Source organism: Malania oleifera, chromosome 3, assembly GCF_029873635.1.
Source record: "Malania oleifera isolate guangnan ecotype guangnan chromosome 3, ASM2987363v1, whole genome shotgun sequence".
Classification (NCBI taxonomy): domain Eukaryota; kingdom Viridiplantae; phylum Streptophyta; class Magnoliopsida; order Santalales; family Ximeniaceae; genus Malania; species Malania oleifera.
In genome coordinates, this window is record NC_080419.1 from 101,398,303 (window position 1) to 101,470,391 (window position 72,089).

Here is a 72,089-nt window from a genome sequence, read left to right on the forward strand (position 1 = left end):
TAGGTTTTTCTTAGTGCATTTAGGGAATTGATTATGTGAGTGAACCTAATAAACATATTAGTTATGGATGCATTTGGGTTCATTTTAAATGCTTCATATTCACTTGTAAGAATATCGATCCTATTATCCCTAACATCTATAGTGCCTTCATATGTTACTTCTAGTTAGTCCCATATCTCCTTAACTGATTTGCAAGCCATTATTCTATTAAATTTATTGGCATCTAAAGCACAATATAGAGCATTCATGGCACTAAAATTTACTTGCAATATCTTATAGTCTAAGTCTGTCATATCAATTTTTTCCTTAGGGATTTGTTTTCCATCAAATAATTTAAAGGGAATTTGGACACCATCTATAACAACCTCCCAAGCTTTCCAATTCATAGTTTGAAGATATATTTGCATTCTCTTTTTCCAGAAGGTATAGTTTAAACCACAAAAGATTGGTGGCCTAGTTGAAGATTGTCCCTCTCCAAAGGGAGCTATGCCTAATTGAGCCATTTAGATATTTTTATAGCTACTAATTAAGATTTTCTATAACCCCGTTCTGATACCAATTAAAAAGTAAGGTGTAGTCCCAAGAGAGGGGAGGGGTAAATTGGATTTTAAAAACTTTCTTTTAATTCCTATGAGAACTTCTTCTTGATTAATTAATTTTAGACTTGTTTGTTTAATTTGCCAATCACACAAGAACTTAGTTCCTTTATTTAATCCACAAGCACACAACTATTCAATCATTCAAGTAATCAATCAACAACAATTTAAAAAGCAAACAACTAATTAATTCGCCAAGTATAGGTTAACTACAACACTATTAGATTGATGAAATTTGTACTTACTGATACAAAGCCATGTATTGATGGATTTGCTTCTTCAATATAATGTGCAATATAACATCCAATCAACACAATATCCACACTCTTCTCAATATTCAAAACTCAACTAAACTCTCAGTTAATTTATCCTTGGGCTGTTAACCAAGTAATGTACTCCTATATGGTTTCCACAAGGTATGATATAACCAATGTACTCCCTTTCGGTTTCCGCAACCTAAATCAAAATTAGACTTCAAGTTTACTTGATTTCTATATTACATAGTATATATGATTATCAATTAAACCATACACACAATTTAAATATACTGAAAATACAGAGTAAGGGAAAGAGAGAGTGAGACGGGGATTTTTACGAGGTTCAGCTTATACCCAGCCTACGTCCTCACCTTTGGAAAACCACCAAATGATTCACTAAATCTGTTCCTTTAACGGGCAGAACAAACCTTTACAACACTTTTTGGTTAAGGCTAGAGCCCGCCTTCTCCAAATGATGTCCCCTCGTTCGGTCACTCCTTAACTAGGCTAGAGCACGCCTTTCTAAGCAATATCCCCTTGCTTAGCCAATGATCCAAACAACCCTTGGAATCATCAATCTACAAGATACAAATCAAATATTTTTGTACAAAGAATTTTCTTGTACAAGAGTCGATTAGTACAACAATTCAGAACTATAATATACTTCAAAGTAAATAACAGTATGGAAATTAACTTGAAGCTCAATGAAGTATATCACAGATTAATTCTTTCAATGATGAATTCAACTAAGTTTTTGCTGTCTTCTTCCACCAAAATTGTGCTACAAATTCTAAATCTTTCAATCATTGAAAGATTTAGAATTTGTAGCACAATTTCGGTGGAAGAAGACAGCAAAAACTTAGTTGAATTCATGCAAGTTTAGAGCAAAAGAGAGCCTTGAGATTTTGAGAGCAATTGAGAAAGATTTTGAATTTTTGTTGAATTTGAATTCTTGGTGTATTGATTCAATGATCTTTGAGGCTTATTTTTAGACTTTAAAAGGTATGTAACTTGGTCCCCAAGTTACCTGGAGTATTCCCTAAGTTTTCACAAAGTTTGAGCCCAAGCAAACCATTTAAAAAATGTTTTGGTTGAGATTTTTTTAAAATTCTATTCGTTGAAGTCACCTGCCACAATCTGGTAGTTGCCTGCCATGTTATTTTTAAAGGGACAGAAGGGGCAGTAGGGAGGCAGTCACCTGCCAGGACACAGTTAGTCGCCTAGCTTGACCACCCAGGCTGCTGTCAGGTTGTTGTCAGGCTACTGTCAGTTTCGAGTACCCTTAAATGTTTCAGTATTAACTTTTTTTGTGTAACTCAAAATTTGATGATCTTGGTGTCAAATGAAAGCTAAGATAAAATTATACAACGTTAATGTTGAACACATTTTAAAATAAATAGTTTTTTATAGATAAAAATGCACCTCAATGCGGATGTAGAAAAATTAACACCATTTGGAAAATCCTCTTTTTGGTGCTTTTCATTCCAAAAATGATTCTAACATTTTTGAAATAATTTTTGACCTTATGAAAATATTTTCGAAGTATGTTAAAAGGTATCTAGGTCCAATAAATTAACCTAAGAGTTTCATGTATCCATATTGAAATTTTTTGAAGTACTTACATGAAATTTCCTATAGACTCTTTCAAATTTTCAATTCTTGAATTTCTTGAGGTCTTTATGCTTGTTTCATCTTTCTTTGAGCTTTCATTAAGTTCTCTTTAATCCTTATGCTCTCATGATCTTCAAGCTTTATCTTTAAATCCATTTTTGAGTCCATGCTTTAAGCTTCATATTGATCATCCTTCTTTGAAATATAAGCTTTCATGAATTCTTTAACCTTGCATTCATCATCGAGTCCTGAAAATACATCACTTAAACAAAGCATGTTAACTTTTACTTGTTTGTTAGCATCAAAACAAGATGTTAAGCCTTATAAGGCCAACAGTTTACATAAATAATGTATTGATAAATAACTGAAACTAAGATAGCCTGTAAAATTATACATAGTATAACTCACACCTATACTGCTTAAAATACAATTGTATTATCTGAGCTTTCTATTAATTCATATTGCTAATATTATAATATATCTGTTGTTGTCCTATATATATATATATGTGTGTGTGTGTGTGTGTGTGTGTGTGTGTGTGTGTGTGTGTGTGAAGACTACCCTAGAAAACTGTATATCATGATTTAACCCCTCATGGCAGGGTTGTGCGGCCCGTAGGAGGGACTTAACTTTTGTTGGCCCACCAGGATAATTCAACTAAAACTCTATTAATCCTCAGACCGACCATACTGCAATCCCTCCAATGTCTCGGTAACTGGCCTCTCCCTCGTCAAATCGGCCACCTCTACCTAGAATTATGGGGAGCTTGGAATCCCTCCAAGACACGATTTACGGAAATCCACACACTATCTAAGATATGCAGTTGTACTCTAACCTGAAATAGCTATGGTACCATGCTCTGCTGACTGAATCTGACTAAAATAATTCATTAGGGTCTAATACTATATAATACTAATATATAATTATCTTATTATTTCATCATGATTCCAAAATAATTATAACACTGTAAAACTGAAATGAAAATACTGTAATATCAGATTGAAATAACTGTAATATCTGAATGAATAAACTGAAATATCTGAGTGTTATGGTTTTGAAATTCTGGAAATCATGGTATTCTGTAATACTGTAAAATATCTGTCTATAAAATATATGTCTGTAAAATATTTGTCTGTATATCCACTGTAATTCATAATTTTGTAAAATCTGATAGAACATATTTCTGTGCAAAAATACTGTAAATTATGATATTTTGAAAAAACTGTATAAATTCTGAACTATTCTAATATTAACTTATGCCACACAAATAAATAAATAAAAATCCCGGTACTGAAATTTGTATTTTCTGATAATGAAGACAATTTATAGTTTCTAGAATTTACCCTAAAACACAACACACACACACGTGTGTGTGTGTGTGTGTATATATATATATTACTGATAAAATTCCTAACATGCCTAGCATAGCATATTTCCCTTACCTGACAAACTAAGTTCGTCTGCTAGCTTGCTAACTTACGCCCATGGAGTTCATAATTCCATAATCCTAAAATTACACATATATATTTCCCTATCAATCAATTGAATTTCCCAGAATAGTTTCATACTCATATTTCCTTAATTCATAAACTATTTATCACCTTACCTGGGTTCTTGAAAACATCCACTAAAAATTCTTAGCCTGCCTGCCGTGTATACACCAACCCTGAATTTTACAAAATCCTAATTTCTCAATTTAACCTTATAAATACATTCACATCTAGGCCTATACCTTAAATAAATTAATAATCAATCCAAAAATACCCAAATAACACCCTTACCTCAATTTTGGGATGGCCCCAAAATCCCAAATTAAAATTCTACTCCACCTACGTTGTACAGATTCTTCCCAGGAACCCTGTGGTGGTTCCTGATCATTGAAACAACGCTTATTGGAGCAGAAATTGTAAAGAGAAAGGAGAAGGCTCGTGGGTTTCTAAAGAGAGAGAGAGAGTAATTTGTTTTATTTAACAAAATGAAGCTCTTGGTTCTTTATAACTTTCAATACTAGCCACAAAACCGTCGCCGATTTTCTATGCTTCTTAGAAAACCGTCACCGATTTTCTATTAATTGGCTCCAAAATTACCGTTTCACCTTTACCCAACCGCAGTTAAAACTTAAAACCGTCGCCGATTTTCTAATTCCTTTATAAAACCATCACCAGTTGTCTCTTGCCTTAGCCAAAAATCTATTTTCCATTTTCTTTTATTATTATTATTTCCAGGTCACTACATTCCCCCCTCCTTATAAAATTTCGTCCTCGAAATTTACTGTCTGTGCTATACACCATCCCCTGAGGAAAAATTGGCTACTTGTTTTATTAATTGCCCTCACTTATGGTGAAGGAATACTGTGGTTACATATACGATTTTGGGAGATTACAAATATATACATAAAAGAAAATTCTCCCAAAACCCAAAATACTACCTATTTTATAGCCCAATATACAGCTTGTACATACATCATTCTGCTCTACATAAAAGAAAACCAAACTACATAAACTAAATTTACTGTACCTGAATCGCTATTGTTCTTTTTGTCTAATACTGGTCCCCACTGAGCAGATGTAGGTATCTCACTCATATCTCCTACTCTAACTTCCACGAGGCCTCCTCCACAGCGTGATTTCTCCACAAGACTTTTAATAGTGGAATTCTCCTAGTGTGCAAATCCTGTTCTTTTCTATCTAAGATTTGCACTAGCGTCTCTTCATATGTTTGGGTATCTCTAAGCTCTAACTCCTCGTAGCTGATCACATGGGAGGGATCTGGAACGTATTTCCTTAACATGGAAACATGGAATATTTCATGTATTCTAAATAACGTTGGTGGTAAAGCTAGCCTGTAAACAATTGGACCCACTCTTTCTAGTATCTCGAATGGGCCAATAAACGTAAGGCTCAGCTTACCCTTCCTCCCAAATCTTGTAGCCCCTCTCAGTGGTGCTACTTTAAAAAACACTTGATCTTCCACATCAAATTCCATTTTTCGGCTGTGGGTATTCGCGTAGCTTTTCTACTAACTCTGAGTTGCACTAATTCTATCTTTAATCAGTCAAGCTTTATCGTATGCCTGCTGCACTAATTCAGGTCCCAAAACTCACCTCTCATCCTAATATATTAGAGAATGGTACCTTTTACCATACAATGCCTCGTAAGGTGTCATCCCGATGCTGGCTTGATAGCTGTTATTATACGCAAACTCAACCAGCGACATATGCTAGGTCCAACTACCCCCTAAATCCAGCACACACGCTCAAAGCATATCCTCAAGTACCTAAATTGTCCTCTCTGTCTGCCTATCAGTTTGAGAATGAAAAACTGTACTAAATGATAATTGAGACCCCAAAACCTCCTATAAGCTCCTCCAAAACCATGATGTGAAACGTGAGTTTTGGTCTGAAACTATATATATTGTCACTCCATGAGGTCGAACTATCTCCTGAATATATACCTCTTCCAGTCTGTTCATAGGGTAGCAAACTTTCATAGGTAGGAAGTGGGTAGTCTTCGTCAACCGGTCTATAATTACCCAAATGACGTTCTGGCCATGCAATGTTGGCGGCAAAGCTGTGACAAAATCTATAGATATGTGGTCCCACTTCCATTCGGGGATGTGGAGTGGCTGCAATTGTCCTGCCAACCTATGGTGCTCAGCCTTTACCTGTTGGCACATCAAACAATGCTCCACGAATTCCACTATCTCTCTCTTCATGCCGCTCCACCAAAAAGATACCAGGAGATCTCGATACATTTTTAGTACTATCAGGATGAACTTTGTATAAGAATCTGTGTGCCTCCTCTAAGATAGCTTTCCCAATATTAGCATATGTAGGAACGCACAGTTTGGTACGAAATCGTAGGGCTCCATCATTTGGTACACTGAACTCCTTTCCCTGTCCGTCTTGCTCCTTTTCTATCAACTCTACTAATTTTGCATCATTTCTTTGAGCAACTTTAATTCTTTCTTGCAAGGTAGGTTATATCACCAGGTTGGCTAATAAATGCCTGGTGACCACCCTCTACTAACTCTACACCGAGCCTCTCCAGGTCCATCCGAATCGGATGTTGAATTTCCACTGCTGACAATGCTGCTTCTACTAACTTTCGGCTCAGAGCATCAGCCACCACGTTTGCTTTCCTTTGATGGTAGCTGATCATACAATCATAATATTTAATGATCTCTAGCCATCTTCTTTTTCTCATATTCAATTCTTTATGGGTGAAAAAATACTTCAAACTTTTATGGTTAGTGAAGATTTCACATCTCCCACCATAAAGGTAATGACTCCAAATTTTTAGATCATACACTACGGCAGCTAATTCCAAATCATGTACTGGGTAATCCTTTTCATACTCTTTAAGCTGCCGGTAAGCGTAGGCAATAACCTTTCCATGCTGCATCAACACGCACCCAAGTCCCTTCTAGGACGCATCATCGTATATCACAAACCCATCCTCTCCTGCTGGTATAGATAACACTGGTACCGTGACCAACCGCTGCTTTAACTCTTAGAAGCTTTGCTCATAATCATTTGTCCATTCAAACTTTACATTCTTCCTCGTGAGTCGTGTCAGTGGACCAGATAATCAAGAGAACCCATCCACCAAATGTCGGCAGTACCCTGCCAGACCCAGAAAGCTTTTGACCTCCTAAACATTCACTGGTCTCACCCAACTCATTACTACTTCTATTTTACTCGGGTCAACTGATATGTCATCCCCGGAGATCACATGCCTGAGGAAAGTGACCTGCCTAAACCAAAATTCACATTTCTTGAATTTTGCATATAATTTCTTTTTCCTTAACACCTATAAGACTAGTCTCATATGACCTTCATGCTTCTTAAAACTCTTCAAGTAAACCAGTATATCATCAATAAATACCACAACAAACTGATCTAAGTACTAATGGAACACTTGATTCATTAGATCCGTAAACACTGCCGGTGCATTATTCAATCTAAATGGAATTACTAAGAACTCGTAGTGCCCATACTTGGTTCAGAAAGCTATCTTTGAGACATTCTCTTCTCTAACTTTCACCTGGTGGTAACCCGACCGTAGGTCAATCTTAGAATAGAACTGGGTCCCCTGAAGCTGATAAAATAGATCATCAATTCTGGGAAGAGGATATTTATTCTTTACTGTTAGTTTATTTATTTCTCTATAATCTATACATATCCTCATAATCTCATCTTTCTTCTTGACAAACAGGATTGGTGCTCCCTAAGGCAACACACTAGGCCTGATAAATCCTTTATCCATCAACTCACGTAGCTGGTCTTTCAATTCTTACAATTCAGCTGGAGCCATTCTGTACGACGATTTAGATATCGGTTCTGACCCTGGTAGTAGATCCACAGTAAATTCAATCTCTCGATTTGGTAAGCCAGACAATTCCTTTATAAAGACATCTGGAAATTCTCTGACTACTGGAATATCAGACTATTTTAATTACTTCTTTGGCAACTCCTTTATGTAAGCAATATACCCCTGGCAACCACCCTAAATCAGTCTCCTCTCCTGAATAGCTGATACTAACTATGGCGAGGCGCATACACATGAACCCATAAATCTGAATTCTTGCTCACCTGGGGGTCTAAAAATCACTTCTTTTCTATAACAATCTATGTCGGCGTGATTAGCTGCTATCCAGTCCATACCTAATATCACATCAAACCTCTGTATATTTAGTACCACAAGATCGCCTAGTAGTACTTTCTCCTAAATGCCCACTGGAAAATTTTTAAGTATCTTCCTACATCTCATTACTGATCTAGTCAGCGTGGCTAATAACAATTCAATATCTAACTGCTGTGCCTCAATCCCAGATAACTTAGCATATCCCAATGACACAAAAGATTGAGTGACATCTATGTCAAACAAAACAACAACTTTATATGGTAAAGCAGTAATAACACCTATCATGATGTCTCCAGCAGCCTCAGCATCTCCCAGCGTCAATGCATAGACTCTCGCGATAGCTGTGTTCCTCTGCTGGCCAGCACAGGGCGCCTGGTAACCACCCCGAAATGGTCTGTGAATAGGTGCATGGGCCGGAGGTCCTTGACATGACCAAGCCCTATGTCCTAGTCTCCCACACAGATAGAAAACGTTCTCTCCCATTCTACACTCACTTGGATGCCTCCGGCCACATGTGGGGCAGATGGGATAAGTATGCTCACCTTGAAACTTTCGATGTCCTATCATCTGCCTCTAGCCTCCTCTGTATTGATCTCCTCTCCATGGGCCCCGACTAGAACCCGCCTGAAAACCTAGAGGCATGGGCCTCTTCCCCTAGCTCGGTACTCCCACGTCTATCTGCTCACTTTCCTCCGCTATTGTGGCTCTGTCTACTACAGAGAAGTCCTGTATCTTTAAAACTGCCACCTATTTATATATATATATATATATATATAGCTTGCCTCGTACCTTTTTCAAACTTCCTGTCCTTTTCAGCTTCATCTAGCACTATGTATGGAGCATATCGTGACAGCTCTGTAAACTTTGCCACGTACTGCTAGACATTCAACAACCTCTGAGTCAAACTCATAAACACCTACACTTTAGCCTCTATGATAGTGGAAAGAAAATATCTGTCAAAGAATATCTCTATGAACCAACTCCAAGTCATAGGCTCTTGTATGGTGGTTGTCCACCATCTCTCGACCTTGCCTGTCAACTTGTACGTAGCATAAAGGACCCTTTGCTCATTGGTGCAATGAAACACCGCCAGTACTTTCTCCATCTTCTACATCCAGTTCTTAACAACTACAAGACCAGCTGCTCCTAAAATTGCCGGAGGGTTCATTTTAGTTGTTGACCTAACTGGGTTTTTCAATCCTATTTTGATGATAACAAAATGAAGGATGCTTTAACATACGATGTTAAGTGACGTGTTTTAGGTAAAAGAACTCTCAAGGTTGATAGGTTGAAGCTCAATGTTAATATAGTGAAAGCTCCTCAGAATATTGAAGGCAATGAATGGCAAATAAAGAAGTTTAAGGGCAAGCAAACCCAAAGTCAAAAGTGAACCTCAAAAGGCTGAAGGATTTAAGAAGACCATAATTAGAAGAACTGTTGTAAGTACTTCAAAACCAAATGTCATTTAGATATGTGAAGCTCTTATAAAAACAAAAGAAACTAAGAAACACTTTGTTTTAAAGAGCTTAAAACATGTTTTTGAAATTAAAGTAACAAAGGTCTTAAAGGAAGGAAAGTGTTCAAAATAAAAAGAGAGTTTCTGATAAGCAGTGCACCTGACAGATGACTGTCTGTCTATGGACAGACGACTAGCAAGTTAAAGGGTTTAATAAAAGTTTTCTGGGTTTAAATTTTAACTATGACAGATGACTGCCATGTCATAGCAGACGATTGCCACGTGGAGCAAATTTTAGATCTCAAAGGGAAGCTTCTTTTAAAATTTTGAATTTCAAAATTTAATCAACAATTGAATGTTTTTTGAAAGTTTACCTAATTTGATATGGACAACATCTTTCAAAATTTAGTCAACAATTTTAATGTTTTTTCAAAGTTTACCTAATTTGATGTGGATGTTGATCTTTCAAAATTTTGAATTTCAAAATTTAAATCAACAATTTAATGTTTTTTTCAAAGTTTACCTAATTTGATATGCACAACAACTTTCAAAATTTTGAATTTTAAAATTTAATCAACAATTTAATGTTTTTTCAAAGTTTACCTAATTTGATGTGAATGTTGATCTTTCAAAATTTTGAAAATCAAAATTTAGTCAACAAATTAATGTTTTTTTTCAAAGTTTACCTAATTTGATGTGGAAGTTGATCTTTTAAATTGCCTATAAACACCTCTTTGGGTAATGAAAACACATGATAGAGAAAACACAAGAAAAGAGAGAAATCAGATAAAATTTGAAATTCATCTTGTGCTAAAATTCTTCTGAAGTTCTTCTTTGCTCACATCTTTTGCTGGAGAGGATTTCTACAATTTTAGTAGATTGAAAATATCAAAGCTCGGTTCCGGGTTGCAATTCCATTTCTCTTTTAAACGAGCCATTGGTGACTTCTAAAAACTTTAGAGCTTCATATATTCTATTTTACTTTGGTTTTTTGAAGTACAATTTACATCTCAATTTGTACAACCTGCTCTAAATTTTGAGAGTATTTTTTGTACGCAGAATTTATATTATATTCTTGTAGATTGTGACGATTCTAGGTTTGCTGGATCGTTGGCTAGGCGAGGGATTATCGCTTAGAGAGGTGCTGCTCTAGCCTTCTGAAGGAGTGTGTAAAGGTATTGTTCCACCCAGTAAAGGAACAGGTTTAGTGAATCCTTTGGTGGTTTTTCCAAAGGCGAGGACGTAGGCTGTGTTGAAGCCGAACCTCGTAAAATCCTGTGTCTCACTCTCTCTTTCCCTTACTCTTTATTTTCAGCATATTTATATTGCGTGGATGGTTTAAATTTGAAATCATATACACTACGTATATTTGGAAATCAAACAAACTTAAAGTTTAATTTTGATTTGGGTTGCGGAAACCGAAAGGGAGTACGTTGGTTAAACCATACTTTGCGAAAACCATATGGGAGTACGTTACTTGGTTAAAACACCCAAAGAAAATTAACTAAGAGTTTACTTGATTTCTGAATTTTGGGAAGAGTGTGGATGTGTGTTGTAAATCATATAAAAGAAGCAAATTTATTTTAACAAGCATTTCATTCAACTACAGGGCTTGATTCATATTTATAAGGCATACATAAACAAACAACCATCTTAATTTCTTACTACTGTATATCTTAATTTTGGTTTGGTTGTTTGCTTTCAAATTGTGTTTGATTAGTTTGGATAGTGTGGTTGATTGAAAGGTTGATTGGTGATTTAGTTGTTTAAGTGTTTGTGTTGTTGATTGTATAAAAGAAACCAAGTTATTGTGTGTTTGACAAATTAAACAAACAAGTAAAAGAATTGGTTGAACAATAAAAGAAGTTAAGTATTCTTAAAAGGAATTGAAAAGAAAGTTTTTAAATTCCCAATTCACCCCCCTCTTGGGAAGCTATCTTAATTTCATTAGTAAACTTATATATCGTACACCCCTTTGCTGCAGATGGACCACCTTACTCCTTAGAGCTCCGTGCAATCTCAGCCATGACCTGCTGAGTTACATTGCATAAAACAACATTTGAGTCTTCGCCGCCCATGCTAGAGGGCCCTTCTCCATCATCGCCGCTAGCGTGAGCTATAACAACCTCCTTATAAAGATAAATTCTCTACTATTTTAAATTAAAACAATTTCCTACACAGCAGAAAGCGAATAACATGAAATACAACCTCATATATATATATATATATATTCAATAGCAGAGTGTCTAAATATTCCACAAATATTTACATATTTCACTGTACTCTTAAGAACTACTCCTACTAATACTAGAGCTAACAAAATTGAACCCCAAAACACTCGCCCTAAAAAAGGGTAGACTAACAGCTCCTTTATTTGGGAGCCTGCTCCGCTCGCCCAGCTGACTCACCTGAAAAATAATTCAACACTGGGATGAGCCAAAGCTTAGTAAGACGAAACATGCTATCACTAGTGCGTGGCTATTGAGATATGGATCTGAAAAAAAAATTTGAGTTAAGAGTAGTACAAGTAACTAAATGTGAAAATGCTGATACTACATAACATGTTATAACCCTTTAACTACATAATTTAACATGTCAAACTGTATGAAATTACCATGCCACGAAGTTTGTGTTGCGGCTGGGACTAAGGCGTGGTAAAAGTTTAATCAGAATATACAGTTTTTCCAGGGTATTATCATAGTTATTTTTAAATATATAGATTTACTGTAAAACAGCAGATATATATATATATATATATATATATATATATATTCTTATCAGTATGGTTAAATAGAAAGCTCAGATAATGCAATTATATTTTAAGCCATGTAGGTGTATGTGTGTGTGATAAACAATATTTACATGGTATCTAAATTCAGTTGTTTATCAGTAAATTATTTATGTAGCTTAGTTGCCACACACTAGTAATAGCATATTTCCTCTTACTGAGCCTTGTCTCATCCCAGTGGCTTAATATTTTTCAGATGATCCAGTTAGGTGAGCGGATCAGGCTCGCAGATAGAGAGGGCGAGTACACTACCCTATATGTAGGGTAAGCTTTAATGGATGGATGTATTTTTGGGCAGTATCCAGGAGTTTTGGGATATATGATACTGAGATGATATGTAACAATGTAATTATGTTTTGGGGAAAAATCGGATTTTGGTATTGTAAATAGGGATGTATGTTTTTATGTTTTCCACTACTTAGGTGTGTAATATGAGCAGTGTTGACCTGATTGGTCACACACAGTTTTGATCATGACAAATACTTTTGGTACTGATAATTTTACTAAGTCTTGTATGTAGGTTCACCTTGTGCGCGCATTCGAACTAAAAGAAATACCTTGATAAGAATACGGTGTTCGTGCCAAAGAATGAAGAATTTTTTGTTGTATTTGTATTTATTATTTCATTTCTTCATTCTAGATGTAATATTGTTATGGACTGTACACTCTACGACTTGTAATAATTTGCATCATGCATGGTAGGTAGGTATGCTCATACAGACCTTAGTTGGACCTTAGGTACCTACTTTTAGTACAAAAAGTCCCTAACATCACTCTTTATATTAGGGGAATTAAATTTTACTAAAATGGACTTAATTGTAAATGTTGAGAGTGTTCTGGCGATCGAACCTATTGCGTTTAAAATGTTTCGGGCCGAACCTTGGACAAGTCAAAATTGTTGACTTTTGTTGGGGCACCCGAACCTTTTTGAACTTATCTTCCTCGGGCACCCAGACGTGTGTCAGAATGCTTTTCAACTACTCGGGCACCCGAATCTTCACGTTCATTAAGGGCTCGAGCGACCGAATTGGCTAGTTCGGTTAACCGAACTTGGAACCAGGCACCCAAACCTACGAGCAAAAGGCTACTAACTTTGGTTCAGCCAACCAGTCCTTAATTCGGGCACCCGAATCATTAAATAATGGCTTTGTGAGTGAGTCTGTTTGGGCACTCGAACCTCAAGCTGGGCACCCGAACCTCTCGGGTTAAAATATTTTTATTGATTATTTTAAACTAGGTAAACGAGGTTAATTTTTGTAAACATGTTTTAAACTTTTTTAATTATTCCCATTGGGTCTCCAACAATCAAAAGCATCCTCCTTGCCTATAAATACCCGTTCATTTTTCATAATTAGTAAGGATTAGCAAACTTGATTAGGGCAAAATTCTCTCAACATCCAATACCCTATATTAGTCCATACTACTTCCAAACACTCACATACTCCACTCTCTTAGATCCTTTTAAGTGTTGTGAGTATATCTAAAGCTATTGTGCTTAATCCTACTAGCTAGAACTCTTACTTGCATTATTGCTTGATTTATTTGTTTAGAGAGTTTAGCATTAAAGTTCTTCCACTGATTTCATTTGATAAATCTTGTTTGGGAAGACTTTGAGGGTTGTGGTTCTTGCATTGTCATTGCAAGATACCTAAGCCTATATTTTCGTGAGCAAAATTATTTTCAAAAGGTTGTTTAAACACTCCATTGTGCTTTGTATATTGAAATACCCTGTTGAGTTTATTTGAATCAATTTGCTTAGCATATTTGAAACCCTGATCTGATCTTGTGTTATTCATATATTGTGTTTCAAATCTTGCTCTGATATACACTCTAGATCTAGACTGATAATCTATACTTGATTAAGTGTGTAGCACACATTAGAGCACTGTGCTTATTTACATATCATACGTGTTTGCATTATTGCTTGAGCTGTACTCGCGTACATACTTGCTTGTGTAAGAAGTGCATTTCTATGTACAAATTTTATATCATTTTTTGTATTCTAGGCATGGGCCTGAAGAGGGAGACTAGCTTTATGGAATAGTCCCGAACTGGCTTAGACCCGGTTAGGAAAGTTAGGTGCGCCATCCAAGTAAGGCGTGTTGGTTGAGGTTAGCCCCTTGAATTGACCTGGTTGTAATTGGTGTCGCTCCACCCGTTAAGTGAGCAGTAGTGGAATCCTTGTGCTAGCGTGGCCAAGGAGGGGACGTAAGCAATTTGGTTGAACCTTGATAACATATTTCGTGTATTGTTTACTTTTCTGCACTTTACTTTTACTGCACGTGTATGTTAATTTATTGATCGTATAGACTGACCCTAGGTTGTGTAATACTACTGTTAAACCAATTGAGCTAGGTGATAATTTTTAAATTACCAATTCACCCCCAATTGGGGTTGCACCAAAGCTAGCAATTGGTATCAGAGCCTCGTAACATAGACTTAGACATCATTTAGTAAAAGATGATGATGGTTCGTGTTAGTGCATCCCCTTCATGTGAGGGAAGATTGGTCACACACCCACCAGTATTCTATGGTGACAACTATGCTGTATGGAAATTCAGAGTGACTGTGTATGTGAAAGCCTTAAATTGGAAATTTTGGAAAGTCATTGACTAGGGTGATTGTGTGCCTGTGAAATCTACAGGGCATACTGATGTTCCTAAATTTGTGTGTGAACTGAATGATCATGATAGGAACTTAGTGCAGGTAAATTTTGATGCCATGAATACCTTATTACATGCTTTAGATTCTAATGTTTTGTGTGAGGTTTTGGTGTGTAGTAATGCTAAGATGTTCTGGGATGAACTTGAGAGAAGATATGGAGCGTCCATGCAAAAGGAAGTGATCTCTACGTGAGACTCAAGCTCCACTAATCTTGAGGAAGGTAACCAGTGTTTTTTTTTTTTTGGCTTTAACTGATAATGTGGTTATCTCTATTCCTTTTACTTTAGTAGACAAATCTGAAAATGATTCATATGCTAAATTGAAAGACATGTCAGATTGTGAATCATATGATAGCACCGATGATGAAAGCATGCCAACTTATGATGAATTGCAACGAGAATATGTTAGGACTCATAAGTTGCTTGTTAAATCTAATAATAAATATTCTATGTTGGAAAACAAGTATGATGCATGCATTGAAGAATGTGAATCAAAAGTTCTTACTGAAAGAGAAGATAATTTGAAAATTAAAGGACTGGAAAGCAAGACTGAATCATTAGAAAAGAAATTGACTATTTTGAAATCTAAAGTATCTAATGATAATAAAAAGGGACCACTTGATTGTGGAACTTGAACAAAGGCAAACAATATGACCAGAGAATTCATTAAACTTCAAGATGTTAGCAAGGGTCTCAAAAATTTGAAAATGAAAGAGCTTGAAAAGAAAATAGAGGACCAGTCTAGGATCATTTACACTAACACTAGAGGTAAGGACAACTTCAATAAGTTGTTAGGATCATAGAAAATGACCTTAGGTAGGGAAGGTATAGGCTACAATGGAGTAAGAAATAGGAAGAAGAAAAGTCTATACATGGGGTATTTTGTAAGAGAGTCCAAAGATTATCCTAGTACCTCTTTCGGTCTATGCACCAAGACCAATTATGCTTTGTGTAAGAAGAAGGGTAATACCAATTTTGATTTTGTGCATAAGAGAAAGGGAGTTAAAATGAGACAAATTTGGAAAGTCAAATCTGATCCCATTTCTTCTTGACCTGTAGGTGTTCCCTTGTATCCATAGAACTGGTTAGGAGTCCTCATAAAGCCCTAGGTCTTATTGATAAATCATAGTGGTCTTAGCTTGGGAAAACTGGTCAAAATAAAAGAAGTTGACTAAGTTCGGGCTATTGAACCATACAATGCTTTTACACTTTGGGCGACTGAACTTGGAAGTCTGACCAGGGCATTGACCATTCTTCGGGTAGCTAAAACTCTCCATTCAGATTCATTCGGGCAGCTAGATCAAATTTAGGTAACCGAATTTATTTTCAGGTAACCGAATGTGCATTTCGGGTGACCGATCGATGCAGTTCATTTTAAGTTTAGGCTGCCGACCCTCAGTTTTTCAACATGGTGCCTACAATTTAGCTGATCGATCCCCAGACTCAGTGAGGCTATGCAATTATTGTAGTTCGGGCGACCAAACTCCTTCTCAGGCACCCGAACTACGTTGCTATATGATAATAACTGTGCAAAAACCGTTCGTTTTTCATCCACTCTTAAGAGCTCCTTTGCATTTCCCCATTTTTCAACCTAGTGCCCTTTAATAAAATTTCCTCTCATCATGGCTAGGGACTATAGACGTGTTGCGGCAGGCATTCTGCTTGAGCAGTGGTTCCTTACACCCGAGAGACGGATTAAATATGATTGAGTTTTTCATCTTAAAGATCCCATCCTTGGGAAAATCTTGGACATTGAATTTATGCAAGCTCATTTCAATAATGTGTTGGACATGTTCTGGTACTAGGGTTGGTACAAGTTCATCGCCTTCCAGCCCCAGGGATGTGTATCCTCTGCTCGTTCGCCTATTCTATGCCAATCTTGCATAGGATGGCCAGGGCTATTACTCTAGGGTACTCGATACTGACATCCGATTTAATGACACATACCTGGTGGAGACGTTTCACAACCAGCGTGACCAATTTGTTTGTCCTGATTCATCCTCCCTTGGATTGGTGAGTAGGACTTTATGGTCAGCACCTTCGTTATTCTTGTTATGTCGCATCCTGTAGCTGACCTGGCACACACACCTAGCTATAGATCTCTGACTTTGGAGGAAAAGGTGGTACACCACCCGATTTCATACAATATACTGCCAAAGTTAGGATCTAGGGACCACATATCTTATTTAGATTGCTTTATGATGTAGTGCCTATTCACGAGAAAGAAGTTAGATCTCCCCAAATTGATCCTACGATGGATGTTTGTTAAGACCATTGGAAAGAGGATCATACTGCCCCATGGTGGTATCCTGTCTAGACTATTTGTTAGGGAGAGGGTTACCAAGACTACATATGCTACTATCAAGAAAGTTAGGCCCTCTAACATCTTTAACTCTACTACCTTGAAGTTAATGGGATACGAGCTCGCTGGCAACATGTGGTTGCCCACTATTCCTAAGAGAGGCCCAGGAGCTGCCCTATATGTCGTCTAACGTCGAGATCATGGCAGCCATCACCGATCTCACTGCATCATTTTAGGAGTTCAAGACCTCTATGATCGAGCAGGAATCCTCCTCTCAGGCTAGACTTGATTCTCTTTATAAAGAGTTCTTCGAATTCCAGTTCGATGTGTGGGCTAACTTTTATATCCTCGGTGAGCGCTTGAGAGAGATGAATGATGAGGATATTGGGGAGGATCAGATGGAGATAAGTGGTGAGGAGGATGATGATCACGATGACAGGGAGACTTAGTGGTGCACCATGAGGATCAGTCACTCCATATTTCAGCTTTTATCTGATCCATCTTATGCTTTATTTACATACACTTACATCTGGTTTGTAATAACCTTAAAACAACTTTTATATTTTTCTTGCCGAACACACTCACCACACATGCACGCAGATACTATCTTGATACTATCTTGTGGTGATTCTAGTTTTTGCTTATATTCATATATATATATATATATATATATATATATATATTTGATGGTATTTAGACTTGCATGATTTTTATGCTTACATGACTATACTACTGAAATGCATGCTTGTGTTGAAAGCCTCCTATATGGCGGATGCAGTGATTAAGAATTGCCTGCTGGTAGATTTAGGTTCTCGCATGCCTTAAACTCTTGATATACTGCTTGTTTGAGGATCTCTTTTGTGCAGGTCAATTTTGGGAAATGTCCTATTTACAGACGACATGCTGCCGAATATTCTGTAGACATTTGCCCAAAAGGGTGAAATGACTTTTAAAATTGAAAACTTTGTATGCATATGAAATTTGATCTTGGATTTTAAATAGTTACTCTTACCTCATTTACTTTTAAAATTTTGAATTCTCTGGAGCTGGTTGTGTGTACATATTTAAAATGTTTTGAAATTAGCAAGTTCTTATGGATAGATCACATTTTCAAACAAAATGCTGCCAGAGTTTTTCAAAATTATTGCACATAACTCTATATCGTTTCTAAGTGCTAAACTTCTTAAAACTTAAGTTGTGCTTTTAAAATAGTATTTGAATTATACTCAAGTTGATTTATAAAGAAAATGTATATTCTTAGAGGGAGTCACTTCACTTTAAAATCTTTTGGCTCTGAGAAATTAAAAAATGTATTTGCACTCATATTTTATATCCTTTGGAAGTACATCAACAAAGTGGTATCAATGTGCACATTTTGGTAAATCTTTGCTTGATATCATGTTTGTAACAAAATAACGTTTTTCTTTTGGTATCATAACTAGTGGTATTTTAAAAGTTGGTATCTTCTCTACCACGTAGTTATAAAAATTGGTATTAGGTCCATATACTTTCACTATCTTACACCTTGTGGGAATGCATATTTGTATTGGCAACCAAAAATGATTATGATAGATTCAAGTTTATAATCTTTTTGAAAGGATGAGTGAGAGCCAAATGAAAAATTAATCTTCATCCTTGCATTATCATCCATTGGGGGAGTATAGAACATTAAGATTGTTAATGTGCCGCATGATATTATTACTCCTTTGATGCACATATTGCTTGAGTTGATTGGTTGACATGCACTATATTTCGTTGATTGAAACTCCAAACAGGTCACTTAGGTACAAGGTTATTTTGGGAATGCTTCATTTTCAAACGGCATGCTACAAATTTTTTATCGTCCCAATATATCCTTTGTATCTAAATGATGTCTTATGCCTTCATGTTTTATCCCTTACTCCTTTTTGCTGTTGCAAAAAGGGGGAGAAGAAGCAAAAGTGTGGGTAACATTTAATCAATTTATAATTACCAATTGTTTGAGCTTAAATTATCTTTATGCCTTTCTTGGTTGTACCCACTTTTGCATAAAGTATTCGTCATCATAAAAAAGAGAGAGATTATTGACCTGATTGGTCACACCCAGTTTTGATAATGACAAATACTCTTGGTACTGATAATTTTACTAAGTCTTGCATGCAGGTTGACCTTGTGCGTGCATTTGAACCGAAAGAAATACCTTGATAAGCATACGGTGTTTGTGCCAAAGAATGAAGAATTTTGTGTTGTATTTGTATTTATTATTTCATTTCTTCATTTTAGATGTAATATTGTTATGGACTGTACACTCTATGGCTTGTAATAATCTGCATTATGCATGGTAAGTAGGTATGCTCATACAGACCTTAGTTGGACCTTAGGTACCTACTTTTAGTACACAAAGTCCCTAACCTCACTCTTCATATCAGAGGAATTAAATTTGGCTAAAATGGACTTAATTTCAAATGTTGAGAGTGTTCGGGTGACCAAATCCATTGCATTTAAAACGCTTTGGGCAACTGAACCCTAGAAAAGTCAAACTTGTTGACTTTTGTTTGGGCACCCGAACCTTTTTGAACTTATCTTCCTCAGGCACTCGAATGTGTGTCAGAATGCTTTTCAACTACCTGGGCACCCAAACCTTCACATTCATTAAGGGCTCGGGCGACCGGATTGGTTGGTTCGATTAACTGAACTCAGAACCGGGCACCCGAACCTACGAACAAAATGCTCCTGATTTTAGTTTAGTCAATCGGTCCTCAATTCGGGCACCTGAACCATTAAATAATGGCTTTGTGACTGAGTCTGTTCGGGCACCTGAACCTCTTGGGTTAAAATATTTTTTCTGATTATTTTAAAGGGGTAAATGGGGTTAATTTCTGTAAACCTGTTTTAAACTTTTTAAATTATTCCCATTGGATCCCCAACGGTAACAAATCCTCCTTACCTATAAATATTTGTTCATTTGTCATAATTAGCAAGGATTAGCAAACTCGATTAAGGAAAAATTCTCTCAACATCCAATACCCTATATTAGTCCATACTACTTCCAAACACTCACATACTCCATTCTCTTTGATCTTTTTAAGTGTTGTGAGTACCTCTAAAGCTATTGTGCTTAATCCTACTAGTTAGAACTCTCACTTGCATTATTGCTCTATTGATTTTGTTTAGAGAGTTTAGCATTAAAGTTCTTCCACCGATTTCATTTGATAAATCTTGTGTGGGAAAACTTTGAGGGTTTTGGTTCTTGCATTGTCATTGCAAGATACCTAACCCTATATTTTCATGTGCAAAATTCTTTTCAAAAGCTTGTTGTAAACGCTCCATTGTGCTTTGTATATTGAAATATCCTATTGAGTTTGTTTGAATCGACTTGCTTAGCATATTTGAAACCCTGATATGATCTTGTGTTATTCACATATTGTGTTTCAAATCTTGCTTAGATATACACCTAGATCTGGACTGATAATCTATACTTGATAGAGTGTGTAGCACACATTAGAGCACTAAGCATATTTTCATATCACACGTTCTTGCATTATTGCTTGAGTTGTACTGGTGCACATACCTGCTTGTGTAAGAAGCGTATTTTCGTGTACAACTTTTATATCATTTGTTGTATTCCAGGTGTGGGCCTGAAGAGGGAGACTAGCGCTGTGGAATAATCATGGACTGGCTTAGACCCGCTTAAGAAAGCTAGGTGCGCCATCCTGGTAAGGCGTGTTGGTTGTGGTCAGCCCCTTGAATTGGCGTAGTTGTAACCGTTGCCGCTCCACTCGTTAAGTAAGTAGTAGTGGAATCCTTGTGCTAGTGTGGCAAAGGCGAGGACGTAGGCAATTTGGCTGAACCTTAAAAACATATTGCGTGTATTGTTTACTTTTCTACCCTTTACTTTTACTGCACGTGTATGTTTATTTATTAATCGCATAGACTGATCCTAGGTTGTGTAATACTGCTGTTAAACCGATTGACCTAAGTGATAATTTTTAAATTCCCAATTCACCCCCCTCTTGGGGTTACACCAAAGCTAACAAGTAGGGTTTCCTCAGTGCTCATTTGGGGCTTGGGAGATTATAGTAGATAATTCAGGGGTATTAGAGTAAATAGGTAAAAAAAAATGGTATAATTTTTGGGTCGTTACAGCTTGGTATCAGAGCCTAGGTTGCTAGGTTTTGTAGACTCTAGAGTGTAGTGGAAATAATACTAGCAAATAAGAAAAGAGTTGAGGTTTTTTTCTGTGGTTTAGGTACAGGATTTTCGTGGTGGTATTTATGTCTTTCCTGGGGTGATGATTTCAGGAAAGTCATAGTAAACTATTGTTAGGTTGTGTGTCTAGGTTGCAGGATTGAATTTTGAATTAAGATCAGGGAGGATAGTTAGTTGTGAATATGAGATTTCATTTAGATGAAATAAATTAGATCTGTATGGGAGATAGGATCCTTAAATTATGTTCATTGTCTTTTCAGGATGGACCCAGGGAGCAGTGGTACGAATGCTGGGGGTGATTGAGTTGGACCCTCCAGTCTGAGGGGGTAGAGATTTCGATGCGGTACTACGCAACGTCACCTAGCAGGTGATGGCTGAGATGGCCAGAAGCTCGGGAGAGTGTAGCTGCACGATCGAGCAGTTTACGCAAATGAGACCTCCATTATTTTCTAGAGAAGCAGACCTTCTAGCTTCTGAGAACTGGATTAAGGATATTGAGGATATGATGACGATCCTCCCGTGTACTGACGAGCAAAAGGTATTGTTTGAGACATTTAAGCTGATCGGGGAGGCAAAGCTCTAGTGGAGATCAGCGAGGTTGATTGAGGAATAGAGGCCTGATATGATAGCGGTGACGTGGAGCCGTTTCCAGGAGTTGTTTTTTTATTGGTACTTCCCCACCACTATTAGGAGAGCAAAGGCAACAAAATTTCTACACCTGACTCAGGAATAGTTGACAGTACAACAATATGCAGCCCGTTTCTTAGAGTTGTTTCGATTTGCCCTACATTTGGCACTGGATAAGGAGAAGAAGGTAAGGAAGTTTGAGGAAGGCCCGAGGCAGAATTTCTTTGAGCAGGTTATCAGTTTTCGGGCTCAGACATTCATGGAAGTTGTGGACAGAGCTGCAATCATTGAGAGTGGCATGCAAAGAGGCACCATAGCTCAGAGTCAGAGGAAGAGGCACACGCCTTAGGGTTTCCAGGAGGGTTCCAGTCAGGGCCCATGGATAGGAGACCAATATGGAGGAGGTTAGTGATAGACGATGAGGCACAACGGTTTTCAGAGTGGCCAAACTTTTCCTACATGTCGAAAATGTGGCCAGAGGCATCCAGGTGAATATAAAAAGGGAGAAAATGTTTGTTATTATTGTGGGAAACCTGGTCATATGGTCAATCATGCCGAGAACCGCTGATCCATATGTCATATCAGAGACCACTTCAGGGTGGTTATTAGGCACTCCGTGGGGGCCAGCAAAGGAACACAACATTAGCAAGGGTGTATGCTTTGACATCGAGAGATGCTGAGGCTGCCGGAGATGTTGTTACAGGTATTTTTACTAATTTTTCATATAAAGCTGTTGTTTTATTTGACATAGGTGCCACCCATTCATTTATATCGTCGGGGTATGCTAAGTTAGCTAGGATTTAAGAACAGTTATTAGATGTTGAGTTGGTTGTAGCTACACCGACTGGATTTACAGTGAAGTGTAGAAAAGTACTTAAGAATTTTCCAATGGCTATTCAGGAAAAAGTATTACCAACTGATCTCGTGGTACTAGATTTGTAGGGGTTTAACATGATATTGAGTATGGACTGGTTGGCAGCTAATCATACCAGCATTGATTGTCATCATAAAGAAGTAATTTTCAGATCCCTAGGTGAGTAAGAATACATATTTATAGGATCATGTGTGTGTGCCCCATCGCAGTTAGTGTTGGCCTTACAGGCGAGGAGGTTACTTCAGGATGGTTGCTAGGGATATGTTGTGTGCATAAAAGAGTTTCCAAAGGAAGAACTAAAACAAGTTGATATTCCTGTGGTTAGAGAATTTTCAAATGTTTTTCTAGAAGAATTACCTAGCTTACCACTAGACCGAGAGATAGATTTTGTAATTGATCTGCTTTCAAGGACGACACCAATATTTAAAGCGCCCTACAGAATGACTCTAGTAGAATTAAAGGAGTTAAAAGACCAGTTGTAGGAATTGTTAGAAAAAGGTTTTATCAGGTCTAGTGTGTCGCCTTGGGGGGCACCAATTTTAATTGTGAAGAAGAAGGATGGGATCATGAGGATGTGTATTGATTACAGAGAAATAAACAAAGTGACAATAAAGAATAAGTATCCTCTTCCTAGAATTGATAATTTATTTGATCAGCTCCAAGGGACTCAAGTTTACTCCAAAATTGATCTCCGTTCAGGCTATCACTAGGTGAGAGTTAAAGCAGAGGATGTACCGAAGATGGATTTCGGAACCCATTACGGGCATTATGAGTTTCTCATTATGTCATTTGGTCTGACGAATGCACCAGCAACGTTTATGAATTTAATGAACCGGGTGTTTCATTAGTATCTGGACTAGTTTGTTGTGGTATTCATTGATGATATACTAATCTATTTGAAAAATTTTGAAGGACACGAACATCATCTAAGGCCAGCATTGCAGGTATTGAGGGAATGAAAGTTGTACACGAAATTCAAAAAATGTGAATTTTGGCTTAGGCATGTTACTTTCCTTAGGCATGTGATTTCTAGGGACGGTATATTAGTTGACCTGAGTAAGATAGAGACAGTGGTTGGTTGGGTAAGGCCAGGAAATGTCCAGGAGGTCAAGAGTTTTCTGGGTTTGGCAGGCTACTATCGATGCTTTGTAGATGGTTTTTCTAGATTGTCAGGTTCCTTGACATGACTCACAAGAAATAATGCGAGGTTTGAATGGTCTGATGAATGTGAGTAGAGCTTTTACAAATTTAAATAGTGGCTGGTTATTGCCCCAGTGTTGGCTATTCCATCAGGAGAGGATGGATTTGTTATTTACAGTGATGTGTCTCAGAAGGGGATTGGATGGGTGTTGATGCAGCACGGGAGAGTTATTGCTTATGCATTCGAGCAACTTAAAAATATGAGAAAAACTATGATGTGCATGATTTGGAATTAGCTGCAGTGGTGTATGCCTTAAAGATCTGGAGGCACTATCTTTGTAACGACCTGCTTATCTTATCATATAATAAAACATATTTAATAATAAAGTCTACTCGAACACGTGGGGTAACGAAACCTATCATACACAGCGGAACCTAGTCAATAGTAAATATAAATCATCATTCTGATAACCACAATATATATATATATATATATATATATATATAATACTAGAGTTAACTATAAATCAAAACACTGTGTTTATATACATCTCCCAAAAAATAATACGAAATATATCTCTAGGATTTCACATCAAAAACTTCTGATCCTAGTCCAAACTTACCCTCCTAGCGGGGTATCTCAACAGACTCAACGGCAACCTCGATCCGCCGGTCTTTCTGGGTTTCCTGAAAATTATTTAAGTTTGGGGGTGAGACACTTCTCAATAAGGGAAAATAAACTAAATACAGCTGTGTGGCAACATGAATATTTGATACAATTATACATATACAGTACATTTCATATACCACAAAACATTCATCATATCATACTGAATAATCTTATACTTTTCATATTTTCTAATAAATCATACAATTCATAAAATGTCTGATATAACTAATAATACTGAAAATTTACCCAGGATGTATAGCTAGTTAATGTCATGTATTACCCCCTATAACGGGTTGTGTAGCCCGAAGGCAAGACCCAACAATGGCTGGCGGACCACTGCTGAGTCAAAAATGTCTGTAAGTATGATGGACCCGCCACACCCTGATCTAGACTACCAGGTGGGCGTCTACAACTCTACACTGAAAGTCACATCGACTATCCATCTCCCACCCCCTTGTAGGGTGGTTAGCACAAGTCTGAACATAGATATCTGTTTTGTATAGCAATGGTACCGTGCTCCTGTAGCTGAACTGAACTATCATCTGAGTTATGATAATACATAATACATGATAATATACAGTTTAACGTAGATAGATTGATAGCATGTTCTATAATAACAGTAAAAACATACGGCCTTGCACTGTTTACTTTCATATCTGTGGCCTTGTGCCAGAATCATACATACGACCTTGCGCCGAACATTTAATAAATATCACTTTGAATAAATAATTCATTTATCATGTATTATGAAACCATAATGTACTGCATTATCTTATAATCTATAAAATCATACTTTATTTGTAAAATTTCCATAACATAATACTTTTCAGGTAAAATAATATTCATGCCACACAATGCTGAATTAACCGTACATTCCATTCTAAAAATCATATTTCCTGGCATATCATACTAATATATATACATTTCAACATAATAGCAGTATTTTCCCAAACATGCATTTTTACCAATCTCTTCATATATATTATACATGCTGCCTGAAAATAAATTTGCTAATAAATAATAATAATATAATTTACATGAAAAATAACTACTTTAGTTTATTCGCTTACCTGACACTGAGAAGAAACCCCCTAAAAATCCACTTGTCTTGCATCCGTAGGGTTCCTTGTTCAACACCCTGAATTCAACAACTCCCAGAACTAAACTTTAGTATTTTTCCATGAATATCATTTCTTATAACTACAGTAAGACCAAATTCCGCATAAAAAGCCTTACCTTAACCTAGGGATAAATTCCAACTTAGTCCCACCAACGATCCACTTTGGCAGACTTGGAGAGAACTTCCCCAGAAGCGTTGTGGTGGCCTCAGATTGTTGATTCGGCGAACAGTGGAGCCGAAATCAAAGAGAGAGAGAGAGAGAGAGAGAGAGAGAGAGAGAGTTGAGCGTCGAAATTTTGCTAAAAAAAAAAAAGAAGTTTGGCCTATTTATACACTGGCCTTCGTTGACGAGCCATGTCACCTCGTCGACGAGGTCAAGAAGACAACTCATTGACGAACTCTCCCCCTCATCAACAAAATTCAGAGTCGCCCAGATATCGTCTCGGTATCTTCTTGTTGACAAAGGACACCCTCATTAACGAGTCCAAAGTGCAACGTCGTTGACAAACATTTCACGTTCTTCGATGAAGCCTGCTGCCTCCTTTATTGCTTCCCATTTTCCCTTTTCTTTATTATTTGAATACCATTATTCTTCGGGTTATTACAATTTTATGATGGGAAATGCGAGATTTTCACAGATTATAAAAGCTTAAAGTATTTCTTCACCCAGAAAGATTTGAATATGCGGTAGAGAAGATGGTTGGAGCTTATCAAGGATTATGATTGTACTATCAGCTATCACCCAAGGAAAGCAAATGTGGTGGCTGATGCACTAGGAAGGAAAATAGCAGGAGCAATGGTGTCAACGATTGAGATTCAGTGTCCTATCAGATGGATCTAGAGAGACTTGGAGTAGAAATAGTAGGGGGTGATCACCACACATTCATTGTTAACCTGGTGTTATAGCCTACATTACAAGAAAGGATTAAAACTACCCAGAGAATTGATCTAGAACTAGCAGAATTGATAGAGAAAGTGCAAAATGGACAGGAGGAAAAGTTCAGTATATCACATGACAGAGCCTTGCGGTTTCATACCAGATTATGTATTTCTACAGATGCTCAGATCAGGAGAGTTATCTTGGAGGAGGCTCACAGATCCTTATACACCATGCATCCATGTAGAACTAAAATGTATTGGGATCTATGGGAATCCTTTTGGTGGAGTGGCATAAAAAAGGAGATTGCTGAATTTGTGAAGCAGTGTTTGACGTGCCTGTAGATAAAGGCTAAGCATCAGAGACCCACGGGGCAGTTACAACCACTTTACATACCTGAGTGGAAATGGGATCATGTCTCCATGGGTTTTGTAACAAAACTACCATCAGCACAATAGGGACAAAACGCTATATGGGTGGTCGTAGATCGGCTGACGAAGACCGCTCACTTCATCTCTATCAAAGTCAATTTTTCTATGGATAGATTGACAGAGTTATATATTTAGGAGATAGTGCGCTTACATGGTGTGCCAGTATTTATAGTCTCAGATCGAGACCCTTGATTTACTTCCCTATTTTGGAGGAGTTTTCAGGAGGCTTTGAGGTCACAGTTAGAATTTAGCACAACTTTTCATCCTCAGAAAAATGGGTAGACACAGAGGACAATACAAATACTTGAGGATATGCTACATGCATGTGTGCTAGATTTCAGGGGCAGCTAGACCTAGCATCTGCCGTTGGTTGAGTTTGCATGTAATAATAACTATCAAGCTAGCATTGGGATGGCACCGTATTAGGATTTATTTGGTAGGAGGTGTCGTTCTCCATTATGCTAGGATGAAGTGGGAGAAAGGCGATTATTGGGATTAGAGTTGGTGTAGTAGGCATGTGATAAAGTCCGACTTATTAAAGAAAGAATTAGTACAGCTCAGAGTCAGTAGAAAAGTTATGTAGATACACACCACCGAGAGTTAAAGTTTGATGTGAGAGATTAGGTATTTTTGAAGGTAGTTCCATTGAGAGGAATTATGAGGTTTGGGAAAAAGGGTAAGCTAAGCCCCAAGTACATTGACCCATTTGAGATACTTGAGAGAGTGGGGTCAGTTGTCTACAGGCTAGCTCTACCACCAGCCCTATCTAGAATACATGGCATATTTCATGTTTCTATGCCGAGGAAATACATCTCAGACTCATCCCACATGATTAGTTATGCAGAGATAGAGCTTGGAGATTCATTGGCGTATGTGGAAGCACCAATGCAGATCTTGGACAAGAAGGAATAAGAATTGCATACCAAGAAAATTCAATTAGTAAAAGTCTTATGGAGGAATTATGCAATAAAGGAAGCTTCGTGGGAGCTTAAGGAAGAAATCAGACAGAAATACCCATACCTATTTAGGGGGATACAGTAGGAGTCAGTATTGTTCAGATAATGATAGTTTTATTTTATTCAGTATAGAGTGATGAATGTATAATTATATTTTAGGATATAGGGTAGTTAGTGTTTTGGTTTTGGGAGAGTTTTTATTTTATGGGTATATTTGTAGTCTCCCAGAGCTGCTTCTATAACCATGGTATTCTTTCACCATAAGTGACGGTAATTAATAAAATAAGTAGCCCGTTTCCCCCAATGGATAGTGTTCAATATAGATAGCAAATTTTGAGGACGAAATTTTATAAGGAGGGGAGAATGTAGTAACTCGAATAATTATAAGAATTAAATAATTAAGAATAGAGAAAGAGAGAAGAAAAATTTTTCAAGGGGGTTCAGTAGCGCCTTGTTGACGAACACAGAGCGTTGGTCGACGAATATTCTTCTTGGGCTCGTCGATGTGTACGCATGTCTCGTCGATGAGAACTTACTGAGAGGGTTGATTTCAGGGTCTGAAACTTGTCGATGAGGGTTAGGAGTTCATCAAAGAACTCCCTTTTGGACTTGTTGACGAGGTGACATGGCTCGTTGACGAGGCCACGTGGATAGCAGTCTTTATATAGTTCCAAAACCGATTTCAGTGGAAAAAAAATCATTTTTATCAATTTCTCTCTCTCTAACTCAGTTTCTTTGCCTTCTCTCTACGATTCTGACTTCAATTCTCCCCGGTTCAACGATCAGAAGCCACCATGATGATCATAGGGATATTCTTTACAACATTGCCGGAGCAGAAATTCTATTTAGGAAGTTTGAGAATCATCCCAAAATTAGGGTAAGTGAATTTTTAGGTAATTCCAGTATTACCAGTTTTATTTGAGCTTGGATTTTGTGTTGTGAGGGTATATACTAGTGTTTTCTTGAAAAAAAAATTAAGGTGTTATATTTCCAGGGTTAGGGTGTTTTTGGGACCTTATAGGCATTGGTTGAGAAGCCCAATGGATATTTTTCTAGTAGCCCGGGTATATTAAAGTTTAAGAAATTGTGAATAGGCTAGTTCAAGAAATGTGAGTGGTTAATTTTCTAGGGATATTCACTGATTCACCGAGAAATCTGTATAAATTATTGCAAGATTTTGAGATTGGTATGCCAAGGGCGTGAGGGTAGAGTTGGAGGCGAGCCTCCTAGCCAGTTAGGTAAGGGAAATATGCTATGTTAGGAAATTCAAGAATTTTATCAGTAAAATATGGTATTTGTTGGAATACTATTTATATAGCTTTATGGATTTCAGAACATGTGTTTAATTAGTTGTGTGGCCTGAGTAGATATTTGTTTAGTATAATACCATGACTTATAAGAATTTATGCACAGAAATATGTATTATCAGATTTTACAGAATTATAAATTACAATGTATATATATAGACAGATAATATATAGACCAATATTTTAAAGATAGTTTACAGACAAATATTTTACAGCATTTACAGAATTCCATGATTTTCAAAACCATAACACACAGACGTTACCGATTATTTAGTTAGATATTTCAATCAAATATTACAGTTATTTCAGTCAGATATTTCCGTATTTTAGATCAGATTTATAGTGTTATGGTTATTTTGAAATCATGATGAAAAAGTAAGATAATATATATACCGTATTAGACCCTAATGAATTAGATCAGTTATCAACAAAGCAGGGTACCGTCGCTATTTCTGATCAGTTTTCCAACTACTGTGCAACAAAATTTGTGTCAAGGCTGGGTTGAGGAATTGGTGGAATACAATTTTCCAATTATTGTGCCACGGAGTTTGTGTTAGGGACAGGACTAAGGTGTGGTAAAAGTTTAATCATAATATACTGTTTTTCCAGGGTATTATCACAGTTATTTTTAAATATATAGATATATAGTAGAACAGTAGATATATATATATATATATATATATTATACTCTTATCAGTATGGTTAAATAGAAAGGTCAGATAATACAAATATATTTTAAGCCATGTAGGGGTGTGTGTGTGTGTGTGTGATAAACAATATTTACATGGTATCTCAGTTTAGTTATTTATCAGTAAATTGTTTATGTAGCTTAGTTGCCACACACTAGTAATAGCATGTTTCCTCTTACTGAGTTCTGTCTCATCCCAGTGGCTTAATATTTTTCAGGTGATCCAGTTAGACGAGCGGATCAGGCTTGCAGAAAGAGAGGGCGAGTGCACTACCCTATCTATAGGGTAAGTTTTAATGGATGGATGTATTTTTGGGTAGTAACTAGGATTTTTGGGATATATGATATTGGGATGATATGTAACTATGTAATTATGTTTTGGGGAAAAATCGGATTTTGGTAATGTAAATATGGATGTATGTCTTTATGTTTTCCACTGCTTAGGTGTGTAATTGGGGCAAGGTTTCCTCAGTGCTCATTTGGGGTCTGAGAGATTATAGTTGATAATTTAGGGGTATCAGAGCAATTAGGTAAAAAAAATGGTATAATTTTTGGGTCGTTACAGTGTGGTGCATGAGTTTAGTTATATCATAATACACTCATTTTAGTGACTATATCTTTTGAGAAAATATACAGATATGTACTTATAATCATATAATTATAAAATATAATTTTATCAACTTTGATACCACTTCTCATACTCACACATATGTAACCAATATTTATTAGTGAAGTTCCCAAGGATATGGGAGATTACACGCCCATAAATGTAATGCCCTTTTGCTCTGATATCGTTTATAACATTTCACTATTAACTCGGGTGTGGTACTTATCAGGACACTCACCTTACTCAGTAAGCCCTCAGACAGAGAGTTTTACTTCGCCCTAATTATTTATGCAATTAAACTCACACTCTTTCATTCCTCATCATCAGTATAAACTCCATAACATAATTTCCGTATTGAGCCTACCACTCCCACCGCCATCAGTAGGAACTTCATAACATAATTTCAGTACTGAGCATACCACCCCCATCGGCATCAGTAGGAACTTCATAACATAATTTTTGTACTGAGCATACCACCCTCACCGGAATCTATAGGAACTTCGTAACATTAATTTCCGTAGTGAGCATACCACCCCCCCCACCGGCATTAGTAGGAACTTCGTAACATAATTTCCGTACTGATCATACCACCCCCATTGGCATTAGTACGAACTTTGTAACATAATTTTCTTACTGAGCATGCCATCTCCATCAGCATCGGTCGGAATATCACAACATAAATTTCCGTACTGAATATACCACCCCCACCGGCATCAGTAGGAATTTCGTAACATAATTTCCGTACTGAGCATACCTCCCCCACCGGCATCAGTACAAACTTCATAACATAAATTTCCATATTCAAATTTCAATATTCAAAATTTCGTATTCACAATTCAGTATTCATGATTCAGTACTCACAATTCAGTATTCACATTTCAATATTTTCGTTCATTTCATCACGTCAGTAATATTCTCATCATTTCTGTTTCGTTCTCATAATTTTAGTGCACATTCCATTCTTATAATAATTTATATCTTATTTCACATATTTCAACATTTCTCAATAAAACTTATCAATTTTTCTTATTTCCTCGTTTATCATAGAAAAAATTTCTATACATACATATCATATTTCAACCCTTTCCAGTAAAATACACTTTGGCATATCACAATTCATCATTTTCATTATTTCAAATCTCATATCATCACAATTCAGTATATAAACATAACTGAGTTTCCCTTATCTTTATTTCTACATAAAACATTTCAGTATATATATTCCATTTTTGTCACAATCCCAATATAAAATATTATTGACATTCCTCATGCCGCACAATTTCGTTTGATATTCACGGGAAAATATCATAATTTCATCTTCACATATTTACTCAACCAGTAATTTAAAAAATAACTGTTATAATTTATTCCCCTTAGCTTACTTACTGAGAGGCCTGACAAAATACCCAATCCCATGCTCGTGGTGTTTGGAACTCAAAACTCTGAAATTCAAATTTCCCCCAAATCAATCAATTCAATTCCCAGAATAATAATTATGTTTAAAATTTCCTAGGCTCACACTCTCCCATTAACTGGTTAAATTCAAAAAACATGGGTTTGATATGCTTCCCATATTTAAATTTAATTTCTAACATATTAAAAATACCAATAGGATCAAATCCCTGCAGTTAATCTAATTCCAAAATATTCCCAGAATTCTAATTTAATGAAATCCCTGAAATTTAGCTTAGTTAAAAAATATTCCCCAAAAATCTGCTATAATCAAATGCTCCAATTTAATAATCCCATATTATAATTTAACTGGTTGAATTTCTAAAATAATTGACATAATTTGTGCTCCTCACCTTAGCCTTGGAGTGGTGCCTCGGACCCTAAAATCAAAAATCTGCTCCGACTAACATGACGAGGATTAAACCTAGGACCTTATGGTGGTGTCTGTTCGATCGTCAATTTGATAGAAGATTTGAGAGAAATTGAGGAGAGAGAAAAATATTACCTTATCCCAGGAGTGGTGCCTATGGCGCTATAATCATGAATCCACTTTGGTGAAAATGTTGGTGGCGGAGAAGGGAACTTAGGGATATTTTCCATTCTCTGATCGGTGCATATTAGGCACAGGAAATCGAGGAGAGAGAGAGAGAGAGAGAGAGAGAGAGAGAGAGAGAGAGAGAGAGAGAGAGAGAGAGAGAGAGAGAGAGAGAGAGAAATGCCTCTAGATCCTTTACCTGTTTAGTTGTCCAAAACCCACATTTCCTGTTTAGCATATAATTGATGCTCTCATAATGTTTGTAAAATTAATCATAAATGTTGTTCATGCTCTTCTTGAGTCTTTGAATACCCCAAAAATCTTCCATAAAAATTATAATGAATTGATCCAAGTATGGTTGAATAACTTGAATGATTCATCCTATCCATGAAAATGTAAGGTGCATTGGTAACCCCAACTGGTAACACCAGAAACTTATAGCGATCTTATTGTGTACTCAATTCTATCTTTGGGATGTGTAATTCCCAAATCTTAATTATTGATAATTTAATTGCAAATCAATCTTCAAAAATTTTGGAATTTTACCAATTAATCAAATAATCCACCAATCCCTGGAAATTGATACCAATTCTTAATGTAACATGATTCAACTTCCAATGATTAATGCATAGCCTCAAGGTCCCATTATGTTTCTTAGTGAATAACACAGGTGCAACCTATAATGATATACTAGGTCGAACAAATTCCTTGTCGAGGAAATCTTCTAGTTGCACCCTAGGTTGCCTTATTCTAGTGAATGTCATTCTATATGAAGCAGTCAACATAGGGTCCGTTTCTAGTACCAAATCAATATTAAATTCAATCTCCTCTTAGAGGTAACCCCGATAAATCATCTGCGAAGAATATCTAAAAATTCATCGCCTATGAGTAAAGAAGTTTGGAATTTGTTAACTCGTATATTTCTTTCATTGCTGTTACAACCCCAGATATGTGCTCAAATTATATCATTTCACAAGCTCACAAAATGTCAAATAGAGCTTATTAGTTGGAAGGAAACCATCACTCCATTTGGGTCTCTGAGTACTACTTTCTTTTGAATACAATCAACTAGGTGTATAATAAATAGATAACCACTAATGGTTAGCCTCATCTTTAAACAAAGAGCTTGCAATGTTGACTCATACCCATCACAGACCATACCTACTGGGACGTCTCAGACTAGGATAGGTCATCATTTGCCTGTCAGATCAAATGTATAAAAGGCATTTCAAATTTCTCATCATAACTTTGTAATTAGTTTGAGTAAAAATTATATGAGCTTCTAAACATTCCTTGGAATTCTAATAATCCAATTCCTTTTCAATGCTAATCTAATGCACAAACTTACACTTTTAAATTAGGGTAAAGTATCATTTTCCTACAAAATTGGTTTCTAGATTTTTTTTTCTCTTGCTTTAAACTATTTTTAAGGCTCAACTCCTAATCTATGGCAGCACACGTTGAATATCAAAACATATTGGAAAATATCCTCAATGAAAAACATAGATTGCAATTATGGCAGGTCTAAGTCCTAATACATTAACTTCAAGTCAACCATGATCTTGCTCTAGTAACAGGAAAAATATGCAATAAACACGTGTCTTGGTTTTTTTGATATAAAATACAATACAGATGGAGTTGTTTAGTCAGCTATGATCAGTGATTGGACATTGTCTGGCAGCATAAATCTTGTGTGAAATGGATTAGGAGGGAAAGGGTGATATTCATTTGTGCTAGAGAGTTGCTAATTGTAGAAGGATTAAATTCTAAAGATGGCTTCAAAAGCCACAATCAATTGCAGAAAACAATAGAAGATTTCACATTAAGCTATATACAAATCAAACCCCAACTGAGCCAATGCCTAGGCGGTTAAATTGGTGTCCCATTGCCAAGTAGGATTCGCACAGGATAGAGCAAAAAGATAAAGCTCTAGGTCTTAGCATGTATGGTTTTCCTTCTGGATAGCATATTGTTAAAGGTCTAAGTATCATTATGATTTTTTTTCTTCTAATTAAGTTGCTAAAGATGATTTTGTTAGGTGTTATTTGGTTCAATGGATCCTTCAGAATACTAGGCAATGTTATGCCCATGACATCTTGTTCTCATGTTTGTTTTCAGGTTATGATGATAACATCACTTCCCAAGGAATAAAGAATTTCCACAAAACATAGGAGTCCAATTGTTGCCCACTTAGTATCTTACATTCTTATGGCCATCTGTCCCCACTACTTTGGCCAACTTATAGAAATATGGAAATATGTAATCGATGCACATTCTCATCGACCCATCCCTTTTTTTCACAAACAATATCAGCTCTTTAAAAATCAGCGCTATCCCCGGAACTAGATCATTAGCGAATTCTACCTCACGATCAGGCGGTAGTCCCAAAAAATCCTCAGGAATATATCAGGAAAAACCCCCACTACCAGGATATCTTCTAACCTCCCCTCCCCTTCTGATACTTTCTTCACCCAGGCCAATTATCCCTAACAACCCTCAAGCAACAACTTCGTTGCCTGAATGACGGATAACAGTCTATAATGGCGTAGTTAGCAGCTAGCCAGTCCATCCCCAGAATTACATTGAACCCATGCATATCTAAAATTTCCAAGTCAGCTGGTAAAGACCTCCCCTGAATACAAACTAGACAGTTCTTAAGTACCTTTCTACATAACACTACAGCCCCAATCGGCGTAGACACTGACAAACTAATATCTAATGACTGAGTTTCTATCCTGCAAAAATTAACAAATTACTGGGTGATAAAAGAATGAATCGCCCTTGAACCAAATAAGGCAATAGCTTTATATGACAGTATTAAAACAATACTTGTCACGACATCTCTTGCCGCCTCAGCATCTTCTGGCGTCAAAGCATAGACTCGTGCTGGGCATGGTATTCCTATGCTGGCCACCTCAAGGTGCCTGGTGACCTCCTCTATATGGTCTAGGAGCAGGGGCAATCGCTGGAGGTGCTCAGCAATCTCTCACTATATGGCCAGGTTGATAGCATAGGTAGCATATCACCTCCCTCACTCGACACACTCCTGGGTGTCTCCTGTAGCATCTGGCACAGAGAGGGGGTATCGGCTTCCCCTGTACTACTCGGTCTACCATCCCCTGTCTCTGACCACCTCTACTATCTTGCCTCCTCCACAGCCCCCGGCTGGACCTTGCTTGAAAATTTGGAGGCATGGGCCTCTTCCTTTGACTCTATGCCGCAATACCTCTCTGCAGGCCATTCTCAATCACTGTGACTCTATCAAAAATCTTTGAAAAGGTATGGGCTCGAAAGCCTACAACCTGCTCATACAATCCCTAACTCAGGCCCTCCTCAAACTTCCTCGCTTTCTTTTCCTTGTCTGGCATTAAGTACGAGGCAAACCGTGACAACTCTATAAATCTGGTTGCATACTATTGTACCGTCATATGCTCCTATGTCAAGTGCAAAAACTCTACTGCCTTCACGCTTCTAATGGTCGCGGGGAAGTACCGCTCGAAAAAGATCTCCTTGAAGCAGCTCCATGTCATTGCTACAGGGTCAAGTTTTTGTTCCTCCAACAGTCTCGCTGATCTCCACCAGTGTTTTGCCTCTTCAGTTAACTTGAATGTAGTAAATGAAACTTTCTGCTCTCTATACAAGGGAGCATTGCCATCATGTCCCCAATATCTTGGACTTAATTCTCAGCCACTAAAGGGTCGGACCCTTTAAAAAATGATGGGGCTTCATACATGTGAACTGTTCAATCGTGCAGCTCTGCTCCCTTGAACTCCTAGCCATCTCTACCATCACCTGCTGGGTGATGCTACGTAATACAACATCAGAGTCTCCACCATCCATACTGGAAGGCCCTGTCCCATCACCTCCAGCATTTGCGTTATTGTTCCTAGGGTCCATCCTGTAAAGGGAATAACCAGTCTTAGAACTCAATCACTATCATGCAACCAATACACTCATCAGACTATGACTCATAAAATATTCTTCTATAATCATCCATCTTTAATATCTTCGTATTTCCCAATTTAAGATTTAGTCCTACCACTGAGAAACAAGACCCAGCGATAGTTTATTATGGTTTTTCTGAAGTCGCCACCCCAGTAAAATCATAGAAACAATCATGGAATTTCCTGCCTTCAGGTTGCAACATAGAACCCTAAATTTTAACTTTATCCTCTACAATGACTGACTCACATCCCAATCTACCCATCCTCTACTCTCATCAAAATCTCTTCTTATACTATGGTATTGTATTCCGCTATTTACTAAAGCTTGTGAACCCTAACAACCTAGGCTCTAATACCAAACTGTGATACCCTGATTTTTTTATGCAAATTTTTTTTTATATGTATAATAATCAATGAATAAATCATCTACCATGTCACAAACTCTGATACCATACCAACATAACCCGACCCGAAATAGGGTACCAGGTAATCAGTTCATCATATACACACATTCCTAACAGCGGAAGTCAATATTTACATACTATCCAGAATACAAATAACTAGAGTTCTATACATCCATACACGGCCCAAAAATCCATAACATTCTTTAAGGGACTACACAAACAAATCCCCAACACAAAACACTTACCCTGACTATCAGGATACCAGCTCCTCTCTATCACGGAGCTCTATCTCTTCGTCTGTTACAGTTCCTTAAAATAATTAAATATTTGGGTGAGACACCTTTCAATAAGACAAAATAAATTATTTACAATGTGTGGCATATGAGTTTAGTTATATCATAATACACTTATTTTACTGACTATATCTTTTGAGAAAATATACAGATATATACTCATAACCATATAATTATAAAACATAATTTTATAAGCTTTGATATTGAAAAACTAAGGTGTAGTCCCCAAGAGGGGGGTGAATTGGGTTTATAAAATTTTTCTTTTAATTCCTTCTATAAATTCCCAACTTATTTTATATTTAGCAATCACACAAGGATGATTCAAAGTAATGATTCTTAATGAAAATCACCCAATTGATTTACCAAACACAAGTTAATGTATGAATTGCTGCAATATCAAGATTTGGTGATTAAATAGAAAATTTTGAATATGAATGCTTGCAGAAATTAAGCCATGTATTAATGAAATTGATCATTCAAAACGATAAGCAATATAACATCTAACACTCTTTCCAAAATTCAGATTTCAAATAATCCTTCAGCTAATAAGTTTTAGGTGTTAACCAATCAATGTACTCCCTTATGGTTTTCGCAATTTATATTGATCAACCAACAAACTTCCTTTCGGTTTCCTCAAGTACAAAAAAAAATTAATCTTTAGTTTATTTAAAGTCCAACCTACGTAGTGTTTATGATCAAGAAATTTAAATTGACCACGCAGTTAATAAGTATGTTGGAAATTAAAAGGTAAGGGAAAGAGAATGAGACCGAGTTTTTTACGAGGTTTGACTTATACCCAGCTTATGTCCTCGCCTTAGGCAACAACCTAAGGATTCCACTAACACGTTCCTTTATGGGCGAAACACACCTTTATAATACTTCTTTTAATAGGGTGGAGCTCCCTCTCCAAGCGATACCGCACGCTCGGTTTACAACGATCCAATAGCCCTGCACCGTCAAGAAACAAGAAACAAGAAGAAGAGTTTGTGTACAAGAATAACTCTCAGATAGAGTAAGTTAGTACAAGTTTAAGCACAAAATATACTTTAATGTAAATCTCAATATAATGAAATTGAAGCTCAATGTAAATCAATCATCAGTATAATCTTTCTATGATTGAAAGATTCAAACTTGATGCTCAATTTTGGTGTAAAAAGATCAGCAAAAACTTAGTTGAAAGATCAGTAAGATGTGAGCAAGATAGCCTTTGAGAATTGAGAGTACTTGAGAGTATGTTAATTGTTGAAAATATTTCTAGTTATTCAAAAACTTTACCATGGGGGATATATATAGATTTTAAAAAGTGAATTCCTTATTCCCCAAGTTTACTTGGTGTGTTCTTCAAGCTTGCACGAAGTTTGGTGCCCAAGAAACCAATTTTTGAAACTTTCCCATTTATAATTTTTGAAAGACTCTTGAATGGTAGTAACCTGTCTCACAGGGTCATGCGTCTGTCTAATATTTATTTAAAAGTGAGTGTACTGGCAGGATCCTGTCAAAACATAGTCAGTCGCCTCAATTGACAAGGCAAGCACCTGTCTGGCTATGTTGAGGCGTCTGTCACAATTCTATATGCTAGTCGTTAAAAACATAAAAAGGGTCAATCGCCTGTGGGTTTTAGGTCAGGCATCTGAGCATTTCAAAACAATTCTTTTTTTTTTTTTAAGATTTTTATTTTAAAAGCTCTTTTCTTTTGGGACCTTTATAATTTATAACTTTGGAAATTATATTTCAAGGTCTTTTTAAAAAATGGTTTCTAGGAGTTTAATTATCCCTAAAGAGCTTCAATGCATTTATATTGATTTTTACTTGAAGTACTTACATAGAACTTCCTTAAGACTCTAAATCCTTCAACTCTTGAAGTCTTCATGTATTTCCTTGTTTGAATCCATCTTGAGTTTCAACATTCTTTGAGCTTCCACGATATTTGTCAGAGTTTAAGCTTTCACGGTTTTTGTCAAACTTTGAGCTTTGTCACCCTTTGATCTGAGCTTTGCTTGAATCACTTGTTTGTATGTTTTCATTGTACTCTTGTGATTACTTGATCTTGAGCTTTACTTAAACTTAAACTTGAGCTTTAAATACCTGTTACCTAAAGATTAATACTCACAACTCAAACATGTTAAATAACATTTTATTTGTTATCATCAAAACAAGTTTACTAAGCCTTGTTAGGCCAACAATTTTGCCCTTTCTGAGGATGACAAATAAGGAGCAAAGAATGAGTAATCCTTAAAAAGACTCTCCCTTACAATTAAGCATCAACTTAACAATATTTGCAATATCAATATCAATTTCAATATTAATTTCAATATCATGCTTAGTTTTTTGCCCAAAACTTCTCCCCCTTTTGACATCAATAAAAAAGAGTAAGATATCAAGAAAAATATAAAAATACCAAGGCAATGAGCAACCATAAGCAAAAGTATAGATCTAGTGAAGGCTCGAAATACAAACTTTGCATTTATCATGCATATAAAAGATTAATAATAAGTCCCAAAATAGCATGATAAAATACAAAAGATTGTATATCATAGCTTAACAAATCTAACTCCCCCTGAATGAAGTATATTTCATATTCAATAAATTTAGACTTTCATTCGTGAATTATAAACTATGTATTCATGAAGGTGTCAAGATTGCCAATCATGCTTTTAAATTTTTCATCTCATGCTCAAATATCAATTAATTTCATGCAAGTGCTCATGGATACCAATATCAAGAATAATACCAATATCATATTAATATCATCACTATCATAACATGCTCATGTTTAGCAAGTTATTACAATTTTGCAACTCAATCTCTCTCTTTTGATTTATCATTTTATCAATCTTCAAGTGACTTTCTAAATTGGCTTTTTGAAGCAAATGACTTCCTTGATTTCGAAGATAAGCCTTATACAATCAAGCTTTCTTGATTTTTGGCCAACAATACCATTTTCATTTGTTTTAATATGATAAGCATCAATAAGCTCCAAAATTTATCCTTAAGTATTTATAAAAATTCAACTAAGGTTATGCTTTTTCATCCCTCATGATATGCATAATTAATATAGACTTTCAGTTTGTGCATTAGATCTTCAAGGTCTCTAATATAGTAGACATATCTATTAATATTTTATGAATTAAGCATGTCTATTATTAGTGTACAATTATAATTATCACTTTGTCTCTTTTAGGATTAGCTAACTTAAACTCTATAGGTTGTTAAGTCATCACTAACCCATTTCATTTTAATACAAATTTGGCTTTCTCAATTTCTAATAAGAGAATCCCTATACTTAAGATCTTATGGAGTCCTTGGTTTATGAACTACACTTTCATCTTGGTACCCATACTTTCTTGGGTCCGGATGGTTTAGCAAGAGTTGTTTCTTTTATTCTCCAAACTTGTTTAGTTTTCGCACCTTTTCTTTTTAATGGACATTCAAATTTTATATGTCCCTTCTCTTTACATAGAAAATGTTGACCTTATAGGTTGCCCAGTTTTGATAATAACAAATACTCATTATATCTAATGGGTGTTTGAGGTTATGTGTAAGAACTCAAATTGACAGAATCATAATGCACATAGAGAGAGTGAAGTTTGAAAACCAAATTTCTATTGAAGACCCAATTTTCATGTGTTGTATAATGTATTTCATTTAAGCAAAGGGTCTGTAATAGTAATTAGGGTCTTTGGTTTGTAATAAGCTCACACGCATCACATGTATGGTCTAATACCTAAGCTCAAACCAAGAATAACTAAAAATGACCTTAGAAAGACCATAGGGTTCGGTCGACCGACACCGGATTTTTTCAGTGTCTTCAAAAGGACCAAGAAATGACCCTAGGACACTCACACATGCATATATATATGAATGGTCATTTGAATAGGGTAAATGTATAAGAGTGTTGGAACCGAAATGCACTTAAAATGCATGTTCGGTGGACCGTACCATCTAGTACAATTCCTCCTAGTCGACCGAACCCGGATCGGGTCAACAGTTTGACCACGGCCCAGTCGACCGACCTTGCCAGTTCATTTATACCCGATCGACCGAACTCCTTTGGAGTCAACATATTGACCACCTAGTTGATCGAGCCCAAAATGTACTCCAACAACCGAGGGTCCTCGAGAGATGCCCCAGCTACTTGGTTGACCAAACCGTGCTATTTTGAAAAATCGCCTTTTCTGGTCGACCGACCCTGAAGTTCAAAATTGGCCCGGTCGACCAAGCCATATGAACTTCGATCGACCAAGAGTGTTTTGGTCAACCTGTGCTCTCGAATTGGTCTGAATTTTTACCTTGGTTAACTATTTTAAATGGGTTTAATTAGGGTTAAAATGATTTAAAAAAAATTAATATTACCCTACATGTCCTAACGGTTAAAATTCTTCCAACTTCTATAAATTGCCCATCATTTGCAAAGATTAAAGGGGATTAGCTATCTTGATTAGGAGAGATTCTCCAAAATTCCCAAAACCCATAATACTCATTTCTTAGCTCCAAACACTCATACTTACCTTACTCATTGCTTATACTCTCTGTAAGTTGATTGAGTAATTGTTCTTAAAGGTGTGCTCTCCTTGTGTGTTTGATTGAATCGATTTTAACGAGATCTAAAACCTAAGTGTTCTTAGGGGGCTTAGCTAATAAGTCTATCCTAAGAAGACTTGTTTTAAACTTTTGAGTTTTGCATTTGTGTTGCAATATCTTAGGAAGCTTGTATTTGTTTTTTGGTTGTAAAAACATTTTCAAAAACATTCTCAAATATCTCGTGTGATTTATTTCGATATATTTTTTAGAAGATATTTGTATTTGTGATATTAATCTTTGTTGCAATATTCACTGACTTACATATCATTTTGCTGAATACAAAGATTATATATCTTTTGCAAACCAAGCATATTCATTATTTGACATCTACGTGATTGAGATATTTTGTTGAGTGATATACTTGAGACTTGCTTGATATATTTGTGTGAACTTATTAATTGAATATCTTGAGATACAAAGATTGCTTGTTAATACTCTCACGCACTCATTACACTGATAGCAAATACATTTGAGAGTTGAAATATTAGACTACACTGAGCTTACATATTAAATCATCTTGTGGTGTATGTGACTGAGTGCATTTGGGTACATATCTGCTTTACACGAAAGCACAATCACTGTACCGGTTTTATTTGATTGTGAACATACTGTTGTATTTCCAAGCATGAGCCTGAAGAAGGAGACTAGCCCTTTGAAATAGTCCCGAATTGGCTTAGATCCGGTTAGGAAAGTTAGGTGCGCCATCCTGTTAAGGCATGTAGGTTAAGGCCGGCCCCGCTAATTGACCTGGTTGTAAAGGTTGAGGTCAGCACTGTGGTAATTGACCTGATTGTAATCGGTACCGCTCCACCATTAAGTGAGCCTTTAGTGAAATCCTCAGGCTTGCGAGCTAGAGGCGGGGATGTAGGCATAGTTGGCCGATCCCCAATAACATATCGTGTGTTTGTTTATATTTCTACACTCTATATTTACCACATGTGTATGCTATGGTGTGAATAATGCGTAAGATTTAAATTTCCGTATATTATATCTACTTGCGCATTTGGGATTGTAAGAAAGACCCTAGGAAGTTAAAAGATATTGATTTTTGATTTAACCTAGGAGAAAAGTTTAAAATTCCAATTCACCCTCCCCCCTCTTGGGAATACACCAATTCTAATAGAAAACATGTGGTATGAGTGTAAGCATTTGAGGAGGTGCTAGCATAGTCTTGGGATGCTTTTGTAAAGTACACCATGTATAGTTTCATTTTCCTTGTATTCTCAACTCCATTGAATCCTGTGCGTTCTTTATCCAAAAACATTCTTTGTGCACCAGTCATTTTATCAAGATTTTCTTTTCTTTTAGTGAAGTTGTAGATGATTTTGTTTTGATCCTCAATTTTTTTCTTAAGATCATAGATTTCTGAATTTTGTATATTTTTACCCTTTTCTTGATTTTGAGATATTTTGCTAATTTTGTTTTCTTGTTCAAATATATATAAATCTTTCTCATTTTCCATAAAGGGTTGGGATCTTAGATCTTCTATTTCTTTCATAACTTTTTCATTCTTGTTTTCTAATCTCTTAATTTTTAAATCCTTTTCTTTTCAGCAAGATTTTTAGATTCTAATTCTCTCATTACAGCTTCATTCTTATTTTTCAATGATGTATACCGTTTGGTTACTTTGACTAGAATCTTATGAACCTTGAATAATTCACTTTGTAATTCTTCATAAGATGACATACTCTCATCATTGAATTCATTAGATGAATTATCACTATAATCATTAAATGATTTGGATGTGAAGCTTCGTTCTTCATTATCATCCCATGCCATAAAACAACCATTTTAAAACTCTTGTTCACTTGATTCACTCTTTGAACCACTAGAACTTAGATTATCCCACGTAGTGCCCTTCATTGCCTTTTTCTTTTTCTTCTTGGAATCTTTCTTAAGTTGTGGACAATCCGGTTTTATTTGTCCAACTTTCTTACAATTATAACATGTTGGAAGTTCAGCCTTTGTTTTCTTCTTACTGATTTCCTTTTCTTCATCTTCATTTGATTTTGAGTTCTGGATTTTTCTTGTAAATTTATTCTTCTTTCTAAGAATTTTTGCAAGTTTCTTGGTTATGAAGGCTAGTTCATCTTCTTCATCTTTATCACTAGAGCTTTCATTTGAGGCTTTAAATGCAATGGATTCTAGGGCTTTAGATTTTTCACATCTTTCATTAATTTCCATCTCATAGGTGAGAAGTGATCCTATGAGTTGATCTAGTGAGATGTTTTTAAGATTTCTTCCTTTCAGTATAGTTGTGGCTTTTGGTTCCCAAACAGGTAGAAGTCCTCTAAGGATCATCTCATAAGTGGTGTAAGTTTTTCCTAATGCGTTAAGGGATTTTATTATATGGGTGAACCTAGTGTACATACTAGTTATTGTTTCATCCGGGTTCATCCTATAGGCTTCACCATGTGTGACAACCCTCCATGCTTTCCAATCCATAGTTTGAAGGTAGATTCTCATTCTTTGTTTCCAAAAAGTATTGTTAAGTCCACAAAAGATAGGAGGCCTAGTTGAGGATTGACCCTCGGTAAAGGGAGCTACATCTAGGTGTGCCATTTATACCTTTATATAACTTCTAATTAAGATTTGCTATAACCTCGCACTGATACCAATTGAAAAACTGATGTGTAGTCCCAAGAGGGGGGGGGGTGAATTGGGTTTATAAAATTTTTCTTTTAATTCCTTTTATAAATTCCCAACTTATTTCATATTTAACAATCACACAAGGATGATTTGATATTCAATGCTTGTATAGGCCAATCACAAATCACACTCAATTAATAAATTGATTTAATATCAACACAAAGTAATAATTCTTAATGAAAATCAACCAGTTGATTTACCAAACACAAGTTAATGTATGAATTGCTGCACTATCAAGATTTGGTGATTAAATAACAAATTTTGAATATAAATGCTTGCAAAAATTAAGCCCTGTATTAATGCAATTGATCTTTCAAAATGATAAGCAATATAACATCCAACACTCTTTCCAAAATTCAGATTTCAAATAAACCTCCAGTTAATAAGTTTTGGGTGTTAACCAATCAATGTACACCCTTATGCTTTCCGTAATTTATATTGATCAACCAAGGTACTTCATTTCGTTTTCCACAAGTCCCAAAAACAAATTAATATTTAGTTTATTGAAAGTCCAACCTATGTAATATTTATGATCAAGAAATTTAAATCAACCACACAGTTAATAAGTATGTTGGAAATTAAAAAGTAAGGGAAAGAGAGTGAAACCGAGTTTTTTATGAGGTTCGACTTATACTCAGCCTACATCCTCGCCTTAGACAACAACCTAAGGATTCCACTAACACGTTCCTTTATGGGCAGAACACACCGTTACAATCCCTCCTTCAATAAGGTGGAGCTCCCTCTCCAAGTGATACCCTATGCTCGATTATAACGATCCAATAGCCCTGAGCCATCAAGAAACAAGAAACAAGAAGAGTTTGTGTACAAGAATCACTCTCAGATAGAGCAAGTTAGTACAAGTGTAAGCAAAAAATATACTTCAACGTAAATCTCAATATAATGAAATGAAAGCTCAATGTAAATCTTTCACCGGTATAATTTTTCTATGATTGAAAGATTCAGACTTGATGCTCAATTTCAGTGTGAGAAGTTCAACAAAAATTTAGTTGAAACATCAGTAAGATGTGAGCAAGATAGCCTTTGACAATTAAGAGCACTTGAGAGTGTGTTGGTTGCTGCAAATATTTCTTGTTACTTAAAAACTTTGCTTTGGGGGATATATATAGATTTTAAAAAGTGAATTCCTTGTTCCCCAAGTTTACTTGGACTGTTCTTCAAGTTTGCACAAAGTTTGGAGCCCAAGAAACCAATTTTTGAAACTTTCCCGTTTTGTAATTTTTAAAAGACTCTCGAAGGGCAGTTGCCTGTCTCACACGCTTAGGCACCTATCTCAATTTTATTTAAAAGTCAGTGTGCTGGCAAACTCCTGTCAAAACATAGTCAGTCACCTCAGTTGAAAAGGAAGATGCCTGTCTGGCTATGCTAAGGTGTCTATCACCATTCTGTCTGTCTGTCATTAAAAACATAAAAAGGGTCAGTCGCCTGTGGGTTTTAGGTCAAGCGTTTGAGCATTTCAAAACATTTGTTTCTTTTTAAGATTTTTATTTTAAAAACTATTTTCTTTTGGGACCTTTATAATTTATAAATTTGGAAATTATATTTCGAGGTCTTTTTAAAAAATGGTTTCTAGGATTTTAATTATCCTTAAAGAGTTTCAATGCATTTATATTGCTTTTTACTCGAAGTACTTACATAGAACTTCCTTAAGACTCTAAATCCTTCAAATCTTGAAGTCCTCATGTATGTCCTTGTTTGAATCCATCTTGAGTTTCAACATTCTTTGAGCTACCATGATATTTGTCAAACTTTAAGCTTTCATGGTTTTTGTCAAACTTTGAGCGTTGTCACCCTTTGATCTGAGCTTTGCTTGAATCACTTGTTTGTATGTTTTCATTGTACTCTTGTGATTACTTGATCTTGAGCTTTACTTAAACTTAAACTTGAGCTTTAAATATCTGTTACTTGAAGATTAATACTCACAAATCAAACATGTTAAATAAAATTTTATTTGTTATCAACAAAACATGATTAGTAAGCCATGTTAGGCCAACAGATACCACTTTTCATACTTAAATGTATGTAACCAATATTTATCAGCAAAGTCCTCAAAGATAGGGAAGATTACATGCCTATGCATGTAACGCTCCTCTGCTTTGATATCGTTAATGTCCTTACCCGATTAACTCGGGTGCGGTTACACTGATACTTATTAGGGCACTCACCTTACTCGGTAAGCCCTTAGGCGGAGAGTTTTACTTCATCCTAATTATTTATGCAATTAAACTCACACTCTTTCATTCCACATCATTAGTACAAACTTCATATCATAATTTCCCTACTGAGCATACTACCCCCATAGGCATCAGTAAGAACTTGATAACATAATTTCCTTACTGAGCATACCACCCCCACCGGCATCAATAGGAATTTCATAACATAATTTCCGTACTGAGCATACCACCCCCATTGGTATCAGTAGGAACTTCATAACATAAATTTTCGTACTAAGCATACCACCCCCAATGACATTAGTAGGAACTTCGTAACATAAATTTTCGTACATAGCATACCACCCCCACCAGCATCAGTAGGAACTTCGGAACATAATTTTCATACTGAGCATACCACCCCGATCGGCATCAATAGGAACTTCGTAACATAATTTCCCTACTGAGCACACCACCCCACCGACATCAGTAGGAATTTTGTAAAATAAATTTACGTACTAAGCATACCACCCCCATCGGCATCAGTAGGAACTTCGTAACATAAATTTTTGTACTAAGCGTACCACCTCGACCGGCATAAGTAGGAACTTCGTAACATAATTTTTGTACTAAGTATACCACCCGCATCGACATCAATAGGAACTTCGTAACATAATTTCCAAACTGAGCATACCACACCACCAACATCAGTAGGAACTTCATATCATAAATTTTCATACTGAGCATACCACCCCCACCGGCATTAATAGGAGCTTCATAACATAAATTTTTGTATTGAGTGATTACGCGTCAAAACTGCGTAATTGGGCAACTTAACCCGAACTTTACGGTTTATATTTTTAATTAAATGTCTAAAATTGTCCAATATTTTAATAAAGTGCCAAAATTATCATTCTTGAACTTTATTGCATTATTTATTAAGTTTTGGTAATTTTTTGTCGCAGGAAAATTCCCGGGAACCAAAACCGACACCTGTTCGTATTTCATGCATAACTTTTCTGTCTGAACTCCAATCGAGACGATTCAAATTTTTGGAGAAAGAGGAAAGGATTATCTACAATTTTTATGTTTTGAGTTTTGTGAGATACGGGCTCCAGAAGAGTCAGATTTGCGACGAACAGAGAATAAATAAAATGAGAAAATAAAAAATATATTTGATTGAATTTTGATGTGACCCGGCCATGCATGGCCGAGTCGGGTCAGTGCTATCCGGGTAGGGCTTCTGTATTTTCTTTTTAAACTCCTCCAGTGCAGCTCCTAGGGGAATCCTCTTCTCTCCTCTCCTCTCCTCTCCTCTCCTCTGCTATTCTCCTTCTTCTTCTTCTTCTGCTTCTTCTTCTTCTTCTTTGGTTTTGTTTTTTTTGTTCTTTCAATTTCTGCTTTCCTCCTTCTCTGTTTCCATTTCTTTCGCCCCTGTTTTTCCTTCCCCTGTCTCCTGAGTCTCCTTCCATCACAGTCCGGCTACTCCAGCAACACCAGACCCCTGCTGCAACTCCGGCACAGCAGATCTTCCAGCAAGCTCTGCAACTTGCTTAAATTTAGCAGCAACAGCAGGCCTCTCGGCCAGTCCTCTCCACCCTCAGCCAGCCACCATAGCAGTCCTCCTCAGCCCACCGGAGTATCTCCATCAGAGCAGCAGCAGCACGCCTTTGCCCCGAGAACACAGCAGCCCCTACACGACACCGGTAGCAGCTCTCTGCTGCAGCAGATCACAATCGGCTCCTTCCCTCCATACCGGGCCAGCGAGCCACCACAACACCCCAGGACTCTACCCAAGCTCTAGAGAGAAGCACTCCACAGCAGCTTGCCACACCAGAAGAACCTGAGCAGTAGCCCCCTGCTGTTGCACCAGCCGAAGCACAGCAGCTGTGGTAGCCCAGATTGCAGCAGACACCAGCAATGGAGAGCCTTCACCAGCAGACCCGAAGCAGCCCAAACTCCCTCTGCAACTCTCCCTGTAGCAACAACAGTGGACAGCAGCAACCCCAACTCTGTTTTCTCTTACTCTCTCTCTCTCTCTCATCTCCTTCTTCTTCTTGTTTTTTTTATTTATTTATTTTATGTTGATTGTTAATTTGTTTTTACTCATTGGATTTTATTAAAGACTTGGTTTTTTTTATTCTATTTTTTTCTTTATCATTTATTTAGATGCTCTTTTAATTATAGTTCTTTTTAGTATTAAAGTTTATTGAATTTATGTGTTTAATTAATGAAGTCTAAGATAAAAATAAAAAAAATATAGAAAAATAAAATAAAATACAAAGTTCATGTTTTTTTTTATTTATTGTGTCACGTTTTTATTTAGGTTGATTGATAGTCTAATTTTGATTCGAGTTCTGTGTTCGTGTTAAAGGTCCAATTTTTATTGCGCTCGTGTGTGTATTTGATTGAGTTTCCATTGCATACTCTATTTCCTTGTTTGAAGTTGCCATTTTTAATTAATGCATGTTTCAGTGCTTCCTTAAGTAGGTTAGGGTTTTCATTCTTGCTTTTTAATTTAGTGAATGTTAGTTTTAGGGTTTAAATTGCGTGTTATTTAATTCGTCAAAAGTGAAATTGAACAATCTTGAGATCCCGAATCTGAACTGAGTTCAGTACCTTTTTAATTTTGATTGGAAAGATGTAAAATCTGAGATTAAAACGCATTCCCTGAGGAGACGATCTAGCCCTTGGGCTTAATATTACACGACAGAACTCCTATACTTGGGATAGCTTTCGAGCTGCTCATTTTTCGAGTGAGTCAAGTTTTTGGCGCCGTTGCCGGGGAATTGCCAGTTTTAATTTCAAATTTTGCATTTTCCCAATTATTTTTTTTGATTTTCTTTTATTAAATAGAAAAATGAAAAAAATTGAAAATTGAAAAATTGAAAAATTGAAAAAAAAAATTTCTGTTGCCGTGTTAGTGGATTTCTGCTGGCGATTGTGATGTTTGATGCCCTAGGTTCGAGATAATTCAAATCGATTGTGTAGACTTTCACCTAGCACCAGTCGGGATACACATAGCACCGAGTATGACTGTTTACCTGTTAGTCCTGCGGGTGATTCTGAATTTGAGCTGAATAATCTATTTGGCCATTATTTTGAAGAAGCTATGGCTGCACACGCACCACGTATACTTGAAGATTTTCTACAGCCTGCACGCACATCTACACCTTCATGCATTATGTTGCCACAAGATGCACCAAATTTCACTCTTAAGCAGGGCATGTTATCTGTGATTCCCCAATTTCACAGGATGGACTCTGAGAGTTTGTACCAACACTTGACAGACTTTGAGATGGTTTGCACCACTTTCATTAATAGGGCTGGGACTGATGAATACATTAAATTGCGTTTGTTTCCCTTTTCTCTGAAAGACAGGGCGAAAATCTGGTTTAATTCTTTGCGCCCTAACTCTATTACTAGCTGGGCTGAAATGCAGCGTGAGTTCTTACATAAGTTCTTTCCTCTTCAGAGAACTCAGTACCTGCAGGAGCAGATCAGTCAGCTCATGCAAAAAGATGGCAAGACATTCCAGGCATGTTGGGAGAGATTCAAGGACTTGATGAACATATGCTCGCACCATGATTTCGAATCATGGAGGTTAGTGAATTATTTTTTTACTGCTTTAACCCCTGTGTGCAAACAATTTGTCCAGTCTATGTGCAATGGGATGTTCTTCCGTAAGGAACCAGACAAGGGCTTATCATTTTTATACTATCTCGCTAAGAGTGCCCAGCAGTGGAACGCATGACCTGAACGGGTGCCAATAGCTGCCCAACCTATCCGAGCAATCAGTGGTGGAGGCAGATATGAGGTCAAAGAGGACACTAGCTTACAGGCCCTTGTAGCTGCGTTATCTAAGAAATTGGAAGTCATGGAATCCGAAAAGTCGAAAGCTAAGATTTTCACGATTTGTGAGACTTCAGACCACAGACCTCAGGATTGTCAATTCTTACCTGTGTTGCAAGAGAGCAGATCTGATCAGGTGTCATCGGCAAATTGGGTTAACAAGACGCAGAATCAGTAGCTCTCAAATACTTACAACCCAGGGTGGCGGAATCATCCAAACCTCCAATGGAGAAATGATCAGCCTGGTCCATCATCTTCACGGTATCAGCAGGCACCTCAATCATATGCACCGCCTCCGTAACCGACATACAATCCAATCATAGCTCCTCAACCGCAGTATCAACCGCAATAGTTTTCTCGGAGCTATGCACCACCAGGATTCCAACCAGCGTTAGTCCCCATCCCAGTAAAGAAAGCTTCAGATGGTAGTGTAGCGCAGGTGGTAACCATGCTCCAGAAAATCATGCAAATGCAAGTTACGACCAATGGAGAACTGAAAGATGCCGTAAGCAAGATGAGTACACAGCTTAATACCTTGGAAAAAGAAAAATTCCCTGCACAGCCTCAGCCTAATCCCCAGGTATATAGACAGCCACAACAGTCAGTGCACAATGTTTCAGAGGATACGTTTGAGTCAGCAAAAGCAGTTATTACTTTGTGAAGTGGAAAGGAAGTTCCCCATCCTGAAATGGCCACTGACCAACAAACAACCACGTCGACACCTGAGGTGACAAATGAGACAGATAAAGGAAAAGAAAAATCAGATGAGGCCAGCTCAAGTTTAACAAAGTCAGATAATAAAGAGGATGAGCCAGTTAAGGAATACCAACCTGTGGTACCATACCCTCAACGTTTGACATCTGGACAAAAGAACAAGTATTATACGTAGATTCAAGAGATATTCAAGCAGGTAAAAATCAATATTCCACTCTTAGATGCCATACAACAAATCCCAGCATATGCAAAATTTCTGAAAGACCTATGCACAGTAAAAAGGAAATTAAATGTGAAGAAAAAGGCTTTCTTAACTGAGTAGGTCAGTGCATTGATTCTTAGTCAGACTCCACAGAAACTTAGAGATCCTGGGTCCCCTACGATACCAATCATGATCGGTGAATCTCGTATCGGGAGAGCTCTACTTGACCTAGGGAGTAGTGTGAATCTGCTTCCGTCTTCATTATATGACCAATTGGGTTTAGGTGAATTGAAGAGAACTACTATGATGCTACAGTTGGCAAACAGATCTGTAAAGGCTCCACGAGGTATTGTTGAGGATGTTTTGGTTCAGGTTGACAAATTTTACTATCCCGTGGATTTCATTGTTTTAGATATGCAGCAGCCTGTTTCCACCATTTATCAGGCTCCTGTCATTTTGGGGCGACCATTCCTTGCTACTTCAAATGCCCTGATTAACTGTCGGAGCGATGTCCTGAAGCTCACATTTAGGAACATGACACTGGAAATGAATGTTTTTAATGCTCATAGGATGTCAAGTGGGTGTGATGACGCAGATACTCATGCAGTTGATGTGATAGATGACTTAGACATTTCAGAGCTATTGTCAGTACTCGACGTCGATGCCGCACTTGAAAATGACTCTTTTGTGCAGTTTGAAGGGATTGATGAATTATTGCTAGAATCAGAGGAGAAGATCCCAAATAGTGGTCCTCATATGTTTGATGCGAGTTATACAAGTAGTTGGCGTAAGCCTACATTTGAGGCCATTGACCTACCAGAAATTCTGAAGTCGTCTGCAAAAGAAATTCCAACACTTGAGTTGAAACCATTGCCTGCCGAGCTGAAATATGCTTTCTTGGGTCCAGTAGATGGCACATTCCCTGTGGTAATTTCTTCACACCTTACTCATGAATAAGAAACTAAATTATTGCAGGTACTTCGAGAACATCGAGGAGCGATTGGATGGACCATTGCTGACATCAAGGGTATCAACCCTTCCATTTGCACTCATAACATCTTCCTTGAAGGAGATGCTAAACCAGTTCGAGATGCACAAAGGAGGCTGAATCCAGCCATGAAAGAGGTGGTAAAAAACGAAGTGCTGAAATTATTAGCTGCTGACATCATCTATCCAATCTCCGATAGCAAATGGGTAAGCCCAACACAGGTAGTTCCAAAAAAATCTGGTTTGACTGTCATTGAAAATGCTAATGGAGAATTGATTCCATCTAGGAAAGTAACGGGTTGGAGAATGTGCATTGATTATCGTAAATTGAATTCGGCTAGTCGAAAAGATCATTTCCCGTTACCTTTCCTAGATCAGATATTAAAGAAAGTAGCTGGTAATTCATTTTATTGTTTCTTGGATGGATTTTCTGGTTACTATCAAATTGCCGTAGCACCTGAGGACCAAGAGAAGACTACCTTCACTTGTCCCTTTGGCACCTTTGCTTTCCGCAGAATGCCATTCGGTCTATGCAATGCCCCTGCTACTTTCCAACGCTGTATGATGAGTATTTTCTCTGATATGTTAGATGATATGTGCGAAATTTTTATGGATGACTTTTCTGTGTTCGGTAAGTCTTTGATCATTGTTTAACACATTTAATTGCGATTTTGAAAAGATGTGAGGAAAAGAATTTACTTCTAAATTGGGAAAAATGTCAATTTATGGTACGTAGTGGTTTAGTACTTGGACATTTGGTTTCTGAGCATGGTATAGAAGTTGACAGGGCCAAGGTAGAGCTGATTTCTCAGTTACCTGTCCCTAAGACAGTTCGGGATATTCGCTCCTTCCTTGGTCATGCCGGTTTCTATAGACTCTTTATTGAGGGTTTTAGTAGTATTGCTAAACCATTATGTACCTTGTTGCAAAATGAAACTAAATTTTTGTGGACCGATGATTGTCAACAGGCATTTGAAACACTAAAACGACATTTGACTATTGCGCCTATCATGCAACCTCCTCGGTGGGACTTGCCATTTGAGATCATGACCGAAGCTAGCGACTACGCTCTTGGCGTGGTTCTAGGTCAACGAATTGATAACAAGCCGTCGGTTATTTATTATGCTAGTCGAACTTTGAATGATGCTCAAAGAAATTATACTACCACTGAAAAGGAATTGCTAGCTATTGTTTTTGCTTTAGAAAAACTTCGCTTTTATGTCATTGGTGCACTTGTCATTATTTTTACTGACCACTGCTTTGAAATATTTATTAGCAAAGAAGGACGCCAAGCCCAGGTTGATCAGGTGGATTCTACGCCTCCAGGAATTCGATATCACCATACGCGATAAAAAAGGCGTGGAAAACGTTGTAGATGACCATCTTTCTCGGTTGCAGCTACCCGAGGTACTGGTGTCCCCTCCCTTGAATGATGACTTTCCTGATGAACGTCTCTTTGCTGTGTCACGCGCTCCATGGTTCGCCAACATTGTGAATTATCTCGTCACTGATCGGATGCCGGACCATTGGCTCACTCAGGACAAGCGTAAGTTCCTAACTGAGGTAAGACATTATTATTTTGATAATCCATACCTGTTCAAATATTGTTCCGACTAGTTGGTGCGTAGATGTGTTCCAGATGATGAATTTAGTTCCGTGATGCATTTCTGCCATGGTGGGATATGTGGAGGCCACTTTGCTGCTAAGAAAACTGTTTCAAAAATATTACAAAGTGGACTCTACTGGCCCACCATGTTTAAAGATGTTGAAAATTTTTGTAAAGCATGTGAGGCTTGTCAAAAATTAGGAAAAATTACTGCCAAGAATGAAATGCCTATGTCCCCCATATTGACTCTTGAGATTTTTGATTGTTGGGGTATTGATTTTATGGGACCTTTCCCCATTTCTTTTGGGCATTCTTACATTTTGGTCGCTGTGGACTATGTTTCTAAATGGGTGGAGGCAATACCTTGTCGAACCAATGACCACAAGGTTGTCATACGTTTTCTCAAAGAGTTATTTGCACGCTTTGGCATGCCCAAGGCAATCGTTAGTGATGGAGGGTCCCATTTCTATAACAAACCTTTTGAAAAACTCATGCAAAAATATGGTGTAACCCACAAAGTCTCCACCCCTTACCACCCTCAGACCAATGGTCAAGCTAAATTGGCCAATAGAGAGATCAAAACGATCCTTGAGAAAACCGTGCGCCCTAATCGTAAGGACTGGTCAGAAAAACTTGTTGATGCACTGTGGGCCTACCGAACAGCTTTCAAGACAAACTTAGGGATGTCTCCCTACAGGTTAGTATACGGTAAGGCATGTCATTTACCTGTTGAAATTCAGCATCGTGCGTTATGGGCTATCAAACAGATTAACCTTTCACTTGATGATGCCACAAGTTTAAGAAAATTGCAGGTATGCGAGCTTGAAGAATCTCGAAGGGACGCTTATGATAATGCTCATTTGGCTAAGGAGCGGATGAAGTTGCTACATGATAGGAACATCAAAGAAAAACAAGTTTTCCTGTCTCAACAAGTGCTACTCTATGACTCCCGACTGCATGTGTTTCCTGGGAAATTGAAATCCCGGTGGGGTGGTCCGTATATTGTTGAAAGAGTTCATTCTCATGGTGCGGTAGAGATTGTAGATCCGAAGAATGGCAACCGCTTCACAGTCAATGGACAGCACCTAAAGCCTTTCAAGACCCCATTCGATGTCAACAACGAGGTCTTGCTTTTGCAAGACCCTAGGGGAGTCCTCTGACCTTTCTATGTTACTGTTTTATTTTTATTTTTATTATTATTATTTTTTGGTTTATTTGTTTTAGTTGTGTTTTTCCCTTTTCTTTCTTTTTACATTCGTCAGTAGTACTTTTCCATTAAGTTGTTTACCGTGCACAATTTTATTTCCCCTACGCTTTCACATTGAGGACAATGTTCCACTTAAGTTGGGGGGGGGTGAGCATTCACATGTAACACTGTGCACGTACACGTACCGAGTTTTAAAAAAAAAATCATCAAAAAGAGAGAGAAAGAAAGGAGGAGCACTGAAGAATTACATTGCATTATGCCATGCTTAACACTGTGTATACCCTTCACATACTTGTGTATAACTTAAGAATGACACACTTGAGTCAATCATGCCTAGTTTCTCGTTATATGATCTTATGACTCCATAAAGAATTGATTGGTAGTACATTCGTGTTAATTTGACTATATAATTTTCTGTATTTATACGGCATCTCACGAGGCTGAATAAACACATTCACGTGATTCATTGCATTTAGGGTTTCCTATGAGCACTGAGAGAGCACCCGTTAAGACTATGACACCTTGTGAGATATCCTTGAGCTATTTATCGTCCTTTTGAGCGTTGATATCAAATCAAAGTTCATGGAACTCAATTCTCTTTTTCTGGATGATTCCTTTGTACACTAGTCTATGTTTTGATTTGCTAGCCTAGAGGTAACACCTAGTGGGGAGATAGAAACCTAGGTTTTGTAGCCTACTCAAAATGTGAAGGCTGAGCCACCCCTAGAGATAGACTTAATTCATGAACTCCTATTCGAACTCAATTCCCATTGATGGTATGAAGATTACAAAAGAAGTGTTAATATTGTCCTTATTGCCCAAGAAAAGATAGAAAATAAAGAATGAGAAGAAAAAAGAATAAGCAATACACATGCGCATGAGATGAAACGCTAATGCTTGATCCACATACATATCACAAAGAATCAAGGACACGACACATATTTTTCACGTATGAAGATTCTTCAACCGATTAATGCCTCAGATGAATTCATGACAAGTTTGTGAATAAGTTGATCTAGGGTGCTCTCGGTTGGATATGGCGAGTAGGTGAGAAGATGCTAGGGTGAAGGACCTGACACCTCATAGATAGGCTAGATCCTTTCCAGACTAGTCCACTCCATATACTTAGCGTTGTTCCTTTTAATATGTGGGATGTTTGATCGTGACACTCCTCCTCACATATGATGAGTGAACCCATTTTCTTTGAGTGTTCTTGAGGGTATACCAGTTAGGCCGAGTCAAAGCGACCGTTCTGTAGGTGTCCACTGGCGTCCTAGGTGTATTGAGTCACACACATCACACACACCTCGAGAGTTTACCTGTTTATACTCGAACTTATATGATTGCATTAACTCTGAATATGCCACTGATTAACTTCATGTGAGTATACTACTTTCAAATCACATATAAACGATGAAACTTGCATGAGTGACGTGCTTTGGAGTCGTGTGCATTGAATATGAACGAGCTTGTGTGAAATTCAGTAGTATTCTCGTATGTGAAATGGTATGCTTGTGTTGCATGTGCATTGATTTCATGATCACTGGAGCATGCAGTTGTAGACACCACCCTGAAATTCATTCACGTCATTTGCTAGAGACTAGCAAAACGTTAGTTGGGGGGTGTGATTACGCGTCAAAACTGCGTAATTGGGCAAATTAACCCAAACTTTACGGTTTATATTTTTAATTAAATGTCTAAAATTGTCCAATATTTTAATAAAGTGCCAAAATTATCATTCTTGAACTTTATTGCATCATTTATTAAGTTTTGGTAATTTTTTGTCGCAGGAAAATTCCCGAGAACCAAAACCAACACCTATTCGTATTTCATGCATAACTTTTCTGTCTGAGCTCCAATCGAGACAATTCAAATTTTTGGAAAAAGAGGAAAGGATTATCTACAACTTTTGTGTTTTGAGTTTTGTGAGCTACGGGCTCCAAAAGAGTCAGATTTGCGACGAACAGAGAACAAATAAAATGAGAAAATAAAAAATATATTTGAATGAATATTTGATGTGACCCGGCCATCGGGTCAGTGCTATCCGGGTAGGGCTTCTGTATTTTATTTTTAATCTCCTCCAGCGCAGCTCCTAGGGGAAACCTCTTCTCTCCTCTCCTCTCCTCTCCTCTCCTCTCCTCTACTATTCTCCTTCTTCTTTGGTTTTGTTTTTTTTGTTCTTTCAATTTCTGCTTTGCTCCTTCTCTGTTTCCCTTTCTTTCTCCCCTGTTTTTCCTTAGTTTTTCCTTCCCCTGTCTCCCGAGTCTCCTTCCATCACAGTTCGGCCACTCCAGCAACACCAGACCCCTGCTGCAACTCTGGCACAGCAGATCTTCCAGCAAGCTCTGCAACTTGCTGAAATTTAGCAGCAACAGCAAGCCTCTTGGCATGTCCTCTCCACCCTTGGCCAGCCACCATAGCAGTCCTCCTCAGCCCAACGGAGTATCTCCATTACAGCAGCAGCAGCACGCCTCTGCCCCGAGAACACAGCAGCCCCTGCACGACACCGGCAGCAGCTCTCTGCTGTAGCAGATCACAACCGGCTCCTTCCTTCCATACCGGGCCAGCGAGCCACCACAACACCCCAAGACTCTACCCAAGCTCCAGAGACAAGCACTCCACAGCAGCCTGCCACACCAGAAGAACCCGAGCAGCAGCCCGCTGCTGCTGCACTAGCCGAAGCACAGCAGCTGTGGTAGCCTAGATTGCAGCAGACACCAGCAATGGAGAGCCTTCACCAGCAGACCCGAAGCAGCCCAAACTCCCTCTACAACTCTCCCTGTAGCAACAACAGTGGACAGCAGCAACCCCAACTCTGTTTTCTCTTACTCTCTCTCTCTTTCTCTCTCATCTCCTTCTTCTTCTTGTTTTATTTATTTATTTATTTATTTTATGTTGATTGTTAATTTGTTTTTACTCATTGGATTTTATTAAAGACTTGGTTTTTTTTATTCTATTTTTTTCTTTATCATTTATTTAGATGCTCTTTTAATTATAGTTCTTTTTAGTATTAAAGTTTATTGAATTTATGTGTTTAATTAATGAAGTCTAAGATAAAAATAAAAAAAATATAGAAAAATAAAATAAAATACAAAGTTCGTGTTTTTTATTTATTTATTGTGTCACGTTATTGTTTAGGTTGATTGATAGTCTAATTTTGATTCGAGTTCTGTGTTCGTGTTAAAGGTCCAATTTTTATTGCGTGCGTGTGTGTATTTGATTGAGTTTCCATTGCATACTCTATTTCCTTATTTGAAGTTGCCATTTTTAATTAATGCATGTTTCAGTGCTTCCTTAAGTAGGTTAGGGTTTTCATTCTTGCTTTTTAATTTAGTGAATGTTAGTTTTAGGGTTTAAATTGCGTGTTATTTAATTTGTCAAAAGTGAAATTGAACAATCTTGAGATCCCGAATCTGAACTGAGTTCATTACATTTTTAATTTCGATTGGAAAGACATAAAATATGAGATTAAAACGCATTCCCTGAGGAGATGATCTAGCCCTTGGGCTTAATATTACACGACAGAACTCCTATACTTGGGATAGCTTTCGAGCTGCTCATTTTTCGAGTGAGTCATTGAGCATACCACCCCCGCCGGCATCAGTAGGAACTTCATAACATAATTTCCGTACTGAGCATACCCCCCCCCTACCGGCATCAGTACAAACTTCATAACATAAATTTCCATATTCAAATTTCAATATTCACAATTTAGTATTCACAATTCAAGTTCACAATTCAGTATTCACATTTCAGTATATTCATTCATCTCGTCACATCAGTAATATTCTCATTATTTTCTATTTCATTCTCATCATTTTAGTACACATTCCATTCTCATAATAGTTTATATCTCCTTTCACATATTTTAATATTTCCCAGTAAAACATATCATATTTTCTTATTTCCTTGTTTATCATAGAAAACATTTCTATACATACATATCATATTTCAACCCTTTCCAGTAAAATACACTTTGGCATATCACAATTCATCATTTTCATTATTTCAAATCTCATATCACAATTCAGTATAAAATATTATTCACATTCCTTATGCCACACAATTTCATCTGATATTCACAATACAATATTCACAGGGAAAATACCATAATTTCATCTTCACATATTTACTTAACTAGTAATTTCAAAAATAACTGTTATAATTTTTTTCCCTTACCTGACTTACTGAGAGGCCTACTAAAATACTCAATCTCATGCCCGCGGCATTCGAAACTCAAAACATTGAAATTCACATTTCTCCCAAATTTATCAATTCAATTCTTGAAATAATAATTATTTTGAACATTTCCTAGGCTCACACACTCCCATTAACCGGTTAAATTCTAAAAACATGGGTTTGATCCACTTTCCATATTTAAATTTAATTTCTATCATATTAAAAATGCCAATAGGATCAAATCCCCATAGTTAATCTAATTCCAAAATATTCCCAAAAATTTAATTTAATCAAATCCCTGAAATTTAACTTAATTCCAAAATATTTCACAAAAATATGCTATAATCAAATACTCCAATTTAATAATCCCATATTATAATTTAACCGATTGAATTTTTAAAATAATTGACATAATTTGTGCTCCTCACCTTAGCCTTGGAATGGTGTCTTGGACGCCCAAATCAAAAATCTGCTCACACTAACATGACAAGGATTGAACCTAGGACCCTATGGTGGTGTCCGATCGTCAATTTGACCTGAGATTTGAGAGAAATTGAGGAGAGAGAAAGGAATTACCTTATCCCAGGAGTGGTGCCTACGGTGCTCTAATCACGAATCCACTTTGGTGAAAATGTTGGTGGCGGAGAATGGAATCCAGGGATATTTTCCGTTCTCCGATTGGCGCACGTTAGGCCAAGGAAATAGAGGGGAGAGAGAGAGAGAGATGCCTTTGGATCCTTTACCTAAAGGATACTTTAAGTATATATATCTATATTATTATAACTTAATTAATATTATATTATATTATATTATTTAATTAATAATTATTATTTATTTAATTTTTTTTTTTTACATTCTCATGAATATCGTTTTTTGGGGCATTACACTGCACGACTACCCATGCCCCCTCCTCGTCGAGCTCTGAAGAAGAAGAGGAGGGTGACAGGCGAAACCTTTAAGGCAACTCCTCTTGTAGCAGCACTATCTCCACTAGAGATGTGCCAGGGTTTCCGGGCTATCTTTGAGATTCTTCGCGTTAGCTTCCCACAGGCCGTCGAGTCGGTTGTCCTTCTAGGATTCACTACATCAGAGTTGACTATAGCCCCAATCCCTCTCCTGCACCCTCTATCTCTCCGCTATGTCCTCAACTTCCTACCACCTCACCAGTGGGGTGCTCGCCAACCCATCCATCTCTTACCCCTCAGGCCACTTCACTGGCCAGCCTGGTGATTATGATTGAGGTTGAGTCTTCTAGCGAGAAGGAGGAGGAGGCTTTTCATGCTAAGACCTTACCACCAGCCACCACTGAGGTCGGAACTCAATCCCTCATACTATTTACTAAGGAAACCAATAGTACAGAGCCCGACACTGCGCCTCCAATTCCTCCGGCTCCTGCCCTGCCAGTTCTAGCTCCGACTACCGATCTAATTCTCTTGGTCGACATACCACGACTCTTAATGCCTCTTCAAGTCCAACCAGCTCCCATCATCTAGTGGTATGGTAGAACTAGGATTGTTTCCCCACAATTTACTTCATCTGCCCTCCCAATGGCACTTACACTGGCCCCACATGCCTCTGCTCGTGTGCCATCTTATGATAACCCGAAGAATAATGGTATTTAAATAATAAGAGAGAGGAAAATTGAAATATAAAAAAAAGGTGACAGTAGGCTTCGTCGACAAGAAGATACCGAAAGAATGTTTTGGGCGACTCTGAATTTCATCAACGAAGGGGAGAGTTTGTCGACGAATTTCCTCTTGACCTCGTTGACGAGATGACGTGACTTTTCAGCGAAGCCCATAGTATAAATAGCTGAAACTCGGATTTTTACGCAATAAAATCAGCAAAAATTCTTCCTCTCTCTCTCTCCTCTATGGTTTCTCTCTCTCTTCTCTCTTCGATTTCGGCTCCGACGTTGGCTAGATCGACGATCTGAGGCCACCACGACGCTCCTGGGGTAATTCTCTCCAAATCTACTAGAGCGGATCATTGGTGGGACCGAGTTGAAATTCATCCCTGGTTTAAGGTAAGGTTTTTTATGCAAAATTTGGTCTTCCCGTAGTTATAGGAAATGTTATTCACGGAAAAATACTGAAATTTAGTTATGAGAGTTGTCATTTTTAGGGTCTTGAACAGGGAACCCAGTGAGTGCAGGACCGATATTTTAGGGGGTTTCTTTTGAGTATCAGGTAAGGGAATAAACTAAACCAGTTATTTTTTCATAAAAATTATTATTAATTGATTAATAAAATTATATTCAGAGAAGCATGTATTATATTTGAATATTATTGAGAACATGCATATTTGGGAAAATACTGCTGTTATATAGGAAATATGATTTTAGAATGAAATATATGATTTTATTTAGCATCGTGTGGCATGAATATAATTTTACATGAAAAGTATTATGTTATGGAAATTTGATGAATAAAACATGTTTTTAGAGATTGTGAAATAATGCAGTACATTATGGTTTTTGAAATACATGATAAATGAATTATTTATTCAGAATGATATGTATGAAATGTTCGGTGCAAGACCATGATTGATAGTTAGTACAAGGCCGTGTTTACGCATGATTTCGGTGTAAGGCTGTTTTTATGAATGTTCGGCATAAGGTCATAGATATGAAAGAAACTGGCGCAAGGCCATATGTATGTATGTTATTTTGGAAAATGCTATCAATCTATTTATGTTAGACAAATATATTATCATGTATTATATATTATTAGAACCCAAATGATAGTTCAATTCAGTTACAGGAGCACGGTACCATAACTATACAAATCATATTACTATATTCAGACTTGTGCTAACCACCCCACAAGGGGGTGGGAGATGGATAGTAGATGTGACTTTCAGTGTAGAGTTGTAGACGTCCACTTGGAAGTCCGGACCAGGGTATGGTGGGCCCATCGTACTTACAGAAATTTTTGACTTGGCAGTGGTTGGCTAGCCATTATCGGGTCCCACCTTCGGGCTGCACAACCCATCATAGGGGGTAATACATGACATCAACTAGCTATACATCTTGGGTAAATTTTCAGTATTTTTAGCTATACCAGACAGTTTATGAACCAGTATGATTTATTAGAAATATGAAAGTATATGTTTATGCAGTTATTAAATGATTAATGATTTCTGGTATACAAAATGTATTGTATATCTATATTAGCATTAAATATTCATATTGTCACACAACTGTATTTAGTTTATTTTCCCTTACTGAGAGGTGTCTCACCCTCAACATTAAATAATTTTCAGGAAACCTAGAAAGACCGGCGGATCGAGGCCGCCGTTGAGATAGTGTGATAATACCTTGCTTGGAGGGTAAGTTTTGTTATAGGGAGAGGAAATTTTTGTTATGGGTTTCTAGACATGTAATTATTTTGTATATTTAGAGATTGAATATAAACACAGTATTTTGGGAATGTAGTAGGCTCTGGTATTATGTATTTTGTGGTTATGAGAATGATGATTTACATATATTGCTGCCTAGGCTCCGCTGTGTATGACAGGTGTCCCCATAACCCACAGGTGTGGGTTGACTTTATTGTTAAATATGTTTTATTATATGATAAATTAACCAGGCTGTTACACATCTCCTACTCTGGCTTCATCCTCTTCACCAGCTATGTCTGGTTATGTTTCAGCTATAGAGGAGGTCGCTACGAGTACACATTCTAACGAGGCCCACCAGTTGGAGGCCGATACTCCATCTTATGCATAAGGGAACTTAGGGGGTGGCAACTACGACTACGATGCCAGCAGATCAACCAAGGAGAAGTAGGTTGCAGCGAGGGCCAGTTTTGGGATCTATAATGCCATCTCTATATATGTAGAATGCCTTCTTTCTTTATGGTTTGTTTTCTTTATATGCTGTTTTCCTTTTTGTATGTCACATCATATAGTTTTCCTTTGATATTAATGAGAATTCGCATGGTGCTTTTGACTAGTCTTTTGTGCTTTAGTGTGTCTATGCTTGGTTGTTGGTTATTTCTAGATTTTATGTGTTAACATAGGTACATCATTTGATCCTCATTGCACCATGTCGTGCTTCCTCCCATGCATTGTAGGTTCATTCTTTCCACACTTCAGTGTGGAAACTGAAATTTTAAGTTGGGGGTAGTGGGTAGGAACACGCTCCATGGCATATTTCAAAGCACGAAAATGACACAATTTTTCAACTTTTTTAGTGAACATGGTGTATTTTATACCATGTTAACATATATTATACCTTTTACATACTTTTATATAACCTAAATGTTACATGCATAGACCCACCGATTATATGACTTTGTTATGCTCACTAACAATGTAGTGAGTTATCTATGCATAGTTTCACATAGCATAGCCAGTATATTATTTCCCACTCTATGAAGGTTGACTAGTGATTCATTTTCCCTAATATAGTTGTGTAAACTCTTGTATTCACATGGTATTTCACGAGGCTAAAAACGCACTTACATGTGATTTGTAGCACTTAGGGTTCCTTGAGAGCACTGAGAGAACAACCATGGCGACTCTGACACCTTGTGAGGTACTGTTGAGCCGCTCGTTCATTTCTTGAGTTGTTACGTCAAACTTTGAGTTTATGGAACTCATCTTCTCTTTATATGGATATTCCTTGTACACTAATCTTAGTCCATGCATTTGCTAGCCTAGAGGTGATGTCTAGTGGGGAGATATAAACCTAGGTCTTGTAGCCTACTCAAGACGTGAAAATTGAGCCACCCCTAAAGATAGACCCAGTTCATGGACTTCTTCTTGAGCCTAATGACCATTAGAGATATGAAGACATAAAAAGTTTAGAAAATTTTCCTAATTGGCCATGAAGGAAAAATGATAAAAAGTATAAGCAAAAGTAAAGAAAAGAAAAAGAAATGAAATATATATATATATATATATATATATATATAATTCCTTCTCCAAATATATACAAAAAGGTCAAGCTAGGGACACAACACTATGTTGCTACTTGTATGAAGACTCTTCAAGCTAACCAATGCATATGATATTCCTGCCTGGTCTATGAATAGGTCAATCTAGGGTGGTCTTGGTTAGATGTGGTGAGTAGGTGAGTAGGTGAGAAGACGCTAGGGTGAAGGACCTTACACCTCATTATAGGCTAGATTCCTTTCCTATGAGACTAGTCCACTCTACTTTTTTAGCGTTTGTTCCTTAAAGTATATGGGATGTTTGATCATGACAGTCTTCCTCATATATAAGAGTGGACCTATTTTATTGAGTGATTTTGAGGGAATACTAGTGAGGCTGAGTCAAGACAACCATTTTGTAGGTGTCCAAGGGTAACCTAAGTGTAATTAGTCATTCACTTCACGCATGCCTTGTGATTTTGCCAATCCATACTTGAAGTTATATGACTATATTAACTCTAAATTGCAATTTTCGGTTGATTTTATGTAAGTGATGCTTTTCACAATGGTTGTATAGTGTTAAGACTAGCATGAGTGATTTGTTGTGGAGTGTGTGTATAATGGACTTATGTATGGAGAAGTCTATGCGTAATTGGGCCATATACCTATATGTAAAATGGTATGAAGGTGTTACATGATATTTTATGTTCATTGATTCTGGTGTTTATGGGTAATGCCTTGGAAACCCTTATGAGACTACAACTCATCCACTAGGATCAACCTAGGGGTTTAAAGCCTTTTGCATATGGTAAATGCATTAGTGTTTCCCATAAGAGGTAGATAAGATTTTCTTAGTTTTCTTAGTGTTTTTAGTTTTTGCTTTGCTCGAGGACTAGCAAAGTATAAGTTGGGGGTTGTGATGAGTCCCTAAAACACATGATTTCAAGCCCTCAATTACCTTTGTTTATCCTTTTTTATCTTGTATGTAACCCTTTGTTAACATAGTTCAGAGTTATGCAAGGTTTGTTCATGTTGTAGGAAAAATAGGTTAAAACCAATGAGTTAAGCATTATAAGAAGCCAAGGTAGTATTTGGGAAACTCAAAGCCAGAATTAGATGTTCATCCAAACTCCCAAAGCCTTAAATCATCAAAGGAAAAGAAGACTGGGCTCGACCAAGTGGTGTGACTGGAAACACAAGGGGTGACAAAGTCATCCACTACAAAATCCAAGGTTCAAACTGAGATTGAAATGCTACAAGGTTTGACCAAGAGTTCGACCATGTGACCCTCAAGGGTGACTAAGCGAGATGCTGAAGCTTACTGAGCTAGGAAATACCGAGAGCATTGACTAAGAGGTCGACCAAGAGACCTTGAGGGGCGACTATGTCGAGTTCCTAAGATCTCATGAACATCGAGATCCTACAAGTCTCCATCATTAACTTGATCAGCAAGACCCTTTGGCATGACATAGTCGACGACACTGAAGATTCGAATTCCTGATTTCCTCTGAGTCTTGACCAGGGAACGATCAGGGGTAGCATGGGAGTGACTTGGTCGATAGTAACGATCTTCTGTGCGAGATTTGATACAAAATTTCCTAATTAAAATTTCAAACTTTGTAAACCCTAATGGGTATAAATAATGGCTATGACCATGTTCTCTGGGTTCCTTTTTGGCCAATTTTGGGTTAGTGACAAACCTAAAACGCCATTGAGAGCCAGCCTTAGAGTAGATTTAATTGTTTTCCTTTACATTCCTATCTTGGTTTTCTTTTGTACTTCTGATAGTTAGTGACAGACGATTCGTTTGCAATGAGAAGCCATTTTTACATGCTATCCTCATAGATTAGAAGATAATTCGATTGTATTCTTTGGTGTTAGTGACAGACACTTGGTTGCAAGAGAATTGATCGTTTTACATGCTTTCTATTTACTGCTTTCCTTTACTACTTTCTTTACATGCTTTGATTTACTGCATTGATTGTGTTGATGCCCTAAGCCATAGGATAGAACTTCTATAGATTTAGTCAGGTATACGTAATAGGCTGTAGATCTAAAAAGGTTCTCGTCATCATTGTGATAGGGTATAGTCTGGTTCCAAACCTTGCTTTGAACCGTTGGTGCACCCTTGCTACCCTATGCCATCGAATGACTCCTTTCACCGTGTAACCCTATTACGGATAAATGACCAAACATAGATTATGCACACGACATCTTAGGTCAGATTCATGATTGAGCATTGCTTTGTAGGAGTAGAGTTAATTTAGGTTTACATGCTTTCAAGTAGTTGTTAGAAAACATCATTAAAAATCCCAACTTCTCACTTCTTTTAACAAAAAGCCTTAATAAACTAATCTGTAAGTGGTTGATAACTGCACTCTAATCCCCATTGATCGATACCCGACTTCCCCACTTTCTACTAAACTTGGGAATAGTTAGGTTTTATAAATATTTTTTTTGGTAGCTAACGACCCAGACCTTGGTGAGCCTACCAAATATTGCTGAGCAACTAAGCCAAACTATTGACTACTTCAGACAAACCGTCGATGGTTTAGTACCGAGACCAAATTGTCGATGTAATCGTTGATGGTCTCTTCCATACCGTTGACAGTTTTCTCCTAAACCTAAAACCATCGAACAAAACTGTCGATGGTTTTAGATTTCCATCATGTTTTTCTTTGTACATGTGTTCTACTCAATATATACTCCTTAGCAGGAAAAAAAAAACATAACTCGTAGCTCCACCTAGGACAATAAGTTGGGACGTCTCCCATCTATTATGGAGACTTTAACCAAGTCCAAGAAATGCTTTGAACTTATTACAACAATCTGCACCTTGGCAAATATACACTCCTTAGGAGGAAAAGAAAAAACATAACTTGTAGCTCCACCTAGGACAATAGGTTGGGACGTCTCCCATCTATTCTGGAGACTTTAACCAAGTCCAAGAAATGCTTTGAACTTATACGTGGCAATAGGATTTTTTTTTCTTTTTTTTTTTGAACACATTTGCTACATTCTCATAACTGTGAACTATCTTATGTGCTTGCTCCACACATGATACATCTCGTTCTTCACCAAATAAATGAAACTCTTACTACCACAATGCAACTGAACTTTATCTTACTGATAACCCAGCTCCTTGACCAATCCTATAAGCTATAATGCTTCCTTGGCAACTTCAACAACAACCATATACTTCAAATCGGTTGTAGATAGTGAAACTGGAGATTGTACCATGGACCTTCCACAAACAGACCCTCCTACAAGGGTGAACAAATACGCTATTATAGACCTTATGTTATCCAAGTCCCCTACATAGTTTGCATCCGTATATCCCATAGCTGACAGATCACTCTATTTGTTGTTCGTAGATTCGCATCAAAAGCACACAGTCACACATGAATTAATCAACAAAAAACCAATGCAATCACTCTATGATGAAAAATAATAAAGAAGCATACTCTCAGTAATGAGAAGAATGAAAACACAACCAAAATACACAAGATTTACGTGGTTCAACAACTTGCCTACGTTTACGGGAGTAGCAACTTTGTTTTCCACTATGAACAATGTCTTGCTTACATTAGGGTTACAATACTTTGATTATATACGAACCCTAAGCATATAAGAACCTTAGACTCTATCTAAACCATCCCTGTAGCAATCCCTCGAGGAAATCCCTCCGATTAGCCCAATCTACTAGCCTCTCGATTTGAATTACGTGACTTTGTTAGCTTTGGTGTATTCCCAAGATAGGGGGGGTGAATTGGAAATTTAAAACTTATTCCTAGGTTAAACCAAATGTTAGACATTTTTCACAACCTAGGGTCTTTCTATGTAATTTCAAATGCGCAAATAAATATAATATGTGAAAATTTAAATGATGCACAACATTCACTGACAATTGAAGAATAACATACACGTGCAGTAATTAAATTACGGTAAAATAAAGTGCATACACGATATGTTATCGGGTTTCGGCCAACTGTGCCTACGTCCCTGCCTCTAGCTCGCAAGCTCAAAGATTCCACTAATGCTCACTTAACGGGTGGAGTGGCACCGGTTACAACTAGGTCAATTCAAGGGATTGACCTCAACCAACACGTCTTACCAAGATGGCACACCTAACTTTCCTAACCAGGTCTAAGCCAGTCCAGGACTATTCAATGGGGCTAGTCTCCTTCTTCAAGCCCGCACGTGGAACACAAAAAATGTGAAACATAATTTTTGCGTACACAAAAATATACTTCTCACACTAAGCAAATATGTACTATGATATGCACAAGTAATAATCAATCCACACCAAACATGTAAGAACTATAAGCTCAATGGTGTATATATGCAATTTACACTCAATATGATGATTATACTCAGTCAATCACGAGAGTGTTCAAACAAGCTAATCTTTGAAAGAAATGTATATCAAATCTCAATATCAGATTAGTGTTTCAAAGATGTTAGCAATATTATTCACACGAACTCAAAAATATTTTCTCAAATTGTATCAAGCACAAGAATTGTTTGAAAAACAAGTTTTATAAAATATTTTGCACGAAAAAAAAATAATTACTTAAGGAATCTTGCAATGATAATGCAAAGATCCTCAAGCTAAAGAGTTTTCCCAGCACAAGATTTATCAAGTTAAATTCGTGGGAAGAACCCTAGCCAAACTCTCAACAAAAATCAAGCAATACAAATATCAATGAGAGTATAAGGCTATTTAGAATGGAGCACTAATAATATAAACACTCTTTCTAGGCTTGGATGATCAAAGAAAATGGGGTAGAGGAGTATTTGTGATAGTATTTGGCAAAAATAGGCTTTTAAAATTTGAGAGGATTTTTTGTTAATGATCTTGCTAATCTCCCACTAATTTCACAAATGAACCCCTATATATAGAATTTGGGCAAATTATGATCGTTTAGGACATGTAGGGTATTATTAGGATTGTTTTAAAATATTTAAGCATGATTAACCTTGTTTAAAAAATTTAACCGCGGTAAAAATAATGTCCAACCTAAGAGCACCGGTCGATCGGACGCGAGGTTCGGTTGACCAAGTGACAAAGTTCGGTCAACCGAGAGAAATTTGAACTGAAAGTTTGGTCGACCAGACTAAGTGTCCTAAGGGCAATTTGTCCATTTCCGCGCTGTTTGGTCGACTAGGTGATTTTGAACTATGAAGTTCGGTCGACTGAGCGGTTGGCGGAACCCACATGGGGATTCCATCGACCTGGTAGTTGCCTTAAGCTTTTGGTCGGTTGACCGTGAAGTCAAACTTTGACTTGGTGGGAGTTCGTTCAACCAAGATATATTGACTTGGCAGGGTTCGGTCGATCATACTTGTGGTCAAACCGTTGACCCAGGTTGGTTCGGTTGACCGTGAGAAATTATGCTTTTTAAGTTCGGTTGACCGAACATATATTTTTCATACATTTTGGTTCTAAGTCCCTTATACCTTAACCCTATTCATATGAGCATATATATATTTAAGCATGCATGTGGATCATAGGGTCATTCTAGGTTTTTTTTAGGACACTGAAAAAATCCGACGTCGGTCGACCTTGTCTAAGGTCATTTGATTTTCAAGTGATGTGTAGGGACCTAGAGTTGTTCTAAGATCTTTGAGCTTTGCAGTTCCTACATGCATGATATGCATTAAATATTACAGATCTTTCCTATGTTACTATTACAGACCCAAATGAATAATAACGAATTACAACATAATTGATCTTTAGGGTCTTCATGCTCTACTTTATGTGCCGTCAAAGTATTTTCGAATATAAACCTGCACACAAACTTGATTGCCATTAAATACTTGAGTATTTGTCATTATCAAAACTGGGATACGACCTATAGGGTCAATAGACTTGCGTCGAATGAAACCATTGACGATTTGCCTTCTTCCTGTAGCCTTCTCTTAACCTCTTGCTCCTTGCTTCACGAAGCCTTCCCGGTAGCTGAGTTTCCACTCAAAATATATGCTACATCCCCAACAATCTTCACCTTGGTGAATATTCACCACTTAGAAAATACAAAAGCATAACCGTTTCTCCACCTGAGAGAGTAGATTGGGACCGTCTCCCATTTAGTACTTGGAGACATTGATCAAGTCCAAGCAATGCTTGAATTTGTTCGTTGTTATTGACTTCGTCTGCATATCAACCGCATTGTCAGATGTATGAACCTTTTCAAGAAGAAGTCCCCCTAAAGCAATCAGTTCCCAAACCCCATGATACTGCACATCAATTGTTTTGTACTCGCATGATACACCCAATTCTTTGGCAAGTAGATGTCACTTTAAATATCACACTACAACTGAACTCCACCTTACTGGACACCTAGCTCTCTGACCAATTTTGTAAGCCACAACACTTTCTTAGCAACCTCAGCCATTGCCATGTACTCCAACTCAGTAGTAGAAAAAGCTATGAGTGACTACACCATAGATCTCCAACAAATAGGTCCTCCTACAAAGGTAAATATGTACCATGTGGTAGACCTTCTGTCATCCAGGTCTTCTGCGTAGTCAACATCCACATACCCTACCACTGACTAATCACTTTGTTTCCACAGAACATAATGTCATATCCGGTCGTACTCCCCAAGTACCTGAGAATCCACTTTAATACATCCTGGTTTTGTCGACCCGGATTCGAGAATAACTTGCTTACCACGCTGACAGTGTGTGCTACAATACACACCCCACAACACTAGTATAAGGGACCTTCGACATATCACGAATCTCATCATTTGTCCTTAGACATTAGGGGTAGACAACCTAAAATGACTCACCAAAGGTGTTCTCACCAGCTTAGCATTAGCCATGCTAAACCTCTCTAGCACCTTCTCTATATAGTAGCCCTAAGATAACCATAGTTTCCCTACAGCTTTATCCTGGCGAACCTCTATGCCAAGTATCCTCTTGGCTGCACCCAAGTTTGTCATGTTGAACTGTTTTTCCAACAGAGTTTTCAACTGATTCACCTCAGCCATGTCTTTAGTAACAATCAGCATATCATCAACATACAGTAGCATAAATATGAGAGACCCATCCACAAGACTTCTCACACAGTCGCATCAACCGTACTCACACATCATGTAGCCAATATGGGTCATATAGGCATCAAACCTCTTATACCATTGCCTTAGAGACTGCTTTAGCCCTTACAGTGACTTCTTCTATTTGTAGACTAAGTGCTCTTGTCCAGGTTGGCTAAACACCTAAACCCTTCTGGCTGTGTCATGTAAATAAGCTTCGTCAGGTTACCATGGAGCAACACCATCTTTAAGTCTATTTTTTCAAAATGCATATCATATTGCGCCACCAGTCTTAACACTATCATGATGGAAGTGTTTCTGGCCATAGGGGAGAAATTTTCATCATAATATATTCCCTTCCTCTGAAAGTATCCCTTCACTACCAAGCAAGCCTTGTATTTCTCTTTTTCCTTTTATGAAACTGCTTCTTTCTTTCTGTATACTCACTTGCAACCAATCGCCCGCTTCCTAGCTAGAAACTCCACCAAGTCCCATGTATGGTTCTTATGCAACAACTCCATCTCCTCCATCATAGCCCATATCCATCTACCCTTCTCCTGGTTGTGCATGACCTCTTGAAGGTAGTAGGATCC